The 72089-nt window shown below is 33.7% G+C and overlaps 1 protein-coding gene across 1 annotated transcript; it reads right to left on the reverse strand.

Moving 5' to 3' along the window:
- Positions 1-51323: 51323 nt before the first annotated feature.
- Positions 51324-53817, reverse strand: CSNK2A2IP (casein kinase 2 subunit alpha' interacting protein). The gene is given in 2 exon segments (XM_045785665.2): positions 51324-51407; positions 51409-53817. Coding segments are annotated over 2 exon segments (2181 nt in total). The 5' UTR covers positions 53562-53817; the 3' UTR covers positions 51324-51379.
- Between the last annotated feature and the right edge of the window lie 18272 nt (positions 53818-72089).

Raw genomic sequence — 72089 nt, forward strand, 5'->3', positions numbered from 1 at the left:
GTTACTTTGGGATATAGTATCAAATGCTTCAAAACACCAATATTATTTAGAATGGTAATGTTACTGAAAAGGATGCTATCATTTTTTCGTTTTTAGAAATGACTGAGATTTCTTTTTTTTTATTTTAATGTTTTTTTATTATATTATGTTAGTCACCATACAGTACAACCCTGGTTTCTGATGTAAAGTTCGATGATTCATTAGTTGCGTATAACACCCAGTGCACCATGCAATACGTGCCCTCCTTACTACCCATCACCAGCCTATCCCATTCCCCCACCCCCCTCCCCTCTGAAGCCCTCAGTTTGTTTCCCAGAGTCCATAGTCTCTCATGGTTCATTCCCCCTTCTGATAACCCCCCCTTTCTTTATCCCTTTCTTCCCCTACCGATCTTCCTAGTTCTTATGTTCCATAGATGAGAGAAATCATATGATAATTGTCTTTCTCTGCTTGACTTATTTCACTTAGCATTATCTCCTCCAGTGCCGTCTATGTTGCAGCAAATGTTGAGAACGATTTCTTAAATATTATTTTGTATTATATCTTATGGCAAATTCAGTTAACTTTGTGGATAGTAAAACCACATTTTAAAAAATTATTCAGGAAAGAAAGGATATTAAATGAGTAAATTTTATAGCAGGCTAGTGCAAAGGGGATCTCCAAAAGTACTTTAAAGGGTTATTTAATATGCCCACCAGGATGCGATGTATAATTATTAACAGCAGTCTAAAAAAAAGAAAGAAAGAAAGAAAGAAAGAAAGAAAGAAAGAAAGAAAGAAAGAAAGTTCTATTGTCAATTGCTACTTTTGTATGGATTAATTCACATGAAAGGATTTTAAGAAAGTAAATCACTCAACTATTTTCTAATATATTTTCCATATGTTTGCCTCCTTTTAAGATTGTTTTGCTGTGAGCAATTTTATAGGATATTTTGGATTTATGAGCATCACATAAAAATCTTTGAGAGCATGCTAATATAAGGTTTGAGTCTCTAACATATGATCTTTTAAAACAAGAGTTGTTCTCTTTAATATAATAATAAAATTTCTCCTTCTGTTTTTTACTTTAAAAATTAAATCTCTAGGGGCGCCTGGGTGGCTCAGTCGTTAAGCGTCTGCCTTCGGCTCAGGGCATGATCCCGGCGTTCTGGGATCGAGCCCCACATCAGGCTTCTCCGCTGGGAGCCTGCTTCTTCCTCTCCCACTCCCCCTGCTTGTGTTCCCTCTCTCGCTGGCTGTCTTTCTCTGTCAAAATAAATAAATATCTTTAAAAAAATAAAATAAATAAAAATTAAATCTCTAAATTAAAACTCAGTTCCTTTTTGTATCTACTTGGCTTCCCCATATTAGAATATTTATGGAAAAATTATTTATTAGTCAAGTTATCAATTCAGATCTTCATTATTATATAAGTATTTTGTGGTCTGAGAAGATACAGAAAAAAGTTAGAAATATATACTTCTCCAATTTAGTTGGTTCAGTTATATCCAAAAGAATAAAAATTATACTTCACTTGAGAAACTTTTTTTCAATTTTAATAGACTTTATTTTATTTTATTTTGAAATCTTATTTCTCTTGCTGGTGTGTGGCTGATGACTCATCTTTTTATTCTTTTCAATCAATCATAATTCAATCAATATCCAAAGGCTGAATATCCAAAAATAAGAGATTGGCAAGGTGACAATGTCCTAAGTCTCTTCAAAGACAAAGAAAAAATAACTGCTGTCTGTGAAAGTAATGTTAAAACTCAGCATATTGCAAAATAATAATACTAACCAAATACTAACCAAGTGAATTTCAAATAAAAGAAAAGTTGTTTTCATATTTTATTGCTCAAGTTAGTGGATATTTTAAACTGATTTTCAAACTACGTATCTGTTTGTATATTTCTCTCGGTATTAAGATTCCTTTTTAGGTAATTTTTCTTCGAGTCAATTATTTAGTCCATAATTATATTTTTGCAGGTTAACTGTTTAAGGCAGTGATTTGATTAACGAATTTGAATAGCTTTAATATCTGTCATCTTTTGTATCAGTGAGCAGCCCGGTTTGTTCAGGTTAATTAGTATGTATTTTTCTCTTGAAAACTGTATATAATAGTTTTGTTTTTTGAAATTTATCAATAATTTATTAGTAGCTTACATTACAAAGACTTTCAAAGTGTCTTTTAAAAGTGACACTCCTGATGTCAAAATGCTCATTGCTTATATTCCCTGAGCTCTGTCTAATTAAAGATTCTCCCTGTGAATCATTCATGTTGTTGGTCCAGTGAAGCCAATGAGAACTAAATAATGACATGGAGATTAACAGTGTAGTGTATTTTGTCATATGCACATTTTTAATTGAATGTTCAAGGTCATATGAATTACCAATTTGAGTAATTTATCTTATTCAAGCGTGGGTTACTAAATATGCATCAAATGCATATGGATGAAGGAACGGAGTTTATTGTAACGCATGTTAAAATTCTCAGTCAGATGAGCACCCAACTCCTGATTTTGGCTCAGTGTATGATCTCAGGGTCATGAGATCAAGCCCTGCATCAGGCTATGCATTGAGCATGGAGCCTGCTCAAGATTCTCTCTCTCCCTCTCCTCCAGCCCCTTCTACTCTCCCCTGCTCATGCTCTCTCTGTCTTCCAAAAAAAAAAAAAAAAAAAAAAAAGAAAGAAAGAAAGAAAGAAAGAAAGAAAGAAAGAAAGAAAAGAAAATCCTTTAATAGCTAAGATAATTTCTGGAATATTAAAAATAAAAGCTGACCTGTGTGTCAATTTATCAATATGAAAAAAAATCAAAGTTATTAGAGTAGTAGGTATAGGCAGAAGAACAGATAAATAGACTCTTGGAAGAGACAGTAGAACTTATGATTATAGGATACGTGTGGATGGTATATGATAGAAATAGTATCAAAAATCAGAATACGATCTACTAAATGAGAGAAGATATTTGCAAATTACATATGCAAAATATATAAAGGACTTATATGAGTCAACACACAAAAAACAAACAATCCAATTTAAAAATGAGCAGAAGACATGAACAGACATTTCCCCAAAGAAGATAAACAGATGGCCAACAGACAAATGACAAGATGCTCAACATCACTGATCATCAAGGAAATGCATATCAAAACTGCAATGAGGTATCACCATGCACCTGTCAGAATGGCTAGAATAAAAAACATAAAAAACAACAAGTGCTGGCTAGGATGTGGAGATAAAGGAACTCTCATGTGCTGTTGGTGAGAATGTAACTGATACAACCACTATGGAAAACAGTATGGAAGTTCCTCAAAAAATTAAAAATAGACTACCCTATGATCCAGCAATTGGACTACTGGGTATTTACCAAAAAAATACAAAAACAGTGATTCAAAGGGATACATGCACCGCTATGTTTATTGCAGCATTACTTATGATAGCCAAATTATGGAAGCAGCCAAAGTATCCATCAATAGATGAATGGATAAAGAAGATGGAATATTATTCAGATATAAAAAAAGAATGAATTATTGCCATTTGGAACCACATGGATGGAGCTAGAGTATAATGCTAAGCAAAATAACTCAAAGAAAAACAAATACCATATGATTTCACTCATATGTGGAATTTAAGAAACAAAACAAATGAACAAAGGGAAAAAAGAAAGAGAGAGAAACCAAGAAACTGACTCTTAACTATAGAGCTGGGGAGGGGGTGGGAGGATGGGTTAAACAGGTGATGGGGATTAAAGAGTATACTGAACATAATGAGCACTGAGTATTGTATAGAATTGTTGAATCACTATATTGTACACCTGAAACTAATATAACATTGTATCTTAATTGTACTGGAATTAAAATAAAACCTTAAATCAGATAAATCATCTAATACAAAGTTGTAGAAAATTGGCTTGTTTTATGGGGGAAAAATAAAAGTTATATCATATACAAAAACAAACTGTAGGTGGGTTAAAGACTTAACCATAAAAGGCAATTTTAAAAAATTATTTGAGAGGGGCTCCTGTGTGGCTGAGTTGGTTGACTGTCTGACTCTTGGTTTTAGCTCAGGTCATGATCTCATCATATTCGATGATGAAAAGCTGAAAGTTTTTCCTCTAAAGTCAAAAATAAGACAAGCGTGTCCACTCTCACCATTTTTATTCAACATAGTACTGGAAGTCCTAGCCAGAACAATTAGGCAAGAAACAGAAATAAAAGGAATTCAAACTGAAAAAGAAGTAAAAACATCTCTGTTGCTGATGACATGATCTTGTATACAGAAAATCCTAGAGATATCACCAAAAAACTATCAGACCTAATAAACGAATTAAGTAAATAAAATCAATATACAGATATCAGTTGCATTTTTAAACCCTAACAAGAACTATTGGAAAGGAAAATTAAGAAAACAACCCCAGTTACAATAGCATCAAAAAGAATAAATACCTAGAAATAAATTTAATCACGGAAGTGAAATACTTGTATACTGAAAACTATAAGATATTGATGAAGGAAATTGAAGAAAACATAAATGAATGAAAAAATATTGTGTTCACAGATTGAAAGAATTACTACGATAACGTATTCATACTGCCCAAAGTAATCCATAGATTCACTGCAATATCTATTAAAATTCCGAGAAAGATAGAAAGGAATATTTTATATATTCAAGTACTATTTATGAGAACATGGATGAAACTGGAGGACATTATGCTAAATCAAATACACCAGACAGAGAAAGACAAATACTGTATGGTTTTATTCATATGTGAAATATACAAAAAAAGTTAAACTTACAGCAACAGAGTAGAGTACTGATTGCCAGGGGCTGGGAGGTGGGGGAAAATGGGGAAATTTTGGACAAAGAGTATAAATACGTTCCTTTATACGATGAATATGTTCTGAAGATCTAATGTCCAGGATGGTGACTATCATTAATAATTAAAAATGACAGGAAGAAGAAAAGCAAAAGAATCTCAAAGCCACAAATGAAAATATTAATGGATTTCACTACTACAATATGAAAGGTTCTTGTTCAACAATATAGAAAAGTTAAATATAAATATATTTAATATTGATAAATATTCATTTAATGGCAAATGTTTTGAGAATCAACAAGAAAAAGACAGAAATCTAATTAAAAAATGGGAATTCACATACAAAAAGGGAAACCTAAAAAGCAGTAATATATGAAAAGATTCTCAACATCATGTCTAAGCAAAAAAAGAAAAATACTTATTTTTACCATCAGATGCGGAGCATTTTAAAGTGAATTATTTCCAGGGGCTGATGATAACACTCCTTACACACTACAGTCGGCAATGGAAATTGGTCAGATGTCCTGGAGTAGTTTGGAACATGAATTGGATATGAAGAAACACTATAGCCCAGTAAGTCTGTCCCCACATTAGACTTTAAATTTTTTTCTCTGCCTTTATTAAGCAGACCTAGAGAGGATGAATTTTGCTGTGTTATTTTAATAGTGAAGAACTGGAAGTAGGATGGAGAAGTGGTTAGATAAATGTGAAACTTTCATATATAAAAATTTTACTATCTCATAGTAAAATTAGAATAAGCTATGTCTATTCATCAATCTGTAGAAATATGAAAAACTTAATAGTGAAGGAGAAGACAAAGAATATTTAGCATTTATGTGAATTAAATACTCAGGAGTTAGAAATGTATGGGAGGCTAATATGATTAGGGAGGGAGAAATATGAGTTCAAAAGTAAAACAAAATAAAAACACAAAAGGAGTGATGGATTGTTATCAGTGTGTCATAAACTGTTTCGCATTAATCCCTCTAGAAATATATTGCTCATGTTCTAGTTAGTACCTTATATGTGGGATGATATTTCATATAATGTCATGTGACTTTTAAAAAAATACATTATGGATAGCTTTCTCTATCTGAACATATAGAGCCATGGCATTTTTTTGAGGAGGTATTCATAATAAATTACATAGATGAGTCAAAATTCATTTAGTAAATCCCCTAATGGTAAACATTTAAATTCTTTTCAATTTCTTCCTATTTAAAACAATTGTATTATGAATATTTTTTAATATTTTTGCAAAATTATAAAAAGCTATACTTTGCCTACTCACATGATTTTAACAGTGGAATAAATGCCTAAACACTGATTGCTGAGTTGAGGATTATGTGAATTTTAATTTTGGAAGATATTACCAAACTCTTCCTTAGGTTTTACATTAAACTCAAAAAGACCTTTCCATTTGAAATTTTTAAACAAAATACTTTTTTAAAACACATTCATGGTTTCTTTTTTATATTTAAACCTCTGAACCATCTGGCATTTATCTTAGCATAAAAAGGAAAGTAGGAATATAGTTTTACTGGGTTAACCAGTTGCCCCAATACTAGGCACTAAAGAAATCAATGTTTTCCCACATTTACTATAAGCCATATCTTTCTATGGATTTCAGTCTCTCATTGATTATCCTTTCCCTTGACAACACAAAACTTACTACAGCTTTATGCTGTGTTTTTAAATGAGGATGTTTTAATTGCCTCTCATAAATATTATTTTGAGTAATTTCCCTTGATATTTTCTCATAGTTGTTTTTCCATATGAATATAATGTAATTTTATCACACTTGAAAAAAATGTTAGTATTTTTTTAAGTGGATCACATTCCACTAATTACTATATGAAAAATTGAAACTCTAAAAATACTGAGTATTTTTATATAAGAACAAGACATATGTTAAATATATTAAGTCTTCTTTTATATCCAGAAACAGTTCTAAAATTTCTTCATATAAACATTTTGAATTTCTTATCAAGTTTATTGCTATGTGTTTTATCTATAAATTACTTCAGTATATGACATTATTCTGACATATTACTAAATTGTTGTTTAAATCACAAAACATGGGGCACCTGGGTGGCTCAGTCGTTAAGCATCTGCCTTTGGCTCAGGACGTGATCCCAGGGTCCTGGGATCAAGCCCTGTAATGGGCTCCCTGCTCCGCTGGGAGCCTGCTTCTTCCTCTCCCACTCCCCCTGCTTGTGTTCCCTCTCTCACTGGCTGTCTCTCTCTCTCTCTGTCAAATAAGTAAATAAAATCTTAAAAAAATAAAATAAAAAGTAAATCACAAAACATAAACCTCTTTGACATTGGCTGTAGCAACTTCTTACTAGATAATGTCTCCTGAGGCAAGAGAAACAAAAACAAAAATAAACTATTGGGACTTCATCAAAATAAAAAGCTTCTGCATAGCAAAAGAAACAATCAACAAAATCTATGGAATGGGGGAAGATATTTGCAAATGACATATCCAATAAGGGGTTGGTATCCAAAATATGTAAAGAACTTATAAAACTCAACACCCGAAAAACAAATAATCCAATTAAAAAATGTGCAGCACATATGAACAGACATTTTCCAAAGAAGATATACATATGGCTAACAGACACATGAAAAGAGGCTCAATATCACTGATTGTCAGGGAAATACAAATCAAAATTACAAGGAGATATCACCTTCCACCAGTCAGAATGGTTAACATCAACAACACAGGAAACAACAGAAATTGTTGAGGATGCAGAGAAAGGGGAATCCTCTTACACTGTTGGAGGGAATGCAAACTGGTGCAGCCACTCTGGAAAACAACATGGAGGTTCCGCAAAAACTTAAAAATAGAACTACCCTATGATCCAGAAATTGCACTACCAGGTATTTACCAAAAGGACACACAAATACTAATTGAAAGGGATACATGCACCCTGATGTTTGTAACAGCATTATCAACAATAGCATAAGTGTCCATCGACTGATGAATGGATAAAGAAGAGGTGGTGTACACACACACACACACACACACACACACACACACACACACAATGGAATATTACTCAGCCATAAAGAAGAATGAAATCTTGCCATTCGCAACAACGTGGTTGGAGATGGAGAGTATTATGCTATGTGAAATAAGTCAGTCAGAGAAAGATAAATACCATATGATTCACTCATATGTGGAATTTAAGAAACAAAACAAATGAACATGGGGGGGAAAAGGGGAAGCAAACCAAGAAACAGACTCTTAACTATAGAGAACAAACTGAGGGTTACTAGGGGGGGTTAAACAGGTGAGGAGGATTAAGGAGTGCCCTTGTGATGAGCACCGACTGCTGTGTATAAGTGATGAATCACTAAATTCTACACCTGAAATTAATGTTACACTGTATGTTAACTAACTGGAGTTAAGATTAAAACTTAGAGAAAACAATAAAATCACAAAGCTAACAATTTTTGTATCTTAATTTTGAGAACAAGTAGCTTAGCAAGCACTTATTTCTCTTTAATTTTCCAATCATGAATTATATGCAATACGAATAATAATTTTGCATTCTCCTTCCTTTTCTCTTATGTATTCTATCTTCCTGTTTACAAAATTTTATTGGCAACAATTTTTAAAACAATGTTAAATAATAATGGTGATAGTGTGCCAGTTACTTGTTACTATACAACAAACCACTGCAAACTTTAGTGACTTAAAAATAACTACCACTTATTTTCTCTCACAAATCTGTGGATTTTCTGGAGTTCACTGGAAAGTTCTGCTGCTCTTTTTTGAGGTTACTCATGGAGTAGTCCTCAGATAGCAGCTGGAGCAAGAGTCATCTGAAAACCTGGTTGGGACACTATCACAGCAAGGCTTCTCCTATTTTCATGTATTCTCAAGGCCTTTCTACTTCTCGTAGTCTTTCAAAATATTCTCTTCTGCACTATAATTAGGCTTCTTAAATGGAAGTTCAGAGCTCTCCAAAAGTAGAAAAGTGAAAGAAAGAGCAAGATCTTCTTAAGTCTTAAACTTGGAACTAGGGCGGAATTACTTCCACCACCTTCTATTGGCTAAGCAGTCACAGAGACAACACAGATTCAAGGGACAAAGAAATAAAACCTACCTCTTAATGGAGAAGTGAAGAATATATAGTCATTTTTAATTTCTCACAGTATTCCTTTGACCCATAAATTATTTATAGTCCTCTTCCATGTAAAGTACACTAACACCCTTCCAGGACTCAAACAGATTTCATCCTAAGTTCTAAGTTCAAGAAATCATCTAAATCAGGTATGAATGTGGTTCAGTTTCCTTAGGAGTAATACTCTTTAACTAAAAATCTTAGAATTAAGAAAGTTTTATCTGCATATACTCAGCATTCAATGATAAGATAACCTAAACATACACTTTCATTCAAAAATTGGGCAAAACAAAAGGCACATAGTAGTCACTGGACCATGATAATTCTGAAATTTAAGTAGGTACATGTAACCAATCTCTTGATTAGAGCCTAACCTTACTCCTTGGGAGTGGTCCTCTATCACTAATAGTTCTAATCTCTGGACTCTTGGCTTTATCCTATGAGTTATCCTTTCTTTTTACAAGAAATAGCCCATGTAAGCAACTGGGTAGCTTAGTTTTTCAGTCTGCTTCCTGCTTGTAGGAAATTTTTGGTTCAAATGCCTCTTTTGCTTTTGTCTGCTTCAGAGCATACAATTATAATTCCCTTAAAAACTATGCAGGTTTCCTGTGTATCAGTTAAAAGCTACTCACCGGGATCAAAGTAACACCCACATGTCTTTTCAATTCAGGTCCCTATCTACCTTGGACTGAGAATCAAAGGAGTATGGAACAATACCTTTAAGAACTTTAGAATCCTCTAGTCTAGCTAAGAGGGTCTATGAGGCAACATCCTAAATCCTTCTGATACCTTAACAGAGAATCTTACAGCTGTAAGTTTCAATATCGTGATCCTGAAGTCATATATATGTGATTTTTTTCAGTGTCATGGATTTGATCTTTACCTTAGGCTATCTCTTCCATCAAGAGTCTTTTGGTGTTCAAAGAATCTGGGAATAAGAAACAGTTTTATTTTCCAAAAAGCAAACCCTAGGTTTAAAATATTTCTTTTAGGTCTGCTTGAAATCTACTTTTTCTTTATCATATCTAGACAAATGAAATAAATTATCACTATCGGCATTCTATCCGGAAATCTTCTTATCCCAGTCCACAGATAGGTATGTACATATAAATCAATTCTCATTATTTACAGTAGTTATGTTCAATAAAATCCCCATGAATACTGAATTAGCAAACACTGAATCATTGCCTCTAGAGGAAATACAGGGTCAGGTTCCTATGAGCCTCTAGTCACATTTCCATCAGCAAATCAGTCCATAACTTTGATGTATGTATGTTTCTATTTAAATACACTCTAATATACTTTGTAATGCATTAACATTGACCTTGCAGCCAACAGTTCTATAACTCATTTCTGAACTAAGTTTATCTCATATATATTCACTCCATAAGGCATATTGCATACTTCTTGCACTTGGGACACTAGACGGTATGGGAATACTATGCTTCAGATGGTATAAAAAAATAGTAAAATCACCAAAAAGAAACCCAAAAAAATGTGAAAATTGTGGTACTAAATAGATGACAAAAAGGACACCTGTTTACAGTATGAGAACTGAAACAAGAAGACAATATTGCTTTGTTCAACTTCATCTGGGACCATGCTTGTCCTGGGTGACTCAAAATTTCACTACTCTGGGCAGGTTCATAACTGCAAAAGTGTCATGCTGTTTTATATGTAATATATTAAAATATATGTCTAATTTTTCACATTACATTGGGAGATCCCAATGCCAAACTCTGTAGAACTCATATCGCAGGTTGACTTTTCCCAGTTTGCAATGACAATTGTTTCTTTGTCCCTTCCAGCCTTTACTAACAGTTTCCTTGAGACCCTTCTGACTTCTGCTCATGACCAGGGCCCCAAGCCAATACAACATGTGTTTTTTGTTACAAGAACAACTTCTAAGTACCAATTCTTTTTCAGCTGTTTTTTGAGGAAAATGGTAGAAGTAGACTGTAATGATCTACTTTGAATTATTAAGGCTTAAAACAAAGATTGCTTCTGTATCTTTCATATCTGTGGGTTGCCATGGATAAGCTGGGCAGTTCATCTGCTGGTCTTGCCTCGGGTCTCTCCTGCAATTGTAGTCAGATGGCAACAGTGAGGACTGGAGTCATTTGGAGGCTCCACTGACAGGCTGGATTGGTTGCCCCACGCCGTCTCAAAGCCTTGCCTCCAAGTCTCTCCACTTAATCTCTTTATGTGATTTCTTCAGCAAGGTACTCCTATTCTCACATGACTGCCCTTTGCAGCCCATAAAGTACAAAGCAGAAGTTGTCAGGCCTTTTTTAAGCCTCATATTGGAACGAGAATACTGTCACCTCACAGTCTTCTATTAACTGTTTAAACAGTCGCAAAGCTAGCCCAGAAAAAAAGAAATCAGCTTTATCTCTTCATGGTGAAGTGAAGAAAATGTGTGGTCATCTTTAATTCAACAAAGAGAATATCCCTGCTTTATTTCTCACTTCAGTTGAAATTTTTGCATTTCAGCATTAAGCAGGATGCTTTCTTTGTTTCTTTGAGTTAAAGAAGTCTTTTTTTTCTTTTAATCATGTTAAGAGTTATTTGAAAAGAATTATCACATTTTTTATATGATCTTAGTATCTATTAAGGTAATAATATCTTTTCTCTTTTGATGTATTAGTATGGCAAATTTATAAATGGATGCCCTTAATCTGAACCATCCTTGCATTTCTGGAGTAAAACTCTTATGATTAATAAATAAAATTCTTTGGTGTATCATGGATTTTAAAATTCTTTAGTTAAGATTTGTACATCAGTAATTGAACATGAGGTCACTCATCCTGTAATTGTGCAGTGGGTATGTGTGATCTTTCTCAAGTTTTGGTAGCACTGTTATTCTAGCTTTGTGCAAAGTATTTTGGAAGATTTCCTCTTTTTTTTCCCTCTAATCTCAAAGAATTTAAATTACATTCTGATTATTCCTGGGAATTGTGAAAGAGATCATCTGTGAACCCATCTGGGCCTGCCTAGTAGTTTCTACATACTTAACTGTCAAAAATTTCGTTTCATTCCATAGTTATTTCTCTATTGACATTTTTTTTTAATTTGCACTGGATTGATTTGTTCATTTTTATGAAAATATAAATATAAACATGAAAGTCTATTAAAATCTTTATAGGAATGAGCAAAATCCTTCCAATTTCTGTCTTAATAAATCTACCCATTCTAAACCATAATTTTATATATTTTGGCATTCTCCCAATTTTTATTAGATTAGGAAACAGTTTATCTATAGGAGAATCTCATCATTTGTGATTTTATAAGGTAAAAATCTGGAACAGAAAATTTTATCCTGGAAATATCTTTTGGGAATGTTTCACTAGAAGCCTAATATATCATTTCTCAATAAATTCAAGAGAGCCAAATTTTCCTCAAGCTTTGGAAGAAATTTCTGTTTCTTTGAGTACAAGATGAATATTGGCTTATATTTGAAGGCCATGCTGTATGAAAAGTAAGTACATTTAAATCCTAGAATCATCACATGCAGTGGACCAAGATGCTTATATTACGAAAGGTAGGAGGGAGGTGTGATTAAGTTAAAAATTCTTCTAACCAACACATGCTCACTTCAAGGCATATTCATGGTTAAGAATGGAGAAATGGAAACTGGAAACCTTGAAGTTTTCAGAATTACAAAAAAGTTTTAGCCTAAGATACAAAGAGAAGATTGCTCATTCTGGATATTTTTTCTCATTTTGGCTCAAATTCCATGCATTTGGCACATATCCTTCATAGTATGGGATCTGAGGTTATGGATATTCCTTTGTTTCATTGAAGACCACGTTTTTTCTCTGTTACTTTTGTTTGTCTTCTGTCGTTTTCTATGAGTTTTAGGAGACAAAAATCAAATTAAAATGCTTTATTCCTTCACATTTAAAGTTAAGCTTATCATTCAATTTTATTATTTTTTTAATAGTATCTAATATTTGTTTTATCAGAAAGTATAATGTATTAGTAAACTCAATCTGTTGTATTATAATATCCCCTTATTGTCCTAATCATTAATTTTTTAACTGCTCTTTTACATTTGAATTTTAAAATTCAACTTGTATCAACATTAGAATATCTGCAATTCAATGAAATTTTGGCTTTTAAAATGTTGGTATATCAAAATAATGAATAAAGCAAATTTCAGCTTTATTGTTTTATTTCAAAAATATTAACAATATTTAAAGCATTTAATGCAAGACTTGCTAAAACAAGCATGATGATTTAACGACATTAATTAAATAAGAAAAATATGAGAAACCCAGAGTTCAAATACGTACATCTGTTCTCAAGTCTATAATCATGCCAAAATCTATTGCTGGTTTTATTTAAATTACTATGGTACAAACTCTTCCTTCTGTCATGTGCAGTCACCCTAACTTAGTTTTCCAATTAATTTCTATATCTACTCATGTTTATAATGAGGACAAGGACTTGAATATAAATGAGGAGGATTTTTAAAAATATTTCCTTAAAAGTAAATATATTTTTCATATAACATTTTCCCTTAATTTCTTAGAATACTTTTCATTTCAGCTCTTTATGTGTAAATGAGAACTTAGCTTGGGCCAAAATCTATGCTCATTTGCTGTAAATACAATGTAGAGCAAGATGAATCCAGTCTGTCGCTCTAAGGAAATTAAAATATAGTAAGAAAGTTATAATAAACTAAACTTAAAATTATAATATAGTTTGATAAATGCTATAATGGAGGAAGTACAGTTTCTAAGATATACAGAAAGAGCTTCTCACCCAGAGACAATAAAAAATAAGGAATAGTTTATGAACAGATTATCTTTGCATAAAGGAGCTATGTTAGTTTTCTTTGTATATAGTCCTAACCTTAGTGCAATCTTTGGCCTGCCTGGGCAAAGCTTGTACTTTAATTATGCAATCTGATTAATTGCGAACTTACTAAGTAGTAAACTATTTCTATTTTTCCCATTAGTTTTGTACATTAAAACAACTGTTTCCTCACAAAATGAACTTAATGTAAAGAGATAAAGCACTGGAATCAGCCAAGTTGAATGACGAAACCACAACATTATTAAATAATGACATCACCGTTTCTCCAAATGGGATCCCAATTTTAAGGTCCATGTCTGTACTTATGGAAGTCCACTAGGTTTTTTTTGTTTTGTTTTGTTTGTTTTTTTATACTGAAAAAAAAAAAAACACAAACCCTGATGTATGTTTTAATGATAAGACTTTATAGACTAACTCCAACATCAAATTTCTGGCTTTCTATTTCTGGACCTTTTGCAAAATTAGTTCTGGTGTTTTGATTAATGGAAAAGAAGAAAATTAATTCAATTTTTTAAAAATCTAGGGAGAGGTATTTTCAAAATATAAGGTCTCTGTGGTAAAATAATGGATGGAATAATAAATAATAAAATAATAACTCTTAATTTACATTCTAATTCAGTTTAACAATCAGATTAACATTTTTTGAATTGTCTTGATTGGAAAAACAATAATTTCTATAGACCTAGATACTAGAAATAAACCTCTGACCCACATATATCTTTTCTCTTTAAGACTATACTTCCCAGGAGCACTGGGAAGTATAACTGAGCCTGGGTGAATCAGTTGGTTAATCTTCTGATTCTTGGTTTCGGTCCAGGTCATGAGCTCAGGGTCATGAGCTCAAACCCTGCTAAGGGCTCCATGCTCAGCACATAGTCTGCTTGAAATTCTCCCTCTACCTTCCCCTATTCCCCTCCCGCTGCTTGGCGCTCAGTCTCTCTCAAAAATAAATAAATAAAATCTCAAAATTTTAAAAAAAGACTGTACTTTCCAGTGAGAGGAAATATAGTTAAAAATATTGTAATAGTGTTGCATGGTGACAAGTGGTAGCTACACTTGTGATGAGTATAGCATAAGCTATAGAGATGTTGAATCACTATGTCATACACCTAACACTAATGTAATTTTGTGTGTCAACTACACTCAGATTTTAAAAAATTAAATATAAGTAAATGAGTAATATAGCACATATTATGTACCATGGTGATGTTCTAAGTGTATTATAAATATTAACTTAACCTCCTCAACAATTCAAGAGGGGAATGAAGAAATGAAGTTACTTTTCTGAGATCCCAGAGCTAGTACGTAATCAAGCTGGAATTTAAAGCTGGCAATATGGTTATAGCTGTAGAAGAGAATTTAAGATAATTAAGATAGAAGAGAATTTAATATATTTAAATGTTGGTTGTAAGAAGTTACTATAAAAGGTGTGGTTGTAGAGGCTGAAGAGAGAGGACATATATAATGGAGTGAGGATGCATAGTTGCATTCCGTACCTCCTTTCTCCTTCTTTTTAAAAAGAACTTCAATTATATTCCAGTAGGTGATTTTGTTTCCCAGGCTTCCTTTTCTTAGCCACGACCATATGATTATGTTTCTTAAGGAGTAGAATGTGGAGTAAGAAGTTGGCTTAAAGTTGGAAGTTGACTCAGTTGGAAGGAAGAGCAATTTTATCTTCCCATCTGGCTCCTCCTTCTGGCCTTCAATGTAGACATAATAGCTAGAACTCTAGTAGCCACATTGGATCAGAAGGTGGCCCTGAGGAATGACCTGGAAAAATAGGATCCTGGATCTGCAATGATATCTTGGAGCTGCCACACTGCCCTACACTTCCTAACTCTAGAAATAATTTAGATGAGAACAAAATGTATTTCTTGTCTTAGCCATTATTTTAGTATTTTTCTGTTAAATGCAGTATTTTTCTGTTAAATTGTCATCTAACCAAGAAAGCATGGTGTCCAAAAGCCAGTGAAAGAGATTACCTTAAAAGTGAGGGAAATGCTAAGTACTTTCTTAGAGATGAAGTTAAGTAGCTAACTGAAATGTGCTTATTGGTTAATTAGAGTAGGCCATTGATGAACTTAACAAAAAAAGTTTCATGACCAATGGAGTTTAAAGTAAAGATAATAGCAAATTGAGAAGAAATAGAAAATGAGAAAATGGAGACAATTTGAGTATATAATGTGGTAAAAGTTTGTCTCAGAAGAGGAGTATAATGATAGGGACAGCAAATGGAGGAAGCATAGCACTAAAAAATATCGATGTTTTTTGGTTTGTTGGTTTTGTTTTGTAGTAATAAGGAAATAAATTAGAACATGTTTAACTTACATTCTGAATTAAAATCCTGTGTATTTTCTTTTGGCATGGGAGAGTTCTATCTATCCATCTACCTGTCTATCTACCTAGCTATCTATTTATCCAGAGAGAGAGAAACATCTTTTAAATGGTGTGAATTTTTATTTATGTATGATGCCATAAGTGAAATTTCTAAATAAAGTAAATCAACTTAAGGCAGTTATAAAATACGTACATAATGGGGATGTAATGTATAGCATAGGGAATATAATTATAGTATTGTCATAACATTGTATGGTGAGAGATGGTAACTAGACTTACCATGGAGATCATTTCATAGTGTATAAAAATACCAAACCACTATGATGTACACCTGAAACTAATAGGAAATTTTAAGTCACTTATACTTCAACAAAAAAATCAATTTAAGGATCTCTCGAGTTAAATAAATGAACATAAAAACTAAACAGAGACAACTGCCACACCTTCTAGCACAGAATATAAAGTAAGTTTACACCTGCAAAGCCTTTCTTTATAAACTTTTGATAGTTATTGCTAATTATATCAGAATATTTTAAATAATAAATATATTCAGCTTTATGATCAGAGTCATTTTAAAGTTTCACTTGGCTTCCAGCTTTGAAATGAGAGTCATCCTAAGAGAATATTTTAGTAGTGAAATATCTGAAATTGAAACTGAGACCTTCATGGTGAATTTGAGAAAGAAGATTTCAGGAAGATTTCTATGGCAAATTGTTTATGTGCCAATAAATTCTGTAATAGACATTTTCACCAGTCTGCTAAAGTTTCATCCAAGAAAAATGGTGTAAGGAATGAATTTATCTCATGTTCTGTTCCCTCTCAAAACAGTAATTATATTTATATTTTAAAAACCTACAATTTATACCATATGCTTCTCAGAACATCCTTATACCTAAGGCCCTGGAAAAGTATAAAACCCTTATTGAGGAGAGACAAGGAATCTACACATTAAGCAATCTGCAGAATTAAATGTATATATTTATATTTTGAAATTATGTGAAAAATACATTAACCATTACACAGTAAGGCCATAATGGGTGCATCCAGGGGGTGATGATAAACAGAAACATGATTTTCCATACTTAAACATTATGACTGAAATGCTTTAAAGTATGAAATAGTTTGGGAGGAAAGAAGTCACTTTTCCTTATCACTGATTCTACCAACTTTCAATTAACCAACCCTTCAGTAAAGTTGCTGGAGGCTCCCCTAACCCCGGAGGATCACCCATGCACATGCAGGCGTGGATGTGAGGCATCAGGCCTCTTGTTTGTTAGGGCCTATCTCATTACACTCACTAAATAAAATTAAAAAGGACAAAGAATACATCAACAGTGATTTCCAAATTGAAATATAATTTCAATGTTTCTGACATCCACATATACTTCCACTTTCAAATAAGATTACTCCAAAAAAAAAGTTTCAGTATGAAGAAACATTTTATGTGAAATTTTGTGTCATGGATTTTTCCAAAAGGCATTTTTGCCTAAACTCTAAAACTATTACATGAAAGTAGAAATTTCTCTTTTTTTACTTTATTAAAATTATTATTATCTTAAAATTACACCCAATTATCACCAACATGTAAGAACTGGTCACATTAGATTTCTAAGTAGATATGTATTTATACATTTATATTAATTGATTTACGTACATTTTTGTCACTTATCATCTACTATCAGGATAAAGACTACTTGAAGGCAGGAACTCTTTCTTTTTACGATTTAAATCCCCAGTGCCTAGAACAGTGCACACCTGATGCTTTTCGACCTTGTTCCTTTCGCTGACCATTGTCTCGAACATCATTCAGTCCCATAGAAAATACTTTTACTTGACCACATGCCACTTCATTAGACTAGCTACCTAATAATGGACAACTAGGTTGATAAGACAAACAATGCTGTAATGAATCTACTGACACCATACACACACACACACACACACACACACACACACAGTGGGTGTGTGCATATATATATATATATATAATTTTGTTGTTGTTCATGATGTGTGTGAGTATAACTGTTAGATAAATTCCTAGAGTGGACTTGCTGAATTGAAGGGCATGTGTATTATTATGTTGATATATTTTGCTAAATTATACTCTCAAGAGATTGTTCCAATTTAAAGTCTCTACAACAATGTATGAGAATGAGTGCTTTCTTTCTTTTTTTTTAAGATTTTATTTATTTGTCAGAGAGAGAGAGAGCACAAGCAAGGGGAGCAGCAGGCAGAGCAGGCAAGGGAGAAGCAGCTCCCCACTGAGCAGGGAGCCAGATGCAGGACTCGATCCCAGGACCCTGGGATCATAACCTGAGCTGAGGGCAGATGCTTAACTGACTGAGCCATCCAGGCATCCCAAGAATGAGTGTTTACAAAGAGTCTCATCAATATAGCATGGGTAAAATTGTGGTATTTTAATGTTCTTCTTATCATGACTGGGTTTGAGCAGATTTTTCCACATATAAGAATCAATGTATTTTCTTTTGCTAAATTGTCCTTTACACATAATTTTTTCAGAAGCTTCTTAATTAATGGATACTATTATAAAAGTGAATAAAATAGCTCATGTGTTTTACTTTGACTAGATTTCAGTCTTTTTCTATACCCCCACAATTTTAATTTTTGCACACTCATATTTGTCACTTTTTTCTTGTGTAACTGCTCAAGTTACTTCTGTGTTTGGAGGCTATTCCACTTCAAAACCATAAAAAGCATCATATCTTTTCCATTATTTTACGGCTTCATTTTTTTTTTACTATAATTGTGGGTCATCTGAAATTTCTCCTAGTAGGAGATTATGTTAGAATTCAAGCCCCCCCCCCCAATACAGGTAGCCCCTAATCCCAGTTCTATTTATTGAATGATACTTCTTTTCCAATTAGTGTGGAACTCTATTTTCATTATGAACTAAACAATTAGGTTCAATACCTGGATTCTCTTTTTGTTCTATTTTATTTTTGGTGTCTACATATACTAAGATGACCATAGTTATAAAATATTTTTCAGTTTCTCACAAAATTAGTCCTCTCCCATTAAACTTTTTTAAAACATTTTCCCAATGATATTTGCAATTTTGAACTTAAGAAACAACTTGGCTATATTAAAAAATATCTTGTTGATATTTTCTTTAGATATATTTAAATATATATATTAATTTAGATATAATCAACATTATAACTTTAAAACATTCTGCAAGAATAAAATATGCCTTTCTATAAAATAACTTTTTATCCCTCCATATTATCTTAACTCTAAATTTTGACCTTTACTTAAGTGTATTTTTACCTTTTTTTTTGTTTTTATAAGTGAGATCATTTGTTCTATTATATTTTTGAATTTCTTCTCATTGGTAGATGAGGTTATTGATTTCTATATATTAATTTTCTATTCAATAAACTACTATATTCTCCAATTCTGTTTTTCAGTTGATTCATATATTTTTCTTTTCCCTTTTTTCATATTTTAAAAAATGAAGATATTTTAAAATACATTTTAAAAGATGAGCCGAATTTCAGTACATTTATAGTGTACACATATCAGTTTTAATCTTATTATGTTTGCTTATATAAATCTTTCTTCTCTTTTTGATATATCCTTTCATGTCCATTTGGACCTTACATAATGCCTAACTGTTAATTCTCAAACATTTCTCAAAATATTCACACAGTATGACACAATTAATAAATCACTAAAAATAGTTAGATGACTCCAAACATTTGAGAATTGACTACAAACTTAATTCATTACACTCCTTATAAGCCTAATACGTATACTTCTCTTAAATGCTTTAAAATACTTAAAATGCAGATAAAATCATCATGTACAATTAGTATGATAACAAATGTTATAAAATCGCTAATATGTGGGATTACATTAATGTCTTCATTGTATGTTTTTATTTTTATTATTTTTTTATTACAAATTTTCTGTAGCATGCTCTGCTGTTTGATAGCATTTTACTTACAGTAGAACTTCTTTCATGATTGGAGTCAATCCTCTCAAACTCTGCTTTATCAACTAAGTATATGTAATATTCTAAACTGTTTGTTGTCATTTCAACAATCTTCACAGCATCTTAATTCCATCTCAAGAAACCACTTTTTTTGCTGATCCATAAGAAGCAACACTTCATCTGTTTCAGTGTTATCATGAGATTGTAGAAATTCAGTCACATCCTCAGGTTCCACATCTAATTGTAGTTTTCTTGCTATTTCCACCACATCTGCAGTTATTTCTACCATTGAAGTTGTGAACCCAAAGTCATCCACGAGGATTAGAATCAACTTCTTCCAACTCCTATTAAATTAGATATATTTACATCTTCCTATGATCATGAATGTTCTTAATAGCATCTAGAATGATGAATCCTTTCAGGTAGGTTTTCAAATTTACTCTGCCCAGATACATGGAAGGAATAACTATCTATGGCAACCATAGGCTTATAAAATGTATTTCTTAACATAAGAAGACTTGAAATTTGAAATTACCCTTTGATCTATAAACTGCAGAATGTATGTTGTGTTAGTAATCATGAAAACATTGATCTTGTACATCTCCACCAGAGCTCTTGTGGTGCCCCAAAGCAAGTACAACAGTAACATCAAAAAGCACTAATAGAGATCACTATAACAAACATAATAATGAAAAAGTTTGAGACATTGTGAGAATTACCAAAATGTGACACAGAGACATGAAATGAGCAAATATCATTGGAAAAATAGCACAAATTGAGTTACTTGATGCAGGGTTGCCATAAATTTTTCAATTTGTAAAATATATCTGTGAAGCACAATAAAATGAGGTATGCCTGTGTTTAACAAAATCCCTACTGAATATCCCTAGAGTTAATGGATTAATTCAATTAATACTTGACTCAGTGTATGAATGCAAAAGTTTTTATCTAATTATTTTCCTACATTTAGGCTGTTTCTAGTATTTCTCTGTTGCTTAAAAATGTGTTAAGTTCTATTAAAAACTAGAATGGATTTGTAAAAATTAGACATGCTCCCATATTTTTTACTTTCCTTTCTGTTTCTTTAATTTTATTTTCCCTTTATTATTGCCTGTGTTAACTATGAAGCACAATAAAGAACAGTAAAGAAAAAAAGGTGCCTGTACATAACCAAAGATGCAAGATTTGTTTGTGATTTCCATGATGATTCCATCCAGTCTGGTACCCACTTGGACAGTCCTTTTGATAGACTAAATAAGATAGACTAAATAAGAACTGTCTAAATGTTTGAATTTATTAACCAAACTTACACACATTTTTGTGACTTTGATCCTATTATTTCTGTCTGGGGTTTGATCTGTAGCAGTTGAATACAAACTTTTAACAATTCCTTTACCAAACCCAGATTTTTTCCCTCTGATCAACCATTTTAAGACCTATGAGATTGACACACTTATGGTTTTGTTTTGGTAAGTTGTTCAAGAAATAACTTCATTATTCTGAATCCATAAAAATTTTAGGTGGTAATTTCTTCTAAAATTCAATGTTAACATCTCGCTTTTTATATTTTAGTCTTTAGTGATATTTGAATTGTTTTGCATATTTATGATATAAGGCAGAAATCTAATTTTATTTTTTCCCATATGGAGAGCCAATTAAACAGTAACATTTATTAACAAGTTCATTACTTAACAACTAATCTGTTTGGAATCTCTATCATTTGCTAAGTTTTCATAAATATATTGATCTGTTCTCTTGTGCATATCCCTGAAATAATACTAAACTAAATAATATTACTAAATTAATAAACACTAAATTAAACACTAATACTAAACACAGTTAAAGTACTATTCTTTAGAACTATAACTTTAAAATAAATATTGATAAGTACGCCTGGGAGGCTCAGTGGGTTAAGCGACTGACTTCATCTCAGGTCATGGTCTCAGAGGATTCTGGGATCCAGCCCCGTGTCATGCTCCAAGCTCAGTGGGAAGTCTGTCCCTCTCCCTCTCCCTCTGCCCCTGTCCCCCACTCACACATGCATGTCCATGTTCTCTTTCTCTCTCTTTCTCAAAGTCTTTTAAAAATAAATAAAATAAATATTGATATTTCATAAATGATAACCCTACAATATCTTTTCTTCAAAATTGTTTTAGTTATTGTTGACCCTAATTCTTTGATATAAATTTATTAAGTTCATCAGTTCCTATAAAATCCTCAAATTAAATTGAATTTCTAGATCCATGTCTTCAAAACTAATATCTATATGAAATGCTTGTAATGTTTCATCAATTTGTATAATGTTTTAGATATTTTAGATATCTTAGATATTTTTAATGAAATTAAGGTCCCCTTTATTTCTAGTTTGCTAGGAATATATATCATAAATTTTCTCCATGATTTCAATTTTTTTTTCTTTCAGCCTATTGGTTCATATTTTAGTTCTGTATCTTTTATTTCATGATTCTTGTTCTATTTCATGGATGTTATTCCTTCAGTCACCACCTTGAATTCTAAACATTCTTATTCTAAAGATTTTTTCAAATTGCTCATTTTTTAATCCTTTCTAGAGTGAATTCATATTTTTATGATTGGTTTTTACTCATTTTTTATAAGATTTATTCACATGTTTTAGAATTATGTTGGCATACTCATCTAGACTAGCATAATTTTAGCTTTTCTCTGACCTGGTTAAAATTGCATTTTGCTGTAAATGAAGAAGAAAACAGTACCTTAAACAACTGAAGGGTTTGTTTTTCCCACATAAGGTGTACAGAGACAAGATGGCATCACCGGTATAAAGCCCAAGGATGTCATCAAAAAAGCTGGTTCTGTCTTCATGCTCTGTTATCCATAATGTGCAGTTTCGTCGTTATCGTCTCAATACAACAGCTGCAACTCGAGATATCGTGTTACATTTCCACAGAGAAATAACAGGGATGGCCCAAGGATTTTCCTTTAACAAGATTATGTTTGGGCCAAAGAGTCCTTATCCAAAACTAACATTTCCACATCAATGACTAGAAAGGTATCATAATCTAGCTTTAAAGGAATCTGAGAATTAAAATATTTTATTTACATAATTAGTAGAAAAGAAAGCTAAGGAGGAAAGTTTGGGAGTGGCTGTTTAAGAACCCAGCCTATAATCTGTCTTTTTATCTCTTTTCTGTGGTTCCTCGTTTCACTGACTGGATTCATTGCCTTACTCACATGAAGCAGTATTCTTTCCCATTACCCTGTTTTAGCCACCTAGAACTATTTCTAGATCCAGAGCTCAGTAGGTTGTGGTTCAGCCCTCTTAACCACTTCTCTTATCTATTTTTGATCCAGGAGAAGGTTTTTATATTTTGGGAAATTGATATTACAATTTGTATAATTTTTTTTATTTTATCTATCCTTTTAATGGGTTTGGAGTGATGAGAAGGGTTGTTGGAACATGTTCTTATTGTCCTAGCTTGACTAGAATCACCCTTTATTTTTTTTAGATAATTTAGTCTTATATAATACATTCAAAAACAGTATACCCTTTTATCCAGCTTTCCCTTATGTTAATAACATACAAAATCATAAAGTAATGATCATAAATAATAAATTTACCTTGAGGAAATACCAATACATAATTTCTTTCCTTCTTCTTTCCTTTCTTTCTTTTGCTTTTCTTTTTTCATTTTTTCTGGTGTTTTTTTGTTTTTTGTTTTTTTTAGGAGAGAGAGAGAGAGAGAGAAAGATAAGGGGGCAGAGGGAGATGGAGAGAATCCTGAGCAGGCTCTGTGCCCAGCACAGAACCCAACGCAAGGCTCAATCTCACCACCCTGAGATCATGACCTGAGCCGATTATCAAGAGTTGAATACTTAGTTAACTAAGCCACCCAGGCGCCCCAAACTACAGAATTTCCTTGAATTTCAACTTTTCCTCACTAATGTCCTTTTATCATTCCAGGATTCAGCTCAAGATTTCACATTGCCTTGTTATATCTCTTAAGTCTCCTTAAACTTTAACAGTTTTTCAGTCTTTCCTTGTTTTTGACAAGGAGACTTGTCAGTTATATTGTAGAATGGTTCTCAGATTGGGCTTGTCTGGTGTTTTCTCATTTTTAGACTGAAGTCATGCATTATTAGGAAATATACCACAGAGGTGATGTGTTCCCTTCGGTGCACCATCTCTAGACACACAATGTCCATGGGCATTAGTGGTATTAGTAGTCATGTCAACCTTAATCACACAGTTAAAGTGGTATCTGAATTATTCCCTATAAAGTTACTATTCCCCCTCCCTTACTAATAACTGAATATTGAGGGATAATTCTAAACTATACAAATATCATTTTTCTGTTTAATTCTGCCCCCTAATTTTAACAGCTATCAGTGATTCTTGTCTGCAGTAATTCTGGTGTTCTAGTGGTGGTTTTCTATTTCCCTTATTCTATCTACATTTATTAATTGAAATTCTCTATCAGGAAGAGCTGTCCCTACTCCCCATTTGTTTATTCAGTTATTTATATCTGTAATGATTCTTCTTCTTTTTTTTAAATTTAAGGTTGAATTCAAGACAATAGTTATTCTGTTGCACAAGTTGTTTCCATTTTGGGCATTGATAGCTCTTCCACATGGGATCTTGCACCCTTCTCTCCCTCTCTCTCTCCTTCTCTCTAGCATCCTTACTTTCTGGAACTGCAAAAGGTTGCAGTTTCACCTTGCACTTTTCCTGCCTCAGTCCTGGAGTCCTTCTAGGTCTCCAAGAAGCCTTGTGTAATTTCACCTGAGAAAGGTATTTAGATACCAGGTTATAGGTGCTAAAGATGCCAATTTTTACTCAGGTGTCACTGCTTCTACTCCCTGCTAGTGGATAGAGCTAGAAACTATATTTCTGTAGATTAATCCATGCACACGCACACTCACACACACATGCACATACCTGTAGCTATCTCTGTATCTATTTGTATACACAATTTTTAAAAACAGTCTGTATTAATTGCTGACTACAGTCCAGCACCACAAAATTTATTACAGCCTTCTTCCTCATTTTCAATTTTTTTCTCAGACCATGAAAAACCTGGCTCTCATTATCTACTTCTTGTTTTAATCTTAGTATACATTTATAGTAGTTTCATATTTGCCAACATATATCCTTGTGAGAAACAAATTTACCAATTAGAGTACGGTATTTGTGTACAATGTCCAGTAGCCTTAGAGTATTCACTCAAAACAATTCCAAAGTTACGTGTCAACTCCTTTCTTCCCCATTCCCTTCAGTGTGATGATGTAATTCATTTTTAATACAGTTAGATTCATTTGTGGCAAGTAGTATTCCACCATCACCCTCATATCATGGCGGTTCGTTTGTTTCTTTTGAAATGTATTCAACACAATCGACTCTTTATGATGTGAAATTCTACAGACTTTTGACAAATGAATAGAATTAGGTATCTAAAACCACAGTATCATTCAGAACAGTTCTAATACTTCCCAAATTCTTTCCCTTTGTAGGACCCCACTGCCCCGACCCTCATCCCCCGGCAACCTTTTGTCTGTTTTCTACATCTATAGTTTTGTCTCTACCAGAGGTAAATGAAGTCAGCTAAATGAAGTCATAAAATATGTAGTCTGTGGGTTTGGCAAAATGCATTTAAGATTTATTTGCATTGTTGTATAAATCAATATTTTATTTCTTTATATACTGAGTAGTATTCTACTGTAAAGATGGAGCACAGTTTCTTTACCCATACATCGACTGAATGACATCTGGGTTGTACCTATTATTTGGAGGATATAAATAAAGGTATTCAATTCATATACAGATTTCTGTGTGAACATAACTTTTCAGGTATCTTATGCATATACCCAAAAGTGGGATGACTGGACATGTGATAGTTCTAGGTTTAAATATATAAGAAACTGCCAAACTGTTTTTCCAAAATAGCTATACCATTAGCTTCCCCTCCAGCATTGTAGTGGAATTCTAGGTTCTTCACATCTTAGCCAGAGATTAGTATTACCAATTTTCCTTTTTGTTGTTGCTTTTAGTTTTAGCAATGTCAACAAATGTGTAGAGATATACCGTGAGTTTGGACTTTGATCTGCTATTCACTGGTTTTATGACTTTGAGTAGGTTATGTAATCTCCCTCTTTCAGTCTTCTGAACTGTCAGGAATGATTAATACTAATGCCTACCTCATAGACTTTTGCAAATTAAATGAGATAACAAACATAAAGTCCTTAATATTGCCTGATACCTATGCCTCAAAAAATTTCTTCACTTCCTTTTTCCCCGTAATGTCTTTACATTTACTCTCAAAGTCGTCACGTTTGCCAAACATTTAATCTTGAATTAAACGAACATTTTCAGGTAAATAAAATGATTTGTGCCTAAACTCACAGGTTTTGTACACTTTGCTGCATTTGAAATTGTTGTGTTCTTCTTGCTTAACATCACTATCAGTGATAGCATCTCTGCCTCTTTCTAAAGTGTTATCTTTTTTTGCCTCTCACTCAAATTCTAAGTTCCATCCAAGTCCAACTCTGCATCTCCAATACTGACGTATTTCAAGCTGAGATTGTGCATTTCTCTAAAATATTCTTATTTACTCTCAAAATTAATGAAAATCATCTCAGAATTACTTTGAGAACTTTTTAAAAATAGATATGCTTACTCCTGATTCCTTATGGTAGTCCCTGGTGATCAGTGTAGACACTTAAAAAAAAAAATAACCATTTGATCCAATGCCCCTCACTTACTTCCCTTTCAAATAGTTTTTCAAACCATGATTTAGGATGTGAATGTCTTAATAAACACTATTGCATTCTAATTCTTTTCATGTCTAAACATAAGATGCAGTGACCTTTTTTTCTCAAAACTATTTTATGCTAGCTTTAGCAATTCTGGGAGATATATTTTCAAGCTGCTTTTTAAAATTCCCAAATGACCTGGAAATTATTTTATGACTTTCCATGTGAGTTTGAAATGTATTAATAGAGGTCCCATAGTATTTTCTGATGGCCTTTAATTAATCTGATACTGAGAAAATTAAGAGGAAGAAAATGTTTAGTATCATCTTTAATCTCTTGGAGCAACCCACAAAGCTACAGGATAATTTAATATTTTTACTTTTTCTTTAAGAAAGATACATCTAAGGACAAACAGGAGTGTAAGTCCCTTGATTGGATAGTTTTTCTAAGAAGCCTGAATCACGTAATTTACTCAATAGAAGTGCTTCTAAATTGTCAGAAAACAAAATTAGTCCTGAGTAAAGTTTTTAAAATAATCTTTAAAAAATAACCCTATACTTCATGATTTAAATATAGAATTGTAAGCTTATTAATACTCCACAAATTAATCTGGAAGAAGAGACTGCTCTTTATTGAGATGGGGAAGACTTGTAAGTTTGGGATTAAAGTGGAGATGTAAGAACAGAGATAAGGAGTTTGGCTTGCAGTTGGTTATGTTTGAAATGACTATTATCGATGGAGACACTGAGTAAGTAGATTGGAGTTATAATATCTGGACTGGATGTTCAAGTTCAAGAAATATCATCCTATATGTAGTACTAAAACCACTCTGTGAAAATGAGTAGAGAAAGAAAAGAGGTCCAAGGACTGAATCTTGGGGCAATATACTATTCAGATCCAGGGTTCTGATGACGAAAGGAACAACTGCACTGTGAAGGAGAGAAAGAAAACCAGGAGTATGTGATGCTATGAATCCAAGCAAGAATGTGTTTCAGGGAAGAAACATTAATAAATTTACTAAGGAAGTGCCACTGAAAATTCAACTTAATTGAAGATCAAGAATTGTATTTAGCAGGGTGACTGGGTAGCTCGGTCAATTAAGTGACTGACTCTTGATTTCAACTTAGGTCATGATCTCAACTCAGGTCATAATCTCAGGGTTGTGAGATCAAGCACCAAGTGGATTGAACATAGAGTCTGCTTGAGATTCTCTCTCCCTCTCTCTTGCCCCTCTCCCTGCTCATGCTCTAAAAAATAAATAAATAAATACATACATACATAAAATCTTTTTTAAAAATTGCATTTAGCAATACAAAAGGGCTATAATGCCCCAGACAGTAGTGAATTTGGCATGGCAGTGTAGGCAAAACCATGACTAGAGGTGGTATATAAAAGAACTTAAAAGAAGTATTTAGAGCTATCATAACTTTTCTGAATGGGTAAATGGATAAGTAAGATGGGCAGTAGCTGTAATAGAAAATACATTATTTTGTTTGCTAATAGGAGAAAAATTGGGAAAGGGGAGAATTGCTCATGTAGGGGACATTTGGTAGATAATTGTCCTTTTGTAGCTAAAAGAACATAGAATTAAGTGTAAAAAGGGAAGAGGCCTTAGGTCATGGCACAGAACATTCAGACAGAACACAGTGCTTTTTTGAGAGTGAGATGGCCAAAGAGAGGGAAAGGTATCAAATAGTTATCTAGGAGAGAAGAAAAGATGATGGATTTTGGACAGCATTAAAAGCTCATTTGGGGTTTAATGTGAGGCTTATCAGCACATTAGTTTTTCTCAAGCCACATTCACCTGCAGAGATGAAACTCTGGAGTAGGTGGAGGATTGAATTTAACAAAGATTGGGGTTTTGTCAGAAAAATACAAAAAAGAAAAGATGTGGCAAGAGATGAGGGTATATGTAATCATTTTTATAATGATAGATCCTAAAATTTAAGCCAGTTTAGGAAGGCATCAAGAAGGCAAAGGACACCGAATTATTTTTAAGAACAGTAGATTGTGTCCCCCAAATACTGTTGGAGTAAGAGCACTAAAGAAAATGAGTGAAATGTTGGAAATTGAGACTTTAGAGTGTTTAATGATGAAAAGATCTAGATTCTGGCCATGATTTTGAGAGGGAAAGCTACAGGTGGAATGAAGACATCACGGGAATGAGAACTTCAGGGTATCATGAGTTTTAACAAGAGTATTGAAGAGGATATAAGTAAGCTAGGATCCAAATGAAACTGACACTACATTCAGAAAATGACTGGGAAAAAAAGGAAAAGAAAGAGTGAGATAATTGAGGATATGGCTGGATGACATGACATTGAAACCTGGGATGGGGGTTAGGAATTAAAGAGAGAGGATGGTTTGGAAACCCCAATAAGAATCAAAAGTGAAACTCTTCTACATCAGAAAGAGTGATATACGAGTGAAATTCTCCTATTTCAAAAAGAGTGATATAAGACATAAGTAACTTGAGGGATGCAGTGTCCTCAGAAGAGACCTAGATTTCAACCATTTAGACTACCAGGAAGGGAATGGTCAGAGAAGAGCTGAGTATGTGGTTTAGGAAATTGTTCTGAAGACTAACCATACCGTAGGGCTCAGAGGAAGGATTTTGGTATTCGGGTGGGGGTAAGGAAGAAGGCTAAAAAGGCAGTGGCACACAGGAGGAGCATGTTGGCCAAGGGTGATGATGACCAGAGTTATGGATTTTTCTCAATGACTGACTGAAAAAGCAAATGAGATGAATCCTTACAGAATCAAAGCAATACAGTGAGATAATATGCCTGTTATATGTACAATATAACTCCACTTGTTTCTCAGATTTATTTATTTATTTATTTATTTGAGAGAGTGTGCACGAGTGGGGTGGTGAGGCAGAGGGAGAGGGAGAGAGAGCCTTAAGCAGACTCCTCACTGAGCGTGGAGCCCCACTAGGGGCTTGATCTCTCAATCCTGAGAACACAACCTGAGCCGAAACCAAGAGTTGGAAGCTTTACTTGCTGCACCACCCTGGAACCCCCCCATATATTTTTAAAAACAAATGCAACATGTCTGCATTTGTATAGACAAAATATGGAACAATATATTATAATCTTCTAAGAACTATTTTTAAGAGGGAAACATAATGTTGGATTTCTATAGTATATGTTTAGTTATTGTCTGAATTTTTATAAGCATTCGCTACTTAAACAATCAAAATTTATAAAACTGTAATAGGACTACATAACACCAAAGTTGTACATTGTGATGCCAGTTATGTTTTAAAAAATGCGGGAGAATAGAATGATAGCAGTGACCAATTTGGAATGATATACCAAATTAATAGCAGTTATCTCTCCAGACTGGCATCACAAGACAGATATTAAATTTGCTAACATTTGAATTTTTTTGACAATCATTTTTAATGAGAAAAAAGTAGGGAGACAGAGACAGGGAGAGAAAGAGAAAAAAAAACCCAGTTCTTCTGCTTACACATCTCATAAAATTTTTATCAGAATTCACTCAAACATATTTGTTAACTACCAAACGCATGCCATTATATTCCTCTTAGGCATCAGGAAACAGTAGTTTTCAAGACATTCAACCCTTGTCTATATTCTGGACTATCACTATCCAATAGAGATATAAGTAAGCCACACATGTAATTTTAAATTTTCTAGTAGAAATACTAAAAAATAAAAAGAAACTAGTAAAATTAACAATAATATATTTTATTTAGCATCGTATATCCAAAATATTATCATTTCAAGATGTAATCACTATAAATATTATTGAGTCATTTTATAGTTTTTGTGCCATCTTCTTTGAAATTTGATATATGTTACCCTTAAAGCACATTTCTATCAGGATATTAAATGTTCATCAAATATATTTGATCTGCATTTAGAGTTGCTAAACATACAGTTAAAAAAATACATTTATATACACAAGTTAACCTAAATTTATTTCAATGGTTTCAAATAACTGAGTCAATTTCCAAAATTCATTTTGCTTTTTTACTTGTATCTAAATTAATACAACTGGTTCATCATTTATGGAAGATTTTTTTTTTTTTAATTTGGAGCAAAAGCATACTGGTTTCAAAACTATCTCTGTTGAAGTTAAATACATTTATTAATTCTTATGTCAACCCAGTCTCAGTGTTCTTCAAATTTTTCTTTTGTATTTTGAGGACAATTTACATAATGCTGCCAATTACAATTAAAATCTGCGTATCAATTTGTGTTGGAAAATGTGCAGTAATTACTACTGACATATTATGAAGAATTTCATTTCAAAATAAATTCATGTACCTGTTTATCTAGATCACAAATAAGCTTTCCTATCTTTGATGCTACAAATTTTGCTTGCTCATATGGAATGTTATAGCAATGAAATATGTAAATCACACTGCTTTTTTTTTTGTCTTATTGAATATTTGGCAAGCATCCCTTTCATTTCAAAAAAATTTGAATTAACAATACAGTAAATCTTTAGAGCATTCATCCACAACTCAACAAGGGGAATTGGCAAAGAACACAAGATCATTAAATTCATTCTCTCCTCTCTCTCAATAACTTCCATAAACTGGCTGTAATTCATAGCACTTGCATGCATATATTGAATGATTTTAACAACTGTGTACATTATATTTTTAACATAATTGTCTCAAAAACTGAGCACAGATAGTTTTAATATATATTAAAGAGTGGAATGAAACAATAAAGGAAACATCAGTTTTATTCCAATCAGTATGGAATTTTGACCTAACATAACTAGCTGGAGCACCATACATCAGGATAGAAATTAATTTTTCCATAATCTAGCTCAATTTTGTCTTTAGCAGATGGAAAAGATTCAAAAATAAGCTACAATTTCTGTTCTACACAACTAAATGATATTTCTTTGTCGATTCAAATGTCCTCTGAGGAAAAAGCTACCCCAAGTACAGATTGGATGGTATGTCTCATATGATGCATGACTATACATCTAAAGAAAAGTGTTTGCAATTTTTCACATTTTGAGTAAGTGCTTTTTCATATTGTTAAAAAGGTATTATATTCCAAGAGTTTTTATTTTATGGCTTCACTGAAGATATTTCATCCTAGTACTATGTCAGTTTGAGTCTTTCCTCATAATTTTGTAACAGAGTTTCTGAAACTGAAATATTTTTTGTATCCCTCCATATAAAAATGGGGGGTTTTTTGGTACAAGAATCCAAGCCTATTTAGAGCCTACCAAACCTACAAGTTCAAATTCTGTTTAAAAAAACAACTAAATAGGGGTGCCTGGGTGGCTCAGTTGGTTATCTGACTCTTGGTTTTGGGTCAGGTTCTGATCTCATAGGTTGTGAGATCCAGCCCTGAATCAGGCTCTGTGCTCAGAAGGGAGTCTGCTTCAAGATTCTCTCCCTCTGCACCTCGCCTCAATCGCACATTCTCATTCTCTCTATCTCTCATAAATAAATAAATCCTGAAAAAGAAGTCTTACTCAGGGATGCCTGGGTGGTGCAGTTAGTTAAGCCTCTCATTCTTGGTTTCAGCTCAGGTTGTGATCTCAAGTCATGAGATCTAGCCCTGCATTGGGCTCCAAAGCAGAGTCTGCATGGGATTCTCTCTCCCTATATCCCTCCTACTGTGCTCTCTCTCCCTCTAAAATAAATAAATCTTCAAAAAAAAATTCTACTCATACTGCTTTAAATTGGACAAATTTTCTGTATTCTCAGTTTATCTTTTAAATTATTTGAAAGAAATATCCTCAATACTATCCTTATAACAGTTGTCCATAAAAAAAAGTTGTCCATAAAATTTTAATATCACATATAATATCTCAGAGGATATATCACAGAATCTTTGCTTTCCTTCTAAAAATTACAAAAATGTTGCAATATTTTAAAGCACATCAATTACACTTTCCAACTTAGATATTCATGGCCAATATTTTATTATTCTTTTATTTTTTTAATGGTCAATAGAAGTCCTAGCCTCAGCAATCAGACAACAAAAAGAAATAAAAGGCATCCGAATGGGCAAAGAAGTCAAACTCTCATTCTTCGCAGATGACATGATACTCTACGTGGAACACCTGAAAGACTCAACCCCAAAAGGGCTAGAACTCATACAGGAATTCAGTGGCAGGATATAAAATCAATGCACAGAAATCAGTTGCATTTCTATACACTAACAGTGAGACAGAAGAAAGAGAAATTAAGAAGTCGATCCCATTTACCACTGCAGCCAAAACCATAAGACACCTAGGAATAAACCTAACCAAAGAGGCAAAGGATCTGTACTCAGAAAAGTACAGAATGCTCATGAAAGAAACTGAGGAAGACACAAAGAAATGGAAAAAGGTTCCATGCTCATGGATTGGAAGAACAAATATTGTTAAAATGTCTAGACTACCTAGAGCAATCAATACATTCAATGCAATCCCTATCAAAATACCATCCACTTTTTTCACAGAGCTGGAACAAATAATCCTAAAATTTGTATGGAACCCAAAAAGACCCCGAATAGCCAGAGGAATGTTGAAAAAGAAAACCAAAGCTGGTGGCATCACAATTCTGGACATCAAGCTATATTACAGAGCTGTAATCATCATGACTATCTGGTACTAGCACAAAAACAGACACATAGATCAACAGAACAGAATAGAGACCTCAGAAATGGATCCTCAACTCAATGGTCAACTAATCTTCAACAAAGCAGGAAAGAATACCCAATGGAAAAAAATAATATCTTCAACAAACGGTGTTGGGAAAATTGGACAGCCACATGCAGAAGAATGAAACTGGACCATTTTCTTACACCATACACAAAAATAGACTCTGAATGGATGAAAGACCTAAATGTGAGATAGGAATCATCAAAATCCCAGAGGAGAACACAGGCAGCAACCTCTGTGACCTCAGCCGCAGCAACTTCTTGCTAGACACATCTCCAAAGGCAAGGAAAACAAATGCAAAATGAACTATTGGGATTTCATCAAGATAAAAAGCTTTTCCACAGCAAAGGAAACAGTTGACAAAACCAAAAGACAACCGACAGAATAGGAGAAGATATTTGCAAATGTCTTATCAGGTAAAGGGTTAGTATCCAAAATCTAAAAAGAACTTATCAAATTCAACACCCAAAGAACAAATAATTCAATTCGACAAATAATCCAATCAAGAAATGGGCAAAAGGGGCGCCTGGGTGGCTCAGGGCGTGATCCCAGCATTCTGGGATCGAGCCCCACATCAGGCTCCTCCGCTAGGAGCCTGCTTCTTCCTCTCCCACTGCCCCTGCTTGTGTTCCCTCTCTCGCTGGCTGTCTCTGACAAATAAAAAAATAAAATCTTAAAAAAAAAAAAAAAGAAAGAAATGGGCAAAAGACATGGACAGAGAGACATTTCTCCAAAGAAGACATACAAATGGCCAACACACACATGAAAAAATGCTCAACAACACTTGGCATCAAGGAAATACAAATCAAAACCACAATGAGATATCACATCACACCTGTCAGAATGGCTAAAATTAACAAGTCAGGAAATGACAGATGTTGGTGAGGATGGAGAAAAAGGGGAACCCAATCTTACACTATTGGTGGGAATGCAAGCTGGTGCAGCCACTCTGGAAAATAGTACGGAGGTTCCTCAAAAAGTTAAAATTGCACTACTATGGATTTACCCCAAAGATATAAATGTAGTAATCCAAAGGGGCACCTGCACCCCAATGTTTGTAGTAGCAATGTCCACAATAGCCAAACTATGGACAGCACCCAGATGTCCATCTACAGATGAATTGATAAAGATGTGGTATATTTATACAATGGAATACTATGCAGCCATCAAAAAATGAAATCTTGCCATTTACAACATGGAAGGAACTAGAAGGTATTACACCAAGCGAAATAAGTCAATCAGAGAAAGACAATTATCATATGATCTCACTCATAGGTGGAATTTAAGAAACACAAGTGAGGATCATAGGGGAAGAGAGGAAAAAATAAAACAAGACGAAATCAGAGAGGGAGACAAATCATAAGAGACTCTTAATCATAGGAAACAAACTGAGGGTTGCTGGAGGGGAAGGGGTGAGGGGATGGTGATGGACATTAAGGAGGGCACATGATATAATGAACACTGGGTATTATATAGGACTGATGAGTCATTAACCTCTACCTTTGAAACTAATAATACACTATATTGTGTATGCTAATACAAATTTTAAAAAATTTCCTCAAAAAAATGACAATACAAAATATAATCCCCCAAACCAGTGGGTTCTATTATTATTATTGAAAGTAATTAAATACAATACTTTTTTTCTCTAGTGGATAGTCAAAGAAATTACAACTGCTAGGAGAGATGAAGTCTAATTTAAAGTTTAGTAATTAATAAGAGTACCAAGTATCACATACTATGATTCCCCTCATATTACAGTTCTCCATAGCTTTCTGTTATGAATAATATGGTATGGACTCAACATTTTAAAAATCATTTTCAATTTATTACATATCTATTTCATCTTATACTTTTCACTTGATTGAGAAGTGAGTGGTTATACTTCAGCTCATTTTCATATTCTAAAGTACTGCAATTCACACTTCTTTATCAGTGTTACCTTTCAAACACTTCTCACTTTGTAGTGTAAGCCTGGCACAAATCTCAGAATGTGATTCTGACACACCATTTCCTCACTGTAGGAAGAAGTGTTGGGAAGTCATTTTCTACAAGCAACAAAAATAGTTCTATGTCCATCCCTCTATACTTACTGTCTAGAACCAAATAGTTATATAAATACTTATTAGCAAGGCATTTCCTAAAGGCAAAACCTTATACAATTTAAAGAAGAGTGAAGAAAATATGCTGAAGGGGTTTAGACTTTAGGGCACTTACAATCTCAAGGGTTAATTGGAAATTGTAAGTAAATTGAAAGGATCTGTACATAAATGTAATCAAAGAACCCATGCCAGAGGCATAAGAATGCTAAGAACCAACCACTGGTTTAGGGTACAAGCAGGGGTGTTGATATATTGTTAACAGAGATGAGCTCACATAATAGATAGGATATTAACAGAGGTCGGTATGGATGTTGAATGTTCTAAATGACCCAAGCAGCAGGAAGCAAGCTCTGAGAGGCAGAAAATATTGGGTATATTTAAGAAATCGCAAGAGGCAAAGATTACATGGAATTGAAATGCATTATGGTTGTAGTACCTTGGGAAAAAGGAAGGTAATGAAAAAGAGTTCGACATGGACAGAATAGTGAAGGACCTTATGTGACAGCCTGAAGAGTCTGGACTTTGCTCAGGGAGCAACAAGCAGACTTGACCTAAGTGGCAATGATTAAAATGGAATACAGATTTAATTGACAGAAGGGAAACCATCAAGGAATCCCATAACTGATGTTTTGAATATGGACCTCAGGCCATTATTATCCTCAAGTATCAAAAATGTTTATGTTACCAACTATAGCTATTAAAGCACAGTGTGGATGCATAAATGTGAAGAAGGAGGAGGAGGAGGAGGAGGAGAAGGAAAGGAGGAAGAAGAGGAGGAAGAAGAAAGGGAAGAAGAAGGAGGAGGAGGAGGAGGAAGAATAATGGGAGGAGGAGGCAGAGGAGGAGGAAAAGGAGGAGGAGGAAAAGAAGAGGAAAAAGGAGAATTTCAACAAAATAATAATAAAGGTAGGAATGAAACTATTCATTTCAGGGTTACTGTGTGCCAGATGCTCACCATATATCATCCCTCTTTGATGAGGGAACAGATTTTCACAATCATTAACTAACTTGCCAAAGCTGTGCAGTTAGTGACAGACCTTGAGTCTGAGTATGCCTGAGCCCAAGAGTGTGGAACACATGATCATTATCCCTGAGTGTTAAAGCAGTATTTTATTTATTCAACCTGGAAGAGAAATACGTATTTAGACCAAAGAGATAATACAGTTCTATTTCTTTTTTTCCTGAAAGAGTTTAAGGTATAGTTGAGATGATGTTCCAGAGGTTGCTGTTTCCTTAGGAAATGCCTTCTGTAAAATGGACACTCGAGGTCATGTGGATAAATGAAGGAATGAGCCTGGTTCCACCTTCATTCTAATTGTTTTCAGCACCTCACGTTTCATGAATTTAAATAACGTAAAAAATAAATGGCGGTGTACATGGTTCTTATTATATGTACACAGGATCAGTTAATGTGACATGACAATTAATTATGTTTAATGTCACTATATAGTTATTTCAGGTGTTTGGAATCCTGCGAACAAAAGCATCATGAAAGGAAGTCTTATTCTAGGGAACATACACTTTAACTCTTGCTTTACAGATGTATAAACAGAGATTAAAAGAGGCTAATAGAGACTATGTTACTTGCTGATGATCCTATAGTTTGTTAATGTGAAAACCACTTCCGGTGCCTCATATAAGAAATTCACCAATTCACTGGTTCTTTCTCTGTGTGTTTGAGGGCAGGGAGGGGAAGAGGCTGTGGTTGCTGGGAAGGGACTGGAAAAGTGAACTGTAACAGAAGATAAATTGATGAATTTTCCCAGAAAAGGAAAGAAGCCAATGAAAGAGGTTTAAAGAAGAGGTTTTTTGTTGTTGTTTTCCTTTTTTTTCTTTTCCTTTTTTTTTTTAAGAGTCTATTTGACAAAGAACTTACATGGATTTTTTCAGATTAGGAGAAAAAGAAGAACGAGGAGGAGGAAAAGGAAAAGGAGGATGAGAGAGAAGAAGGAGAAAGAGGAGGATCTGGAAAAAAAGAAAAATGGCACCTTATTGCAATAAAATTTAATAATTTGAATATTGATTTTTGAAGAAGGACTGCCAATCCAGCTGGCACAGAAGCAAAATTTAGCTGACAGCACCAAGGAGGAGATGAGAGGGAAATGGAGAATCTGGCCACCAGCCTGTCCCAAACTTCATTCCATTCTCATGAAATGTTCTCCCTTATTTCTTTCCTGAAATGCCAGGCACCCAACTCCCTGTCTTCTCCCTTAGTGATTCATTTTCTTCATCTGTATTAAGCTAAAAATAGGTAAAATATCATTTACAAGTTAATAAAATTAATTTTATAAGCATTTATAGATTAAGAAGCAGCACACTTAAGAAAGAGATTACCTGCTTAACCTACTGGTTTATCCTTTCAATTTTTTAAGTTATTGAAGGTAAAACTCAACACTCAAAACTAAGGCCAAACAACTATTACTACTGCACATATTGTAAATGGAGGGGGAACAATATCTATCAGGGATTTTCTTGTTTTTTTTTTTAAGATTTTTAAAATTTATTTAATAGAGAAAGACAGCACAAGCAGGGGTAGTGGGAAAGGGAGAAGCGGACTCCCCACTGAGCAAGAAGCCTGACACAGGGCTTGATCCAAGGACCCTGGGATCATGACTTGAGCTGAAGGCAAATGCTTAAGCAACTGAGCCACCCAGGAATCCCTAGTGGGGGTTTTCTTAATGATATGTCCTGTCTTTACTTCAGAGACAAATGTCACTTATCAAAAAAGCTTTCTCAAACCAAACTATCAAGAACAGGAGTTAGCAAACTATGCACCAGGGGCCAAATCTGATCTGCCACACTTTTTTTTGTAAAGTTTTATTGGAACACAGATGAACCCATTTATTATATGTCTATGGCTGCTTTCATGCTACTCTGCATTGGAGATCCATAGGGGAAAATGGTTATGTATATTATTAAGGTTTTGATATTATTGTGAAGTTATTCTCCAGATATATCATACCACTTTACATCAACTGGTTTGCTACAGCAGCTCTTTTTCCAGTACCAACTCAGAGGCGGAAAACAAGGCACTTGAGCTCACACAAAGGAACAGATTGTTAAGTGAGATTTAAACTATCAGAGACCTTGCCTTACCAAAGTTTACCTAAATATTAAAAAAAAAAATACAGGTTGTCAAGGGCAAAGACAAAGTAGAGAGAAGACCTGGACATTCCAGAATGTTCCTATACTCTTCTACCCTCAATATGTGATCTCCATTATAGAAGAATAACACGTGAGGTTTGCAAGAGATATTTTGTAAGGTACCACATCTATACATCAGACTTGTAGGAAGTCAGACCACTGTCTCTAGTAATAATCCTTACATAGTGGAGAACATTTAAGTTATGAAATATCACTGTCTTATGCCCAGGAAGTTGTATAGCTTTTTTGGCATTCTCTAGTGAATCATGCATTATGATTTCATAGATTTACTGTAAGTAATGATTAAACAGGGATATTTTGCTAAAGGCATTCTACAAATAAGGACTACTCATAGCAAAGGAAATTCTATCTGATAAGGAGATTACATTGAGTTACCTGACATTTTTCTCCCTAGGCTTGGGAGGGGATCTCTTTCCCCAAGAAGAATTAATGGATCATGAATCTCAGGCAAGCAGCTTTAGATCCTTTTCCTCAGTACTTAAAAGGAATATCTGGTGAATGAGTGACTAAAAGGTGGATAAGTAGAGCCTTATAAACCCCCTCCAAATTTGTCCCAATTCTGAAAACCAAAGGATCTATTAATTAGAAAAATAAACAGATGTTTCTTTAATGCATTTTGGTATAGTTTTATGTGGCTAGAGCATTTCTGCTACAAAATACACAAATACAGAAAACTACTGTTGGAAGAGTAATGACAAAAAGAGAAGCAGGGAGGAAGGAAGCTTCTCTTATTAAAGAGAAATAGAAAATAAAAAGTATGGAGTCAGAAATGTACAGTGTACACTGGATCCTGAGCAACTAGTTTCTCCAAGACAGGTTTCAGAGAAAGGAAGAGATGTGCTAGCAATGCCTGTGAGAACAGTGGTTTTTATGTCTTTCAATTTTGTGACATATCAAATAACAATAAATCTTGATAAATATTTCATGTTCAAAAGTATTAAAAAGATTTTTAAATGGCTCTGTAAATATTCTGTAAAACATATGAAAGAAAAAAATCAATCTGAAAACTTAGAGCCATTGAGAAATATATCTTGGTGATGCTGATTTTTTCTTTTTTAATTAATGGAAGGATACTAAAAAATATAAGAGTAAAATTAAAAGTCCAGATGGGGCAGTCAGGAACACAAATGCTAAGACAGAATTACTGATGTGCAAAACAACTCAAGATCATTTCCAGAATTCAGAGTGAAAAAAAAATGATGCAATGAAATGAAAGATACTAAAAACAGAGAACAGAACTCCAACACATAATTAACTAGTGCTCATAAAAAAAAGATAACACAACAGATTACAAAAAGCAATTTTCAAAGTTATAGAAGACAAATAAATTAACAGAGAACTGTGTATACGTATTAAAAAAGCTACTGCATTCTAAAAGCACTTGCTGGCAACATTTTAAAATTAAAATGACAGAAAAAAAATGATTATGAATCCAGGCAGAGAGAAAGTGCTCTATAAAATATCAAATATCAGAGTAATCTAAATTACAAATTACCAGGAAATCTATGTAGAAATTTTTAAGATTAACAGAAGAACCAAACAAAAAATTGTTACTTAACAAAATATGGGATACAAATTGTTTAAAAGGGTGAAACATAGGAAAATCTATTAATTAATTTAGAATTCTATAACAAAACTGTCAAGACAGTATAAGAAAATTTTAGACAGGTCATACTGACAGACTAAATATACAGATGATGACCCTGTATAAACATAAACTCTGATCTATAACTTGCACTTAGCAGCCCAAGAAATCAACTCATTATCTGTAGTAACCAGCCTAGGAAGCATGCCCACTATTAATATATCAGACTTGTAAGAAGTCAGACCACTATCTCTAGTCACAATCCAGGAAGCCAAACAATAATGCCTGAAACCATTGGCCCAAAATGGCCAGGACATGATTAAATAAGTAACAGCTTCACTAACACTTGTCCCCACTTCCAATCCAACTTAGGGCCAGAGAAAGCCAATTGTGCACTTAACCAATCACATAGGGTGCCCTTCTTCTAGTAAGCCTGCCCACACTTCCCTGTACCAACAGTTTCCATGTAGGGCATACCTGAATCCTTCTCTTTTTTTTTCTGCTATAAACCTTTCTGGGGGCACGTGGGTGGCTCAGTTCGTTAAGGCTCTGACTCTTGATTTCAGCTCCAGTCATGATCTCAAGGTCATGAGATCAAGCCCCACATTGGGCTCCAAGCTGGTTGTGGAGCTTGCTTAAGATTCTCTCTTTCCCTCTCCCTTTGCCCCTCTCCCTCACTCACACTCTCTCTCAAAAAAATAAAAAAAAATAAATTTAAAAAATGTTTCCTACTGTTCTGCTTGCCTTTAAATGTCTGCAAATATGAGTAGTGATGGCTGACCCCTTGCTATAACAAGCTCTGAATAAACAGCCTTCACTTGTTCTCATTTGGTTGGTCTTCATTTATTTCTATAATACTTTTGAATATAGATTTATAATTACACAGTCTGTTTTAAAAACCTGAATGTGTTAGGGCATAATCACAACATATTATGACCAACAAGGAATTACTGATAGTGTCAAGATCATTTAATATCAAGCCAACTGAAAGAGCAGGTTTGGAATATGCATATAAAGAATTTCTACAAATTAAAAAAAAAGAGTGCTCAATAGAACAATGAGCAATGCTTATGAAAGGCAAATCATAAATAAGGAAATCCAGGAGGTCAATAAACATGTAAAGACGTTTAAGGTAGCTAGCAATAAGAGAGGTAAAAATTTAAAATACAGTACAAGGAGATCATTTTATTAATATGAACCACATTATTAGTATAAGCCATGAATGAAAAAGTCTGAAAATTATGTATTGCTGGTGAGACTATGGAACAGTGCAAACTTTCATGCATTACTTGTGGGCATATATAATAGTAAAATTACCTTAAGGAGCAATTTAGTAATATCCAGTAAATTTTAAAATGTTTTAACATTATAACCCTATACTGTTCAATGTGGCTACTGAGTGCTTGAAATGTGACTAGTCTGAGTTCTGATGTGCTGTTAAGTGTTAAATTCAACAGATTTTAAAGACAGATATATATGTGTATGCACACACATTTATATAACTCACACTAATATTTGTCATATTAATTTAAGGTTTATCGAAATTGACACTATTAACATTTTAGACTGGGTAATTCTTTGTCAAAGGTTATCCTTTGCATTGTATGATTTTTAGCTGCATCCCTGGCCTCTACCTAGTCATGACCTAGAACCCCTAAAACATCCACCCAGACAGTCAAAAATGTCTGCAGAGGCGCCCGGGTGGCTCAGTTAGTTAAGCATCTGACTCTTGACTTCAGTTCAGGTCATGATCTCAGGGTTGTGGGAAAGAGTCCAGGCTGGGGCTCTGTACTCAGAATGGAGCCTGCTGGAGATTCTCTCTCCCTCTCCCTCTACCCTTCCCCCTGCACTCAATAAATAAATTAATTAATTAGTTAATTATTTAAATCTTAAAAAAAAATGTCTACAGACATTGCCAAATATCCCCTTGGAGGCAAATCAACCTTGGTTGAGAACAAGTCTTAATTACATGTTGAAATGGTAAGCTTTTAGATACATGGTGTTAAAGAAAAAATACTATCAAAATGAATTTTACCTATTTCTTTTTACTTCCTAATGTGGTTACAAGAAAATTTAAAATTATATATGACTCACATTATGTCTTTATTGGACAACAGTGTTACAATTATCAATTCCACTCTAAGTAAGACAGTGTTTTCCAAATGCTTAATGTACATAAAACTTATCTGAGATTTTATATAATTCAGACTATGGTTTAGCGTATTTGAGATAGGGTGAGATTTTGCATTCCTAACAAGATCTGAGGTTACACTGATGCTGTAAATCCACGGATCAAATATTTCACAGCATGACTCTTTCAAATACCTACAAGTGCAAAATAGGACACGAAAAAGAATATGCATGGTACTATAGTTAATAATACTGTATGGCATATTTGAAAGTTGCTAAGAGAATAAATCTTAAGTTTTCATCACAAGAAAGAAAAATTTTGTAACTATGTATAGGGACAGATGTTAACTAGACTTACTGCAGTGGTAGTCTTTCAATATGTACAAACATTGAATCCTTATGTTGTTTATCTTAACTAATACATTATACATCAATTACACGTCTGTTAAATTTTTTAAACAATGTCAATGCATATATGTGCATTGATGTGCAGTGTGTGTGACAATATGTAAATTAACTATTCAACTAAAAAATAATAAATTGTAATAAATTCACATTATGCAGTTATACAGTATATATATCTATGTATATATGTATAATATACATATATGTATACACATACACACACACACACACAAAGCCCTGGAAATGAAATGACCTATCTATAAAGTATTTTATAACAAGGATAAATCTTAAAAACAGTCCAGATCAAAAATTACACATTTCAAAAAAAACATATACGAAGCTTTAAAACATCCAGAAAAATAGATTTTTATGGTTCTTTAAATATTTAAGAAATTTTTAAAAAGTAGACAAGTGACTTACAGCAAATTTATGACAGTGATTGCTCCTCGGAAGTACAAGATAGGATTGAGATCCTGGATGGTTATATGCAATGGGACTAGCATTTATATCAAAATGTTTTACTTCTTTAACATATGAAATAAATGTAACCAAAGAAGATGATTTGATAAAGCTGGAAAGTGGTTAAAAACTTTCACCAACATATTATCTGCCTTTCTCTATAGGTTTGAAATATTTCATAATTAAAATAAACAAATGCACAAATAAATAAAAGAATGGTGTAAGAAGTCTGGCAATGACCTTCCTGGAAACCTATAAACTACCAAGACTGAAACAGGAAGAAATTGATTTTTTAAACAGACCGATTAATTATGAAGAATTTGAAGCAGTGATCAAAAACCTCCCCAAAAACAAGAGTTCAGGGCCTGATGGGTTCCCCGGGGAATTCTACCAAACATTCAAAGAACTAATACCTATTCTCCTGAAGCTGTTTCAAAAAATAGAAACAGAAGGAAAACTACCAAACTCATTCTATGAGGCCGGTATTACTTTGACCCCCAAACCAGGCAAAGACCCCATCAAAAAGAAGAATTATACACCAATATCCCTAATTAATATGGACGCCAAAATTCTCAACAAGATCCTAGCTAATAGGATCCAACAGTACATTAAAAGGATTATCCATCATGACCAAGTGGGATTCATCCCTGGGATGCAAGGGTGGTTCAATATTCGCAAATCAATCAGTGTGATAGATCATATCAACAAGAAAAGAGTCAAGAACCACATGATCCTCTCAACTGATGCAGAAAAAGCATTTGACAAAATACAGAATCCTTTCCTGATTAAAACCCTTCAGAGTGTAGGGATAGAGGGTACATTCCTCAATCTCATAAAAACCATCTATGAAAAGCCTACAGCAAATATCATTCTCAATGGGGAAAAGCTGAAAGCCTTTCCCTTAAGATCAGGAACACGACAAGGATGCCCACTCTTACCATTATTATTCAACATAGTACTAGAAGTCCTTGCAACAGCAATCAGACGACAAAAAGGGATCAAAGGTATCCAAATCAGCAGAGAAGAAGTTAAACTGTCCTTCTTCGCAGATAACATGATACTCTATATGGAAAACCCAAAAGAATCCACCCCCCAAACTACTAGAAGTTATAGAGCAATTCAGTAATGTGGCGGGATACAAAATCAATGCTTAGAAATCATTTACGTCTCTATACACGAACAATGAGACTGAAGTAAGAGAAATTAGGGAATCCATTCCATTTACAATAGCACCAAAAATCATACATTATCTCGGAATTAACCAGTGACGTAAAGGATCTATATTCTAGAAACTAAAAATCACTCTTGAAAGACGTTGAAGAAGACACAAAAAATGGAAAAATATTCCATGCTCACGGATCGGAAGAATTAACATAGTTAAAATGTCTATGCTATCCAGAGCAATCTACACTTTCAATGCCACCCCAATCAAAATACCAATGACGTTTTTCAAAGAACTGGAACAAACAGCCCTTAAATTTGTGTGGAAACAGAAAAGGCCCCAAATCGCCAAGGAATTGTTGAAAAGGAAAAACAAAGCTGGGAGCATCACTTTGCTGGATTTCAAGCTATACTATAAAGCTGTGATCACAAAGACAGCATGGTACTCACACAAAAACAGACACATACACCAATGGAACAGAACAGAGAACTCAGAAATGGACCCTCGACTCTTTGGGCAACTAATCTTTGACAAAGCAGGAAAAAACATCCAGTGGAAAAAAGACAGTCTCTTCAATAAATGGTGCTGGGAAAATTGGGCAGCTATATGCAAAAGAATGAAACTTGACCACTCTCTCACACCATACAAAAAGATAAAATCCAAATGGATGAAAGAGTACGATGTGAGACAGGAATCCATCAAAATCCTAGAGGAGAACATAGGCTGCAACCTCTTTGACATTGGCCAAGCAACTTTTTTCATGACACATCTCCAAAGGCAAGAGAAACAAAAGAAAAAATGAACTTGTGGGACTTCATGAAGATAAAAAGCTTCTGCACAGCCAAGGAAACAGTCAAAAAACTAAGAGGCAGCCCACGGAATGGGAGAAGATATTTGCAAATGACAGTACAGATAAAAGATTAGTATCCAAGATCTACGAAGAACTTCTCAAACTCAATACATGTGAAACAAATAATCAAATGAAAAAATGGGCAGAAGATATGAACAGACACTTTTCCAATGAAGACATACAAATGGCTAACAGAAACATGAAAAAAAAATGTTCAAAATTATTAGCCATCAGGGAAATTCAAATCAAAACCACATTGAGATACCACCTTACGCGTTAGAATGGCAAAAATTGACAAGGCAGGAAACAACAAATGTTGGTGAGAATGTGGAGAAAGGGGATCCCTCTTACACTGTTGGTGGGAATGCAAGTTGGTACAGCCACTTTGGAAAACAGTGTGGAGGTCCCTTTAAAAGTTAAAAATTTAGCTACCCTATGATCCAGCCATTGCACTACTGGGTATTTACCCCATAGATACAGACGTAGTGAAGAGAAGGGCCATATGCACCCAATGTTCATAGCAGCATTGTCCACAATAGCTAAATCGTGGAAGGAGCCGAGATGCCCTTCAACAGATGACTGGATTAAGAAGATGTGGTCCATATATACAATGGAATATTACTCAGCTATCAGAAAGAACGAGTTCTCAACATTTGCTGCAACATGGACGGGACTGGAGGAGATTATGCTAGTGAAATAAGTAAAGCAGAGAAAGACAATTATCATATGGTTTCACTCATTTATGGAACATAAGGAATAGCAGAGAGATCAGTAGGAGAAGGAAGGGAAGAATGAAGGGGGGGTTAACAGAAGGGGGAATGAACCATGAAAGACTATGGACTCTGGGAAACAAACTGAGGGCTTCAGAGGGGAGGGGGGTGGGGGATTGGGATAGGCCTGTGATGGGTATTAAGGAAGGCACATATTGCGTGGTGCATTGGGTGTTATATGCAAGTAATGAATCATGGGACATTACATCAAATCTAGGGATGAACTGTATGGTGACTAACATAACATAATAAAAATTTATTTTAAAAAAAGAAGCCTGGAAATGAATATTGAAATAGAAAATATGGAATTTTTAAAATATTTTAACAGACTTTAAAACTCAATGGAAATTTATTGCTCCTGAAAAAACTATGTATCTCATAGAAATAAGTATTTCTTGTGAACTTGTAAAGCCACAAATTGATACCAAAAGGTGGACAAGAGTACAACAGCAAAATTGTGTGCTAGATAATTAATCTAAAATAGAGAAGATAAAGCAAGTTTCATTTTTCATTTTTAAAACATTTGTTTTAAGTTGATTATAAAAGGAATTCATATTCATTAAAGATTTAGAAAAGATTAAAAATCTACTTATTTCCTAAACATTCCATTATAACTATTTTCTAGTATTAAACACTTTTCTTCATCATTTTGGTGTTTACTTCCAGTCACTTCATCTTTCTCATACGTATGAAATAGATTTTGCACGAATACAAAGACACACATATACATATATGCATAATTTCAATGTTTTACAAGGAGCATGTGATGTCATATAATGCAAGTATATTTTCACTTAAATCAAAAACGTTATATTATCTCTCTTTTCATTGGTCTCTCATTGAAAATGTCCTGTTTGAAATTTAAATACAGTAGTTTAGCTATCTCCTCTTTGTTCATCTTTGTTCTTCCAACCCATGCTCAGGATCACTATCAACGCCTAACTATTCTCAACAAGATATTTTCCTGAAGAAAGTAGTTCTATTCCTGAAATGAATGTAGATGCAATATTAGAAATAACAATTTTTTTCACTAGGAAAAATATCACATGTATGGATCATAGTGTATTTAAACACTTCTATAAAAGAAAATCTAGATTTTTTTCCCCCAATCCCTCACTATTGTAAAGAAACACAAAGCTTACTTGTTTATATAACTCTATGTAGTCATGATGATTTCTTTAAGATAATTTTGAAGAAAGATGACCATAGGGCAAACAGTTATGTATGTTATTTCCTCCCCCAAGTTATATATATTATTAAGATTTTGATACTACTGTCAAGTTATCAACCAGATGTGTCATTCCACTTTACATCAATTGCTTGGATCAAAATGAGACAACTCATAGGATCCACCTTCTACTTTCCAACTCTACTATGATCCATTCTCATGTCTAGCCCTTTCAATTTAAGGAGAAAGGCATTAATGAGATGCAAGTAATATCTTTTTCCATTACTTTTCAGATCATCTCTTTTTTCAAATGTAGTGAATTTTGAGACTTATGTTTTTGAAATCTGGTCTCATCTATACAAGATTTGGCAGAAATTTCTTGGCCTTTCCAGCATGACACATGTTATTCCTTATTTAAAATTTTTATTGGTGTCTTAATAGAAGCTGGAAGAGAAACAGGGTTGGATAACCACTGTTTATGAATTTTCCCCATAAGTTTGATGCAGTTTTATTTTCAAATTAGAAAATACTGGTTGAAGAATTCCTTTGAAGAAATCTTGAAAGTAGACACTGTTATAATTAAGAACAAAATAACTGCCAATACATTAGAAAAGTTAAAAGCAACTAAGTCATAGCCCAAAAAAGAAAAAAAAGGAAAGAAGTGAAAAGAAACTACAATGAGGTATAAAGTTTAGAAAATAAGCTAAGAAATGGAAAATTAAACATGTAAATTATATCAATAAATAAGTCATTTGAACTCCTTAGTTTAACTTAATTCCGTAAATATTTATTGAATACTTAAAATGTGCCAGGTACCACTACATCCTGAGGAGTTAGTGGTAAACAAGATTGACACAGGACCCCCCACTCCTGAAACTTAGTCTAGTGGAGAGCATATTAAACATGTAATTACAAAGTGATGTGTGTCACAAAAAAAGAAGTTCAGGGTGCATAAAGCATATGTCAAGGGTTTTCTACATGGGTTGGAGAAAGCCATGAATACATTATCACATACATAAGTTTTTCCTCATCATCACTGATCAGATACATTAGCCAACATCACATTTAATACTGAAATACTAGAAAGAATCACTGTTAACATAAGAAATAAGACAAGGATGACTGCTGTCATCAATAACAGTTTTATACATATTCTCACCAAGACAAAAGGTACAGAGAACAATTCAATCTTAAGGGAAAGAAGCAAACTGATGAAATGTTGCTTATTTCAGAGAATTAAAAGAAGATGAAGAGCTTCAATAGCATTATTCAATATCAACACTGTTTTAAGGCATGCACTCTATGCCAAGGACTAGGTTTAAAAAAAAAAAAAACATAGTGAGCAGGAGTTTTCAGTATAGTAAGTGAAAACAGACAAGAAATGATTACTTTATAATGGGTTAAGAGCAGTACAAAGAGTTAACACAGTTTTATGATAATAGGAAAGCCAACTAACCCCTTCATAAATGCATCAGGAAGAGGCTTTCCAGAAGTTTCAAGACAAAACAGAGCCCTGTAGGATAAAAAATGTATAGATGGGAAGATATTTCTGGACAGCAAAATTTTCTATTTAAAAGTGTAGGATGTGAGGCCAGCAAAATAAAAGCAAAAATAAACTATTGGGACTATACCAAAATAAAAAGTTTCTGCACAGCGAATGAAAAAAAAATCAACAAAATTAAAAGGTAACCTACTGAACAGGAGAGAATATTCACAAATGACATTTCTGACAAAGGGTTAGTATCCAAAATATAAAAGAACTGATACAAGTCAATATCCAAAAAACAAATAATCCAATTGAAAATGGGCAGACGACATGAACAGGCATTTCTCCAAAGAAGACATACAACTGCCTGACAGACACATGAAAAGATGCTCAACATTACTCATCATCAGAAAAATGCAAATCAAAACTACAATGAGATATTACCTCACACTTGTCAGAATGGGTAAAATAGAAAACACAAGAAACAACAAGTGCTGGGGAGGATGTGGAGAAAGGGGAACTCTAGTGCACTGTTGGGAATGTGAACTGGTGCAACCACTGTAGAAAACAGTATGGAGTTTCCTCAAAAAATTAAAAATTGAACTATACTATGATCCAGTAATCACACTACTGGGTATTTACCCAAAAAATACAGAAACAGTGATTCAAAGGAAGATATGCACCCCTATGTTTACTGCAGCAATATCTGCAATAGCAAAAATATGGAAGCAGCCAAAGTGTCCATCAACAGATGAATGGATAAAGAAGATATATACCACATTGTGTGTGTGTGTATATACATATACATATAATAATATTTCATTGTGTGTGTATATACGTATATATACATATATATATATACGTATATACACACACACACAATGAAATATTATTCAGCCATAAAGACTGAAATCTTGCCATTTGCAACAACATGGATAGAGTTAGGGAATATAATGCTAAGTGAAATAAGTCAGTGAGAGAAAGGCAAATACCATATGATTTCACTCATATGTGGAATTTAAGATACAAAACAAATAAGCAAAGGAAAAGAAAAAGAGAAAGAGATAAACCAAGAAATAGACTCTTAACTATAAAGAACAAACTGATGGTTACCAGAGTCAAGGGAGTGAGGGGATGAAGGAAATAGGGGATGGGAATTAAAGAGTACACTTAACATAATGGGGGAAAAAAGAGATTGAATAAAATGATAAACAAAAAAAGTGTAGGATGTAACAGAGACCTTGGCACATTCTGTGCATTTTAAAGCAATTAGTATGGCTGTAGCATCCAGTAGGAGACTGGAGAAGAACAAGAAATAAGTTCTGAGAGGCTATCATATATAGTTCAATTACACAAAAAATTTAGAATTTCCCAAGAAAACACTGGGCAATGATGAAAGGATTCTAAGCAGTGGAATGGCATTATCAAATTTGTGTTTCAAATGCATTCAAAAGATAGAAGTGCATGTTTAGAAGTAAGGGCAGTAATCCAGGTGACAAACGGTTGTGATCACAACTAGGATAATGGTCATGGGGTTGGAGGAAAAAGCTGGATTCTAGAGATAATAGGCCACAGAACTCATGGACTTAGAGAGGGGCTGGCAATGAGAAAAAGTCAAACATGACTCCAGGATGAACGGTGCTACATCCATTTAAATAGGAACACCAGGGGGCAAGGATTGTAAATGTAATGATCCAAATTGTAAATGTAAAGATAATTCTGGTTTCATCACGTTGAGTTTGAGATGACTGTGCAATATTCAACTTGGAAATGTCCAGTATACAGTCAGAAAGATATTAGTGGAGCAGAATTTTGAGTCATCAGTGCATGCAAGAGATACTAATTCTAGCCCTTGGGGATTGAGATGATCACTTAAGGTGAGTAGATAAGACAATTAACTCCCTTCTCTTCCCACTACCAGTAGACCCAGTGGAACAAAAACATTTTTGAAACATTTTTATTAACCCATTTTGGATGTATAGATAGAAGTGATAAACAGGTACTTCAGAGCCTATAATTTAAATATTGGCACAGAGCCTATAATTTAAATAGTGGCACAGGCAATAGGTAGGGTTATTTGTACTAGTTAGTTCTTCTCTCCTGAGATTTGTTAACTAAGGTTGAATAAATCATTGGATTTCAGAGTGTGGGATCTTAGCATAGAAGAACTTTCCCTAGAAACACATAACTAGAAAGAGATTCACATAACTAGAGAAAAGATTCCTCTTTATATACATTCTTACCTGTTGAACATGATCTGAATTTTCTTTAGAGACAGGGAAACAGATTAGCATAAATTGGCTTAAGGATACTGTCATTACTATGTTTTATGAGGAAGGAGAATAACAATGAGCTAGATACTGTTCAGGACAAGACAGATGAGGTATTTCTGGTTTATGGCCAATTATGATTAATTCATGTAACAATGATTCTACAATGGCTACTATAAGCCGGGCATTTGGTTAAAAACCTGGGATTCAGTTTTGCCTTCTAGGAGATCATAGTCTATTATTTAACTAGAAAATAGACTTAAGAGTTTTAGTTCCCCTTAGCTAGGTGCTTCATCGGCTAAACTATACAGTCACAGTTATTGCTGAGAATTTTAATAAGCATAATAGGAAATCAATCTCTAGTTTCAAAGAACTAAGAGGTCAATTGCTTTCAAAGAAACAAAAAGTTAATTTAATCAATATTTCTCTCATTTTGAAACTGTCTGGAAAAATTTGAACAGTATTTTTGGCCCCTTTGTCCCTTTTACTGTGGTGCTATTCCTCATAGGCCTTGTTTTGGGAGGTCGTGATTGACTTTGTTGTGGTTTTCCAGGAAGTGGCTGGTGATTTTTATTACATATAAACTCAAGCCAGGAGACCCCTGGAGGCAACCGGTGGTAACTAAGTACCTTAGTGAATACACAACCCGAGAGAGTAGATGTGGTAGACTCTTTGGAAGGAGGGGTTAAGGAAGGTGGAGTTGAAGAGGAGGAAGAAGATGATGAAGAGGAGGAGGAGGAGGATGTGGAGGAGGAGGAGGATTGAGGCGGGGACTGTGGCTGAAAATTACTACTTTTCTTAACATAAAGCAGCCAGTCAATAGCCTGGGGTTGTTGGCTTACAACTTTGTTTTCAGGGGCTACTGTCAGCCATTTGTTCATATTTAGCTCCTGTGTGATATCAGGTTCAGATGGAGAGAAAATTTGGATCTTCTCCATTCCTTCAAGGTTGTCTTCAGGGGCTTCATCAGGTTGATTTTCTTTCACAGGGGATGGGAGACAAGATGAGACAGAAGTCTCTGGTAGGGAAAGGAGAAAAACTAATTTCACGTCCATTTCTCCCTCAGAACCAAGTTCAGGTGTTGGTATGACAAACAGTGTTGCACTGCGAGGATCTTTCCTTCCTGTAAGATGGTTACACTGAGATTTTACGCAGGAAGCACAAGCTAAGCAAACCATGTAATTTGATGAAAGACGGGGACCAGGATGAGGATTAGGCCTTCCCCTCATCCTTCGAAAGAGAATCTGCCTACAGAGATCCCTCTGGATTCTGGTCTTGGAGACAGAATTGACAATTTTATTTACAACATCATCAGGGACAGTTCCACCTCTAACAATGCAGGGGTAAATATAATTTAAGCTCCATGGAATTTCTTTATTTGATTCTGTTTTGGCAGAAAGATCAAAGCTGCTTTTACTTTGGAATCTGGAGCCCAATGTTGAAGCAGCTATATTTCTGATGAAGTGTTTGGAGCTTGATAATGACTGACCTGAGACATTTGGTTTAGAATGGGGTGAAGATAAATCTGTGGCTTTCTGTTTGTCATTTGGTGAAGAGGTGTTCTGAAACTTGGAGTGACAAACTGGTGAGCTCAGGGTCCTGAAGTCACGGTTTAGTGTAAGTACCGTCTGAGATTTGGATGAGAACAATGGCAAACTCTGAGTCTGATGGACAGAATGTGCTAAAGGTGATTTCCTCAGTTTTGAGGGGGACAATGGTAAGCTCAGAACACAGGAACTAGAATTCAATGCAGGTGCTGTCTGAGGTCTAGAGTCAGGTAATGGTGAGCTCAGAGCCATTTGATTGGATTCCAATGAACGTGATGACAGAAGCATGTCATTTATTTGAGGTGTAGAACTGAGTGACGGTGAGCTCAAAGATCTTTGACTGTGCTCTAATAAAGATGTCCAAAGGCTATCCAATGAAGATGCTTTCTGAGGCTTGGATTGTGGTAATGTTGAGCTGAGCGCTCTTTGATTAGGTCCCAAAGAAGATGATGTCCGGAGGATGTCCACGGAAGGTGTTTCTTGATGTTTGGGGGGGAGTAATGAACTTGATACTCTTTGATTAGACTTCTGTGAAGGTGACGTCCAGCAAAAGTCTGGTGAAGATGTAGTCTGAGGTTTGGGAAGGGGTAATTGTGAGCTCGAATTTGTTTGGCTTGACCCCAACGATGAAGATGTCTTATTAAGTTCAAGTGAAGATGTTGTCTGAGGTTTATGGTGTATCACAGGTGAGCTCAGGGCTCTCCGATTAGGCCACAGTGAAGTTCTCTGGTGGAGGTCTAGTGAAGGTGTGGCCTGACGTTTGGATTGGGATACTGGTGCTTTCAGAGCCCTGTTATAGAAGCCCTGTGAAATTGTGTCCTGAGACTTGGCAGAGGACAACACTGAGCAGCTCTGCACCATCTGCTTAGAGCTAACTGGAGGTGCTGCAAGGCGATTACTATGGGACTGCACTCCAGCCACAGGCTGGTTATTAGGTTGATTTAATTTTTCCCCTGAGTATTGATGTGTTAATGAATTGGTTGTGGCCATTTGGTAAGAGTGTTCTAATGGCACAAAGTGTTGATCATAATATGCCAACGGTACCATCTTGTGCTAGTGGTAGAGGTCTTTTTGAAAGCAGCTGGCTTGTGGGATATTTGCGAGTCTTTTAGATGGATTCATTGGACAATGAATATTTTAAAATAAATAGTCCTTGGTAGTTTCTAACTTCTATCTTGTTTCCTTACTGTTAATTCCCAAATATTATAGAGTGTCTCAAAATTCAGATATAGATGAAGTTGAAAAAATTATCACCATTTGAGATTCTCTGCTATCTTCTCTTTCATTACCTAGAGGCTTTTTTTTTTTTCCTCTTGAGGAAATAATGCCTGTTAATAAAATAGTGAAGAGAGTTCAGAAGAGATCCTGATAGGGATATTAATTTTCTCAAACAATTTGTTGTAGTGACTAGAGCATGGGCTTTATGTTAAACCCTAGCCATTTACTCTGTGTGTAACTTTTGAAATAAACTTTCTAAACCCCATTTATCTATCTGTAAAATAGATAAATATTTAATTTATTGAGCTAAAAACTAACTAAGATACAAAGTGTGTAACATTGTCTAGGATATAATAAAAGTTAATAGCCATTTCTGGTACTTTTTTGATAACAGCTTTAGTAAAACAAACAAAAAAACAAACAAAATAATCTATGATAAGTTTGTTGCATGAAATAAGAGAATCTTAGAGAAAAGTGAAAAGGAAGTTCTGAAATGTTGGTTTTCAGTTTAGATTCAATTACCTATTATTCTAGTTGAAAGTCTATTGCATACTTTAATCCTGTTCTTATTTGTCACAATTGTAGCTTTTGAAACTGTGACTACTACCTTTTAAAACTAATGTCTTTGTTCATGTGCCTTATTTCTTCTATTCTGGTTCTCTCTATTCATTCTCTCATTTCTCTCTAGGACTTCACTAAATTATTTTCTTTTCCTCCCACCTCAATGTAGTCCTCAGTGTTATATCACCAGTTCTCATCTCTTTTTATTTTATTCCTATGTAATCACAATAGTTATGTTTAGGATTTAAAAATGAGCTATAGAAAGAAGGCTCACAAAAAAACACAAACGTATAGCTGGCCAAAAGTGAAGAAAGCTCAGAAAAGATAGATGCGCTGCCTTTTAAAAGACAACACATATGATATAACATGACATTATCTTAGCGCATTTTCATGGCTTGGGGTTTGTTCTTCTGGTTTTAAGGTTAAAACACATGACATGACAAAAAACTGAGAGTGATTGCAACAGACCGTGGGATCAGCCAATTAACTCATTGGTCCTAAGGCCCTTGAAGATGGGAACTATCAAAATTGGGTTTCATGATTTTTCCTATCTTCCATGACTTACCAACCCAATTTCTGATGGACAAATTTATTTTTCATTTATGTCAACTCATCCAATTTGTTAACTATCAATTCTATTGCTACTAGAAGAAGGTCTTCCCTTATATCAAGGTGTCTTTTCATATATTTACTCTATTTAAAAACATATCTTACTGATATCTTAATTCACTTGTTTTCAAGTCTTGAGTCATTCTTTGTGGAATTCTCCAAGTACCAACAAAATTATTTACACACCAATGAGTTCCTAAGCTTTTGTCTCTAGTGCCGGTTTTCTCTTTAGCTTCAAAATTATATTCTAACCAATCATCAGATTTCTCTATCCCAAAGTCCCAAAGACAATTCAAATATAAAACACATGAAACTCAATAAAGTTATTTCTCCTTCTAGAGAAATCTTTTTCTATATCTTCTATCTCAGTGCCAAAGCCTAGTTATCTAATTCAGAATCTTTGAAATCATCCTGGACAGCTTCAACCTCTAAAACCATTTAGATACCAATACTGGCTGATTTTACCTCTTCCACATCTTAATTTACCTTTTCCTATCCAACGCCACTATTTCAGTTTATACTGTAGGCATATCTCATGTAAACAAATATATTATTAAGTTAACTTCTATATCTTTCCCTCATGACCTCACTCCCTCTCTTCCATCTTCTTCTCTTCCAGACATTCAAGAACAAATTCTTGCTGGTGAGGCACAGCTGCTGCTCACCCAGGGATTTCCTTCATTTTGCTTATGTATGCATGAGTAATAAGCACTGAAGTTATCTGTGGTTGCTGGATTTTGTGTGATGTGATTCAACACCCAATTTTTTAAAGAGGGAGAAAATAGTACACTCCATTGTGTACTGTGTGGTACCCTAACAAGCTTATGGATGGTAATAGAGAATAACTTCATAACCTTGAGGTATGCGAAGATTTCTTAAGCAGAACATAAAAAGAAATAACCATTAAAAATTGATAAATTAAAACCAAGAACTCCCAATCATCAAAATACACCATATTTAGAAGGATTAAAGGCAAATCAAAGAATATTTACCAAATATTTGAAATTGAAAGTTGAAAATATTACCAAACATATTTACAATACTTAATATCTGAAAAGATATGGATATTATCATGGAAATATTACATACATAACTTCTGCATGTTGCTTAGAAAAAAATGCAATTAGAATGATGCAAAATACACGGACAAACACTTCACAAATGAGGATATCCAAATGCATATATGAAAAAAAGCTCATTAGAAACCCATGAAATGCACATTTAAAGCAGAGAGATATTATAATACATTATCAGAATATGACTGAAGCAAAATAAAATAAAATAAAATAAAAACAGACAAAGCCAAGAATTGGTGACTATGTAAATTAATTAGTATATTACACACACATGCACACACACATATATATTATATTTCACTCCCAGGTATAATCCAAAAGGCATGTAATGAATGAATATTTGCACCAAATACATGCACTAGGATGTTCAGTGGAACATTAATCATAATAGCTCCAAACTCAAATTAATTATCAATTAGTAGCAGAACACATAAATAAGTTATGATATATTCATTCAATGAAATACCAAAAAAAATGAAACTAACAGAAAGTCTAGCACCATGCAACTACATGGATGAATCTCACATACAAAATGTTGAAAGAAATTAATAATATGCACCGAAAATACTTCATAATTCTACATATGAAAGTATAAAATAAGATCATAGTAACTATGGCCTTAAAAGTCAAGCTAACACATTTGGGGAGGTAGAGATTAGGAGAAAACAAAAACTTCTAGGGTGGTGGTAATATTCTGTTTCTTGACCTGGAAGATGATTGTACGGGTGAACTCATTTTGTGATAATTGAGCTCTAACACTTACACTATGTGTATTTTTGTATGTTTCTTAACTTCAATAAAAAGTTTAAAAATACATAACTTGATGTTAATTTGAAAAGACACATCTGAAACAAAATTGCACTGAAAGGTGAAACATTAAAGGATGAACCAAGATCTGGCACACAGATGTAATGAAAACTTGGAAAAAAAAAAAGAAGAAGAATGTAATGTGGAAATCCTGCTATTATATGTAGAGGAATAAAGAAATTCAAAACAAATGGAACTAACAAAAATCTATTTAAGACGAAAAACAGAGAAAAATAACATTTCTGAATGTTTTCCACTTTCAGACTTACTCAGCAAATGGCACTCCCATTTCAAAGGATGTGTTTTGCTAAAGCATATAAATATTAAAAGTACTCAAGAAGTGGTGGAAATTTGAGTGAAGCTATAACTACAGAAGAAAATGAATACCACTTAAAAAATGAACCCACATATAGTCTTTGTGCCCAAATTCTTTTTATAGATGAGTTCTTTCAAACTTGAAGAGATTTACATACTTATATAAACCTTTTCAGAATATGATAAATATAGAAATAGTCTAAATTAGTCCTATGAAACTGCTGTACATGATTCTGATATTAAACCATGACAAAAATAGCTCAAAGTTAAAAGAAAAATAATAAAATGACAGTTATTCCATATGCAAAATTCCTAAATAGAATAAAACATTTAATTTAGTATTATAATAAAACAACACTCAACTATCACTAACTTGATCTTATTCACACAATGTAATGATTTATTTGTAAAGATTATAATTTGTCATGTTCATAATTCAAAATAAATCCTAAGAGATGCTCAAAAATTCACTTTATAAAATCCAACATCCGCTCCTCATAAAACCCAGTAAACTACCAAGAAAAAACTAGTTATTTAATGAAAACAAACCTCAATCTGAAAGTAAAATGAAATTGTTTAGTTGATACTGAAATATGAGCTAATCTCATCATAGGCAGGTAATAGACAAGCATATCCTTCATGTAGTCACTACTACAATTTAATATTGTTTGGGAAGATCTGGCCAATGTAACAATGAAGAAAACAGAAAAAAAAAAAGAAATATAACTATTAAAAAGCCAGAAATTAAATTATCTCTCTATGCATATTGTGTGTTTAAAAACCCAACTTAAAGAAAACCTGATAGAATCAATAATATATTAAAATTCAGAAAGTTCAGTGAAATCATTTACTAAGTCAATATATATGAATCAAGAATTTTACTCAATATCAACATTTATCAGGTTATAGGATCACCTTAGATACTTTATATATAATTTGCTCTCACATTTCAATAAAAATAAAAACAACCTATTATAAAAATGAGCAATTACTTGAAAATTTTACAAACAGAACTGCCTAGTAGTCAAAGAAAGCCAACAGTTTACTGTGTCTGTTTCTTTTATATCTTTCAATTCTTTTTCCAATGCACAGATGCTCCTTGCTCCTTCATTCTACTTCTTTTTTTCAAAACATATTTCTAGTAAGTAGAAAAATTATCATTGGAAGTTGCAGTAAGTTTTTCATTAATGGATAGAAATAAGCAGGAAATCAGTAAGATTTTGTACTTAAGATTTAAAAAACACTATAAATTAACTTGACCTAATTGATATTCATAGAACGTTTCACTCCAAAAACACTCTTCTCATGTGTACATGGAATATTCACCAAAACGTATTATCGATCATACGACAAATTTCAATAAATTCAAATGGGTTTGAATCATACATAGTTTATTCTTGGATTTGACAATGAAAATTATAAATTAGTAACAAAAATATCTGAAAATGTAGCCAAACATTTAGTATAAAATAATATACTTCTAAATAATCCATGGATCAAAGAACACAAAGAGAAAGTACTTTGCAATAAATGAAAATAAAACTAGAATGTATAAAAACATGTAGGATGTTGCTAAAGCAGAACTTAGGAGGGGGGAGATATCTGTAACAGTCAATAATTATAGTAGAAAAGAAGAAAACTTTCAAACCAAGGATGTTAGTTTGCTTGTTGAGCAAAGAGAAAAAGAACACATTAAGCCAAAATGAAGACAAAAAAAAAAATTGATAGAGATTAGAAGGGAAATTAATAATACAGAAACCAGAAAATCAAGGATGCCAAAATCTGTTTGAGATCAATAAAATTGAAAACATTTAGTCAGACGTGTCCGGAAGGAAACAAACAGAGAGAGAGAAATAAATTAAAAATATCAGGAATGAGAGAGGTGATATTACACCAACTCTATAGATATTGAAAAGTAAGGTAATATTATGAATATTATGCCAATATATTAGACAACTCAGATGAAAGAGATATATTTCTTGAAAGACACAAACTGCCGAAGCTCACTCAAAAGCAAATTTAAAAACTACAGATCTCTAGGGGCCCCTGGGTGGCTCAGTTGGTTAAGCATCTGACTCTTGATTTTGGCTCAGGTCATGATCTCAGCGTTATGAGACAGAGCCCCGGGTTCCTGGGTTCCGCACACAGTAGGGGGTCTGCTTAAGATTCTCTCCCTCCCTCTCCCTCTGCCCTTCCCCCTGCTCGCTCTCTCTCTCTCTCTCATATAAATAAATCTTAAAAAAAAAAAGCAACAATAGTCAAAATAGTCTCTATACAAGTAAATCAAGGGAACAAAATAGGAAGTTCAGAAATACACTCACACATATATGGACAGCTGATTTTTTTTAGAATGCGCAAAAACAATTCAGTGGAGAAAAATCCTTTCAAATGATGCTGTGATCATTGGAAATACAGATACAAAAAAAAAAAAACCATGAAGTCTGACCCATACCTCAAAATATATACAAAACTCAATTCATAATGGCATTACAGATCTAACATAATACCTACATCTACAAATATTCTGTAAGAAAATAGAGGAGAAAATCTTTGTGACTTTGAATTGGGTGTAGATTTTTAGATGTGACACCAAAAGCACAACCAGTAAAAGAACAAATGAATACACTGAACTTCACCAAAATTAAAAATTTCTGCTCTTCACAAGATACTTTTGGGGAAAAGTTATAAACTTAGGGAAAATATGTGCAAACCATGTATCTGACAAAGGACATGTTATCAAGAGTATATAGATAACTCTCAAAACATAATAAGAATACAAGTGACCCAATAAAAAAAATGGGCAAAATATTTGGACAGCTCTCCAAAGATGATATATGAATGGGAGGGAAATAAACACATGAAAAGATATTCAACATCATTAGTGATTAGGAAATGGAAACTGAAATCACGAGAGATACAACTAAATTTAGGGTTGCTAAAATTTTTTAAACTTCACCTAAGTGTTGACAAGAATGTGGAAAAAATAGAACTCTGATACACCGCTGGTGGGAATTTAAAATAGCCCAAGAAGTTTGGAAAATAGGTTGACCATTTCTTAGAAAGCTAAATATCACATGCATCATATGATCCGGCCACTCCACTCTTAGTATTTACCCAAAAGAAAAGAAAGCACACACCTATATAAAGACGTGCAGAAATATGTTCATTGCAGCTTTAAGTAATAGTCCAAAACAAAATAATCCAATGTCCATCAGCAGATGAATGAATCAACACTATGCAGTAGTCCCATATAACGGAACACCACTACTACTGCAGCAGCCCCTGGCCAAGAGCTTATGCTAAGGATATATATAACAGGAAAACATGCTTGTGACCCTGCAGGCTTTAGCATAAACATCAGAGCATGAGCAGTTGGGAACGCCCGGCTTGCTCAGGGTGGAACGCCGCCGTTCCCTAAATCCCCTCAGATAATGAGTGGCCAGGAACGCCTGGTCCGCTAAAGGACAGAACGCTGCCCCAACCGAAACCTGATTGCTCTTGACAACAGCCCACGGGGTCCACAGAAACATGTTTAAGAACAGGCCTCACTTGCTGAACGTTACATCATCTACTCCTGTGACCTTCCCCATGATGTACTACTTACTACTCACTAGGATCACGAGACTCCCCTTGATTGTCTTTGATTGTTTACTGCCAATAAATAGGCGAGGCTGCAGCTTTTCGGGCCCATCACATGCTTTGCGGTCGTCCCCTGCACCCACGCTTTCTTTCGCAGCTAACCTGTCTGTGCCTCATCCTTCTCCCGATCGCGCCTCGGCTCCATGGGCGGTGTCACCGCATACTACTAATCTCAGGAATCCCATCTTCAGTTGAGAATTTAGGAGTAAAATTATTACAAATTGATACACCAACACACACACACACACACACACACACACACACACACACACACACACACAAACCCTAATGTAAAACAGAGTCTCACAAACCAACCTCATTTAATATCTCAAATGTAAGACCTCTGAAAAAAACAGTACAATGTGGTAAATGCTTTGTGTTCTCAATAAACCATCAAAATAGAAATAGATGCATGCTCCAAGTTTAAAAGAAATCAAAGAGGCCTCCAGGAAACCCATACAATAAAAATATAAATGCACAGATGCCTTAAAAATTGGTGAAGAATGGTTTAGCATTTTATAAATATTCAGTATTCTTATTGTACATACAGATTAATTTTCCAGCAATGTCACATTAATAGTCAGAATATGCAATATCTCTTTTTTTTTTTATTTTAGTCTAGATTAACCTAGCATTATTTGTTTTAATCTGTTTGTTTGGTTTGTTTAAACCAAATAGTCTCCTGCCTGCCAAACTCAACATCTAAAATACGCTTAGGCCTATATTACTTTTTCAATTCAAAGGATTTGAATTTAGAGAATTTCTTAGAAGTTAATTCTTCATGTGCTAGAGTCAAAGTGAGGATTGATCACTCTAAGAAGATAATCCTCTTTTGGGGCCAAATACATAAGATGCACTGGCTCAGGTATACAGACTTCAGAAGAAACCTCTGCCATCCTAGGCTTATCTCTAGCCTGACATGAGTATTTGACATGAATACCTGACATTTCTACTTTGTCGAGCTCAGACATTCAGCTCTCATCTCTTCCCAAATACAAACCCACGAGAAATCTCTCAGATTCATACTCCAGGGTTACATTCTCTGAACGCTATTACACCTGCATATACATGCACAGTCATCTATACACATTCCTGATTGTGAATGGGCCTCTTCCCAAGAGAAGTTTCATGAAAACTAAAAATATGGCTCTTTCAATGATTCTTAGAAAAGAAACTTGAGCTACTGTCATGCTAGGCAATCTTGTAGGCTATATACTATTTACATTCTCTGTGAGGAAAAGTAATACTGAAAGGACTATGTTCTAATGCACAGAAAAATAAGTATTATTCCTAGGTTACCATTTCCAGAGAGAGCGCTACAATTCTCTATTCAAAGTACGAGCTTTGAGAAAATTCTGCCTTTTCTCACCTGCAATCAAGTCATCACCCAAATACAGGGAGCTGTTAGTGGAGTGGACTTTAAGCAACTCTGACATGAGTTCTGCAGAAATCTACCCATCGCCATGCAGCTGTATTCAATGCTGTCTATCCTCTCTATTCTCATCTCCTAGATAAGTTCAAGAACCATGGACTTGGTAAGTAGAGTTAAGTCAGCCCATTCTAGACACATTTTCCATAATATGATTGTAAAAATCCATTAATTTTTATGCTTGTGATTGTTTTGGTTTTAATTTCAGGAAAATTAATCATTTAAATATTCTGGTAATAAATGTAATATATATTTATCATTGAAAACTAAGAAAAGAATAAGATCAAGAAAATAAAAATCATCCATAATCCCATTATCCAGAGTTATTGTGTGTATATCATTCTAATGTTTCTATAGATATGCATTTTTATACAAATATGAGGTATGTATCATTTTTTTTTGTTTCGTGAGTGAAATAACAGATATTTTCATGTCTTTAAATATGCTTCTCAAATATAATCTTAATTGATGTCCATAAGTGCATTATTGTATTTCCATTATCTAAAAGCGAGGCTTTGAAGAACATTATCCTAACCAATATTTTTGTATATCTCTGCTTCTTTTAGATTACTTTCTAGAACTAGAAGTTTAAGATAAAATTTTGTGTTTTCAGACTTGAAAATATTTTGCTAAATTTGCCTCCAGGAAATTTGTAAAAATAAAAAAAAAATTCCCATCAGTAATAGATAAGTGACATTAAGCTACTTCATAAACTCTGGCTCCAGAACATTTAAGATATTTTTCTCTTTGCTGGCCTCTACTCCATGACCACTTGTTTTAGTATCTATATGTTAAGTATCAGCTAAATTTTGGCTATCTATATTTCTCTATTTGTTAAGTCCTTGGTCCCTTTATATACCCATGATTCAGTGTGTTCATCTTTGTGTTTTTGAGAATAAGTGTTCTTTATATATTATGCATTTTATATATAATAAATATACATAGTATAATTAATATACTATATTATATATATTTATATAGTATATATTGTAACATATAATTAATATATTTATATATAATACATTATATATTATAATGCCTACCTTTTATCACAAATACTGCAAATATTTCCCCTACACTGTTTGCCATAAAAAACTTATATTCGCTCTGATCCACCCAATATGATAATTTCATTCAAGATTTATATAAGTTTTTACTCTTGACATGTGTGAGAACATAAACACAAGTTTCAACAAAGTTAGTACGTACAACAAATCCACAAGATGCCGAATACTAAACAGAAAGTGATGTCTTATGATATCAAACTGATTAATTATAAAGATCATCAAGTTGTTCAACATAAAAGCACAATTTAAAAGTTTTGAGGTTCCTTCCATGTTACTTTCAAGTAACAGAAGCGTGTGTGTGTGTGTGTGTGTGTGTGTGTGTGTGTGTGTGCTGTCAAATCAAGAATGTTTTACACTTTCATAGTCATGGCTTTAAGAGATGAGTGAACTTCTCTGTCAGATGGGAAGTCCAGTAAGGCTTCAAAGAAGAGACATATGAATTGGTTTTTTTGAAAGACCATTTCACCATTGACATTCAAGGGAAGGTCATCTTATAAAAAGGCACAAAAGTGTAAAAGAACCTAAAACATTCAGGAACAGCGAGAAATTCAGTGGCAGTAACACAGATCACTGGAACAGGAGGGGCAGGTGATGACTGCTGGGAAGATGGGGATGGAAGCAGATGAAGAAGGGCCCTGTATGTAGTTCTAAAAAATACAGATCTTATCCTGGGGGTGACTGATGAGCAGGGGAAACCATCAACTGAGAAGTGAGACCATTAAGATAAACATGAACAATCAGACTGTAAACTCCCTAGGTAGGAACCAAGTAGCACAGCGTCTTGCTAATTGGCTACTTGTTGCTAATACAAAGTTTATTGACATTAGTGTGTTTTATTAGAAGGTATCTGTTTTAAAAGTCAATTGTGTAATTTGGTATTAAGTTCATGGCATTATTGGCCTATCAATTTTATTTTAAAACCAATATAGCCTTTGAGATTGAGGTTTTGAGATATCTCTTCAAAGCCAATAAATCATCTGTAAATCAATTGCCCTTAACATAATATTTCTAACAAAATGATTAAATGGAACTACATGTTGGAATACACTATATTCTCTGGGCTAAAATATACGTAAACACTTCTTCTTTTTTAATGTAGTCACAGTTTAACAGTATACCAGACAATCCAAACATCTTGACTATACAAAAAAATTCAAACTATCAATGATAATGAAACAATGGGTCAAGTTTTCATAAGATCAAACGTTTGTGCAAGCAACTTTCTTCCTGGAAATGGTCACTAGGTTTAAAACAGCAGTGATAGTATCGTAAGGGAAATGTGATATAGAGATCTCTAGAAAGCAGCTGTGCAAACAAAGGGAAGGACCTTATGGAAAACCATGACACATTAAGAGACCTGTTGATTACATTGCATGTCTAATTCAAGATATTTTGCTTATACAAAATCAAGGACATAGCCTCCAATGGATAATCTAGTAGGTTATACATTGCCTTCATATTGCTTGATTTGTGTTTCTCACTTAACAGAACACCCCTTTCTGTCTGAATCTAAAATGATTAGATTTCAGTAATGCAGATTTTGTTCCAAATGCATTAAACTAGTTAACGCATATACATAACATTTCTATATCTTCATGTATTTGACGATAACCTAATGCTAATCATTTTAAGATAAGAATGAGATAGGATATTTTAAAATATATTTGGCAAATAGCAATTTAATCTTTTCTAAATTCAAGAGATTAGTTTTCTCATCATGACAACAAATCAAAATATAGTCATGATGACAGGTAACACTAACTACTCTGTAATTTACTACATATAACACTGCATAACCTTTTCCTTATGGGAAAATAAGCTTATAGAGCTTTTTCAAATAAACTACTATTAATGTCTTCGCCTAAATTTTCACTAGTTTAGATCATTTTTTAAAAGGTTCTACATTTAAAAGATGAATCTAATTCTTCTATGCCTTTTATTTTATGATTAAAGGATTTTTGTCTGGGCTCCAGTGCTGTTCTTTTTTCAGTATTTCTTCAAATAATTCCAGAGGAAAACAAACTCATTATAAACAAATATAACTTTTGATTCAAGTTCATATCTTTTTTAAAATATACAAATTTTAAAATTCTTCCTAAAAGAGATGATCCTGCAGTACTTTCTACTGAAAACATTATCTGTGATACTACAAAAGGAATTTTGTTATATATTTTTCCTAAAACATTACATTGGAAGTATAAACAAAAAAATGGAAATTTCTATTTAGACCTTTGATATCACATATATCTCAAGCCAAGATGATTCCACTACTCCTTTACTATTTTTCTATCCCTCTATTTCCAAATATTTCTATTCATAGAAAACTAGGGAATGGCAAATGAAGTATTACCAAAATGATTACAGTGAAATTAATAATAGACTGCATTAATGCAGTTCTTGGTATATGCATTAACTCTTTTACTGCTCTACAACAACCCTTTTCTGTACATATTAATATTAACTCTATTTTTGTGAAGAATGGCCTGGCCCAGTACACCACACACACTAGGTTTGACCTCATGATTGTTCTCTTCAAAGGTGGATAAGAAAATATCCTTTCAGTCTTTCTCTCTGGATATAGAAGGACATTTGATTTCTGTTTCTCTATCTTTAGAAGATAAATAACCTTCAGAATTATGATCTCCTCTGCCTCTCCCTTGACTGCTGCCAGCATCTGTTTTCAGTCATCCTCTACATACCTTCCAAGACTTTTCTCTTCATCTTCCTGACCTTTTCTCTCTGACCCACATCTATGCACCTCTTTTCTCAATTTGCACTCATTTTTCCTAACTCCTACTTCTAAACCCTTCTTCTATGTCCTATCAAGCTCATTGTTTTTATATGCTTCCTTACTTATAATACTATCAAAAATTGCTATGTCAACAGTTTTAAGCATTTGAGGTAAAATCCAGATGTTTATATCAAACGCAGTGCCAAACACCAGACATTTAATATAAACAATATGTTTACAAACCCCCTTTGTACTGAATAAATATTTTTAACTCATATAACTAGCCACAGCATTGAATGTGTATGAGAAACAAAAAGCATTAAAAATCATTAAATTTTAAAAATCATTTTATATTATTTTTACAACTTATTTAGGATAGATTTACCTAAAGTGTGTAATTTGCATTTTAGTATATTGTTTAAAAAAGCAAACTTTTATGTATTTATCTTTTTACACCAGTTGAAGGATTGGTTATGAAAGTAATTAGATTAGAATAAAAGTTTATGTTATAAAAAAATGCAGCAAAAACTTCTCAATTTTTAATTAACTAATCATAATATATGATTATTGATTGTACCCAGGTTTCTGTGTATTAAGAAATATAACAAGACTTTTAAAGAAGTCGTAATCAGGAAAAAAAAATATGCAACAGGGTTTAAACAATTTTCATATTTTTGATAAGACAGTTTAAAAAAAAATCTTGGTCACCTAGCATAATACTAGACCCACCCATGTTGTCACAGATAAATATCGTATCATTTCACTAATATGTGGAGCCTAAAAACAAAACAAACAACAAACAGACTTAAATATAAAGAACAAACTGGTGGTTGCCACAGGGGAGAGAGACAGGGAGATGGACAAAACAGATGAAGGGGATTAAGAGGTACAAACTTTCAACTCTAAAATAAATAGTCACAGAGGTGAAAAGTACAGCGTACGGAATGTAGTCAATGATATTGTAATAATATATGGTGATAGATAGTACATTTACCGTGGTGAGTACTGAGTAATACATAGATTGTTGAATCAATACGATGTACATCTGAAACTAATATAATATTGTATGTCAATTATACTACAATGATTTTTTTTTTAAGTCTAGGTGAAGTAAACTAAAATTATAGCACCAACCATGTTGTTTTCTAGTTCTATGATCTTGGATAAATTATCTAAATTCTGTAAGCCTTAGTTTTCTCATCTGTAAAATAAAGACAATAGTAGTGCTTATCCAATGTTTGCTGAGGAATAAATGAGAAAATATAGTTAAAGTGCCTGATAGAATGTCTAGTGAAGCATATATGATGAATAAATTGTCGTTCTTATTATTATAAAATAATTAACACTGCTTCATTATATAGTGGAAACTCAAATTATACAGATACCTCTCCCATAACCTATTACAATTGACGTGTATTTGGGTGTTCTTGCCTATGGGAACCCATGATGTTTCCATTAGTTATGTAATTATAAGGAAATAAAATATTGAGATATATTGTGAATACTCAATAAAGATCTCAGAAGCCAAATGTAAATTAACAGGACCGTGTGTGTGTGTGTGTGCGCACGCGTGTGCATGTGAGTGTGCGCGTGCGCATGTGTGTGTGTGCACACGCAATGGGCGTATCCTGTATACGAGATATGTATGTCCTAATCTAGCACAGCAAGCGTAGAAGAGATAGATGGATTTTGACCTTCCAATTCTGGTGCCGGCTTTTTTGTCTAGCTATTTAATTTTTAAATTTTCCCAAGAACTATAGAACTTTTTAAAACCTCACAAATTAAAACAAAAAGATTTGCCTAAGCCTTGTTTCTGCTTTTAAGTAAGATGGTCTTTTGAAAACCGACATCACTACATTTTATAAAGATGATATACAAGAAGCTGAACTCTGGTTGTAGAAAACTCCTATGTAAAAACATAGCTGCATACCAGCATTTCATTCTGATTGGTGTACTTGAAGCATACATTTGGATAAAAATATAAAGGCCACGTATAGACAATCAGTTAACAACACATGAAAAAGAAAGAACTTACATAGAAATCAAAACTATTTACCTAGATGAAGCGGAATAACTTCACTAAGTATAAGACAATTCTATTTAACTAAGGAGAAAAACTGTGTTCTCCATCTAAAAGATTATCTTCTAATTTATATCAGACTTTTAAAATGTATCGGAATGTTCAACAAAATATCACACTATTGAAACTAAAGAATTTGACAAGAAAACACTTCTACTGTTTAAGGATTTAACCCAGCTTAGAATCAATCATGGAAATGCACCATATAACTTTTTTATTGCTTTTTTTTCTGGTATAACAGCTGAAAGAAGAAATAACCTCAAAATCAGTTAATGTAGGAAACCAAGAAATATACTCCATTTAATCCCCCAAGTTTTTAAATTTTTCTTCCCACAGTAATAAAATATCCCACTCTGCAGAAGTTAAATTATTTAAGTGGAAATGTGGAGTAGGCAAGTTTCAGACACACCTAAGTCTTCCAACCCAAACCATCAATAACAACAAACCTTAATCAGTTTCTTGACAATAGATAAAAAATTAAGCAGGGATATCTTTCAAAAGAAAAATGGGTTTACACCTTTCTTATGTTGTGTGGTTAGTTAATAGAAGTTCCTTTTGCTAATATAATGTACTGCTCCTTCCCTAAAGGACTCATAAACTTCTCTAGGAAACACCTAGTTAAATTGGCATTTATTAAATTGTCCTACCCTCTTAATTCACCTTTGAACACTTGAAACAGGTTATTAAATGAGGCAGCCAAAGTTCCTTTTTGCACCTGCAAATAACAACTGAATCTACAATTAAGGATCATTTCCTCTTTTTTGAAATTCAAATAGTGGCATTAAAACAATATAATATTTTTTATCTGCATCTGGTCAGGTTATTTCCTGGCATTTGGGATGAGGTAACAGGATGACTATATAAAAATGTTATATAAAGATGCTGAGATAATCTCTAGGTGACTTCAGTATTGCAGGCAACTTCTACAAGTTAGAGTATACAGTATAAAAACAGACCACACACCTCTGAAGTCACTTTAGGGGGGATTTTTAGTTTCTACATGAAAGGAACAAAAAAATCAAAATTAAGTCAAATACTAATATTTAAATTGGATCAAACACATTTTTGAAATATATTTTACTAGAATCCCTTATCCAGAAAGATCTAAAATATTTAATGCAATTTATCCTTTCCCAGATATGTGCCATTCTCTCATGCCCACTGCCATACACATATTCCCAGAGCAGTACCTATGTCTTATCCACCAGAGTTCTAGACTTTTCAAAAGCTTCTCCCACACAACTCCTCTTTGAAACCTGAAGATTCTGTTCAATATCTGTATTAATCTACTTTGTGTTACTAACTATTCCATTTTTATTGCTACTGAACTCTTTTCAAGCTATTCTGAAAAGTATCTCATCCTTAACTCCAACTATTAGTTTTGGTTTTTTTTTAAAGATTTTATTTATTTGACAGAGATAGAGACAGCCAGTGAGAGAGGGAACACAAGCAGGGGGAGTGGGAGAGGAAGAAGCAGTCTCATAGCAGAAGAGCCTGATGTGGGGCTCGATCCCAGATCGCCAGGATCACGCCCTGAGCCGAAGGCAGACGCTTAACCACTGTGCCACCCAGGCGCCCCCAACTATTAGTTTTCTAAATTTTATCATTTTACCAGAAGGGTTCTTTGTCACTACATTTCTTGCATTCCTATTCCCCTGAATTTGAAATCCAAAATGCAAAACACGTGGTAAAGTACTGACAACATAATCAGTTTGCAATACTGCTATACATTTTGTGGCACAATACATATTTTACACCTTTCACAAATTTTAAAGATAGAAGAAATCTCAACTGTTTACTTCAAACTTGTCATCTATGGATGAGGAAACTGAATTCAAAGAGATTAAATGACTTACCAAGATCATCTAGCTAGTTAATGAAACCAGGATTTCCCAAGACTGTGCTAAATTATAGTTACTCTGTTACCTCTCCAAACTGTCCCAGTTTGGAAAACAAATCATAAGGCCACTCTAGTTAATGTAAACTGGAGGTCAGCCTTCAGTTTAAAACTTTTTTTCCTCATCTCCCCCAAAACAAAAAAATTGTTAAAGCACTGGATCCTGGTGCACATGCAATTATTGGTAGTGCTAAATCTGAGTTATAAAAGTACTAAACTAAAATGAAATCAACCTGTAAAAAGTGTAAAAACTATTACAGAACAATGTGTGCTACCAAATTATTTTTTATTTTTTTAAACTCTAAGTTTATTCCATAGACCTCGAAATAAGTTAAAAAAATTAATCAGCAACATACGGTGCACAGTTCCAAAGTGTCTGTATTCAACTTATTGATAAGACATCATGTTACTCAACAGATACACAGTAATAGTGGTTTCAACAGGGCAGTGGATAGAAAGTCAAAGAAAAGTGGGACATGTAAGATTCTCAGAAACTGGAGGAGGTTGAAGGATAGAGAGGGTGGCTATTAGAAAAGATTTCATGGGATTGATGCCGTATCTGAACAGGCCTTGAAGTGGGCACAATTTCAAAGGCCAGAATGCTGGACAGGGAGTCAGAGCAGGGGGAAAGCATGAACACTGCTTAGGGAATATGAAATCATTGAGGCAGGTGGAGGAAGAAATGAGGGAGTTGTGAGATGGGAGTTTGAGGGCAATACAAAGCAATGCGAATGTACAGACAATCATTTTATGTAAATTAGTAGCTAGAGGGAAGCTGGTAAAAATTTCAGAGAAACTGACAATAAATACATCGTTGTGATAATCTGATGGCAGTTTATAGATTTACAGTAGAAATTATTTTAGAAAGTTGTTGCTGAAACATTTAGCTGTGAAGTAGAGAGAGAAATGCTATGCCAGAATCAATAAGAACATGAATTTAGAAATTAGTTAGATCTGGGTTTAAAATCACATTGAGTGATTTTAATACTTTTCTTATCCTTTATAAATTCCTTTCCAGATTCCACCTTTGAAATCTAGGAAAGATTAATAGGGAAGTTGGTGTTGTCATGAGGATAAGAGAAGTCAACATATTTAGCTCAGGACCTGGAAAATATTAAGGACTTAATAACTGTTAAATGTTATTAAAATCAGCATTAAAGAAGCAAACAATGATGGTAGCCCACTTTTAACACTTGTCTGAGATAGATGAGTAATAAGTCAATTCTTTATAATAGTAATTGAACTTTATTTGGTTTTTATGTTAAGATTCTTAAAACATTTTAGGATTTCTGATATTAGGAAATTATTTTGACTTAGAAAAAATTGCAAATTTATAATTTTGCTAATATATAGTCTGTATACAATATAAGATAATATTAAAGGTATTTAAGAACAGTTTTATAATAATATTATGATTGAAGATTTCCCTCTTGGCCATAATCGTGAAGGTACTGCACAATTTTTTAGTTCCTGCTAAACTCCAGTTGAACTTGAAATATAGTAGCTTCCATTTAACTGAGGGCAGTATGCCATGAATTCTGAAACATCTGCCACTAATTGAGCAAGACCATTAATGGGATTTGAATTTGTTCTGTTAATGGCCTTCCAATAAGATAAATTCTTAGGTACCCGCAAAGCAGCCTGTGCTCTTGAAGAGATAGACAGATAGCAGGCGGAGACTGTGGTACCATTAGCATTATTTTATTCAGACGCCAAATAGAAAAATGGAAAATTAAACGAGTGTAAAAAAACTAAACTTGGCATTTACTTACAATTTTGAAAGAGAATAGTTATGGCCTGATAATAAAAAGGCACCAATCATTTTTTGCTCTAATTAATAGTACATTTATTACATCAAGCAGATTTCAAATAAATAAGGACTAGTTAGAGTTTTACCTTCAAACACATTGGACTTCATTACAACCTAGAGTAAATTTTTTCCTGATCATAAACACTACGAATCTTGACTGGAAGACAGTGTTACTCATGCTTTTGTACTAAAAATTCTAAAAACACACACATATACACAATTACAAACAGATTTGCTCCCAAATTTTAAATACTGAACATTTTATGAAGTTTGTATGCCAAGAACTCTAGTTTGTTTTCTTGTTGTTGCAAGGCAATAGGTAACTATCCAGCAAGC

The sequence above is a fragment of the Ursus americanus genome, chromosome 4, assembly GCF_024610735.1.
Source record: "Ursus americanus isolate L20-20 chromosome 4, mUrsAme1.1.p, whole genome shotgun sequence".
NCBI classification, from domain to species: Eukaryota; Metazoa; Chordata; class Mammalia; order Carnivora; family Ursidae; genus Ursus; species Ursus americanus.